The 72,089-nt window shown below is 27.2% G+C and overlaps 1 protein-coding gene across 2 annotated transcripts; it reads right to left on the bottom strand.

Annotated features, from left to right (window-relative positions):
* Positions 1-20,652: 20,652 nt before the first annotated feature.
* On the bottom strand, positions 20,653-53,076 carry LOC129981118 (DENN domain-containing protein 1B-like). 2 transcript variants are annotated; one of them, XM_056091798.1, is made up of 22 exons: positions 52,829-53,076; positions 48,965-49,029; positions 48,832-48,875; positions 48,694-48,743; positions 47,426-47,533; positions 44,076-44,145; positions 43,911-44,000; positions 43,775-43,828; positions 42,444-42,505; positions 42,160-42,258; positions 41,022-41,072; positions 38,999-39,044; positions 38,408-38,509; positions 36,523-36,750; positions 35,066-35,203; positions 33,911-33,949; positions 33,182-33,214; positions 30,151-30,213; positions 29,808-29,909; positions 28,437-28,510; positions 27,178-27,388; positions 20,653-24,945 (listed from the first exon to the last, which is right to left on the bottom strand). In XM_056091798.1, the coding sequence occupies exons 1-22, from the start codon at positions 52,843-52,845 to the stop codon at positions 24,166-24,168; spliced, it is 2,526 nt and encodes an 841-aa protein (XP_055947773.1). In that variant the 5' UTR covers positions 52,846-53,076; the 3' UTR covers positions 20,653-24,165. The 2 variants fall into 2 exon arrangements, with proteins under 2 accessions (XP_055947773.1, XP_055947774.1); XM_056091799.1 differs by lacking the exon at positions 33,182-33,214.
* Between the last annotated feature and the right edge of the window lie 19,013 nt (positions 53,077-72,089).

Below are 72,089 nucleotides of genomic sequence, written 5' to 3'. Positions count from 1 at the left end.
AAAAGTATTCATGCGCTAAATTTGATAGCTCTAAATCGAATTGTACGTTCTATAGCTTGTAACAAAATATATTTTTAAATGGTTTGTTTAACTATGAGAAAAATTTTCGGAATTAAAATTGAATCGCTTAAAAGCTAAATTTTTGAATTTGTGTAAAAATGATTGCTTAAAATTGTGTAAGATGCGTAAAAAACGGTTTTTGCATGATGATGTGCTTTTAAATTATAAACGAAAAACGTTAAAATTTCGATTAATTTTTAATTAAAAATCTATTTATTATTTTGGAATTATCTTTTTTAATTAGCACATATTGCCTAAAAACATCCATTTATGTTATATTTGGTCTTTAAATTCAACGATTTGCACTGTAGAGCGCCTCTTTCTCGATATTTTTAATCATGCATGCTGTATAAACGCTCTTTACGGATAGTATGCCAATCTATGTTCATTATCATGATAAAAAACATTTTCAGAATAATATGGAATACTTTCTTGTAATAATAGCTTTATAATGCTTTTTATAAAAGAAATGCTTAGGTAAAGAAAAAAACGGAATCTGAAAACAATTATTTGGAGGATATTTTAATTCGACTCTAAAATAAAATTTAATGAAATTTTCTTTATAAAATATTTCTGGCAGTATTGAAAAATCCAGTGACTCTATTCATTTTGATCATAGAAACTGGTTATTGGATCGGAAATTTGGAGCTCAGTTTGTGGATTCTGGACTAATTCAATAGTGGCTATAAAGAATTAAAAATTCCAATTTGAATTTTATTTATCTATTTAATAAAACTTACGCCTTTTAAATGTGAAAACGAAATTACTATAGTAAAGATGTAAGAATACATTTGAAACTGTTAAAAATGGTTTTATTAAATTCGAAGAGTTAGCTTACAACAAGATTGTACCTAATGGGAATAATCTTCATGCAATATGTCACTTTAGACAACAGTTTCATGATCAAATAAATATCCAATTAAAATGGATATTAATAAAATCTTTCTACATTTATTGTGCATCCTACAATTAGAGCGGGATGGAAGTTAGTTTATATTTTACTACAATACGAGATATATGTATATATTGTGTGCTTATTCGCAACACTATTATAGCATTGAATTATATCTCATTATTATAGCATTGTATTTAAAAAATAATTTTACCCTTTTCAAAAGTATTCGCAGTTATTTTCATTTAAGGTATCTTTACGTTTAAAGGGCAGTTTTGGGACAAAATTCATAATTTTTTTAATTGTTTTATTTTAAAACCCATTTATTTAGGTTTCCAAATCTGTATTTGTTTTAATTCTATGATGAATACAAACCAAGATATGTCATTTTTTATAAACCACCATTGCTGAAAACGGTGAACCAGAAGTTGAATATTTTCGATTTTATAAAATACACACCTCTCTGAATTATAATATATTTTATAATATGTTCTATCAGCAAGCCACGCTTATTAAAATACGCTTTGAGTAGTTTTTATACCAAACGGATTGGCATTTACATCTGCTTTTGATGCCGATGTTTATGTTTACAAAGCATTTTTAGAATAAGACAAATCAAAATTTAAAAATTTTTTTAACTTGGATTTTGTAAAAATTTTAATACGCAAAACAAGATGTCTTAAATACTTATTAATATATTACCTTGAAATTTTGCATATATGTTGCCTTAAGTGTTCCAAAGGCAATAAAACTAGGGATATAACTTTGAAGAATAGTTTTTGTTTTAGAGCTGCCTAATGTAATTTTCAACAACGAATTTTGTGAAATTTTCAATACAAAAATACTTGATTAGCTGTAACTTTTTGAAAATGCACATATTTCTTAGATTCTAGTTCATTCCCTTCAGCTTAGCCGTAAGTATGTTTAGTATAAAAATAATTGAAACATGTTCAATAGAATTTTTTATAGAGTGTTTTGCGTTTAGTTTTTATAGAGTGTTTTTAGTTTAGTTGCAATTTCCGCTATTTTTTACCCAAATTGTCACATTTTACAGAATCTCAACAGGCACAGAATTTCCTGATCAATATTTTTTATTATTTGCAATCATACTGATCCAGAAAATGAACTAAAATATCTCATTACAGGTATTTTTTCAAAATTTTGTCTGCGTAGGTAAACAGATACCTTAAGCATATTTAAAAACTTCTGCAGAGAACGTTAAAAGGAAACAAAACGTGATAGTCGATGATACCTAAAAATTGCATGGGTAAGAAAGCGATTGAAAACATAATTGATGCAAATGGTAGTCGGGATATGATGGACAAATTGAGATGATGTCGGCACAGAAAAAAGTAAAAAGGTTTAAAATTACGAGTAAAACTTTGAATAGAGAAAAGAAAATAATTTTATGAGAATTTAGCCTTTTCAATTACATTTATACTGATCTTTGAATTAAAATCAGCCAACTGAAATTAATTTTTATTATTACCAACACACAATGGAATTCAAGATAATGCTGAATCCATCAAAAGAAAATTCTTTCATATAATAAAATTCCACATATTGATTAATACTTGTGATGGAGAAGAAAATATTACCTAATGCTGATATTAATGTGCCATAATTCATATAAAAAATTCTTTAAATGTGTAATTCTCTATGTTAACACTTACTATTTTTTTCAAAAAAATTCTAATTGTAACAAATAGAAAACTTTTCTTTCAAATTAAAGACTTCATTTCGCTAGCTTAGCATGGATTTATTTCCAAAACGGTTATATACAACTAAATTATGTTACTGAATAAACCAAACGATTTGTCCATTTGAAAATGATTGCCAACCAGATGTTAGTTATCTTGCCTTCGCAAAAAAGTTCTGGGTTAGTTAATTTTATTATTTCTTAAAGAAATTAAATTATATTAGTTTTTATAAAAAAATTACAATGATGGTTTTTTTTGTTTTGTTTTTTTGTTTGTTTTGTTTTTTTCTTAATAAAAAAATCGAAAACTTTATTATTCGATTGCTTGGATACATTCCTTTTATTTTATATAATAATTTGTCATCTTTGGCGGCTAGATAGTTCGTCGGGGATATTAGTTATATTTAGCTTAAATTGTTTCTCTATAATTTCACGTCCATGATTTCGTCATACTGTAGGCCATTTAAGTCATTATGTACGTTTTATTGATTTTGTGCAAGAACCTATCAAACTAAAGTAAGTCCAAAGACATGATAGTGCTGTTAAAAAACGCATACATCCAGTTCATCCAATTTTTACGGTACTGTAACTTCCTTTTTTTTATTCATCTTGTAAGATATACAGAAATTTTAAAAAATCTTCTTCTTTAGATCAGCATTGGAAGAAAATCACACTACTAAATAATTTTTTGAAAAAAAAATGAAAACAATTTGAATTTTAAGGCAACAATACAATTCATTGTTAGAAGTTAGATGGAAAAAAATATTTTTAAAAAATTCGAAAGTTTAGAAAAAATTTATTTGCATTGGCATCATTGATTTTGTGTGTGTGTGTGTGTGTGTGTGTGTGTGTGTGTGTGTGTGTGTGTGTGTGTGTGTGTGTGTGTGTGTGTGTGTGTGTTTTAATGCGATGTAAAATAAATTTTTGTTCGAGAATATTTTCAGAAGTCATCACGAAAAAAAAACTGCAAAATTTTGCGTAATTTTTAATTAATTAAAATTCTAATTAAGATATAAAAAAATCGCTCCGAACACATTTATATTTCAAGATATATATGAGTCGAATTGAGTAGCTATATGTCAAACGGTTTGGCCTGTAGAGCCATAAAATATGTGTAAACACACTTACATTTAAATTCATGCTTATATTTAGTAGAAATGACTTTCATATTTTAAAACATTCTTTTTTTTTTTTTTTTTTTTTACTGTTGATTTGAATTAGTTTAAGGAGTAACTATTTAATATAGAAGCTGACTTTTCACGATATCTTGCTAATTTGCATAAATTATGCATGAACAAAGAATTACTTTTTAATGTTCAAAAGTGAAACATTCTTATTAATAACTGAAAATCTCAAACTTTTATATCTTCAAATAAAATTAATAATTTTGCCTCTTTTCCACTCTAATTTCATTTCTAATTTAGATGTTATTTTTATCATAAAACTCGATTTTTTTGTAATATATTTATGACAAAGTTTCAAAGGCATATAAAGAATTCGGATATTTCAAGCGCAAAAATGAAAGATTTTTACATTGAGAAAATTTTTAAAATTTTATATTTCTGTAACATAAGCTCAAATCTTGAATGTTGCAAGTTTATTTTAAAATCCGTCCTATAAAAGTAAAGGTAGAATATAATTAGAATTATAGAACACATTCTAGAGCTAATATAAACAAAATTCATAGTTTACTTATTTTACAAAGCTGGTTTTTTTTTTTTATTCTCAGGATATATTTTTGTTTTACTTTGGTTTTAATAAAATCAAACCTATTTTCTTGCTATTTTTTAATACGGTATATGAATTCCAACGATGTTGGAATTATAACACCGTTTTCTTTCTGTGTACATGCATACATTAATACAATGTGTATGGCATACAATGTATGTAATGATTAGAGTGCAATAGTTTTCGGTAAATAATGCAGTAATATTTCTTTTCTTGTTAAATATCTGGATATTTAGGTTTATTAGGTTTATTATAGGTTTAAATACATAGGTTATGTTAAATATTATATAACCTGTATAGTAATCGCAAGTACATATTAAAAAGTAATCTATTACATTTGCTCTTCAATGTTTATTGAGGGACAAAACAACAACAAAATTGTATATGATACACCAGTTTTGTGAAACAACAAAGAACTCAAGGAGTCTTCCTAGAATTTTATTTTCCAGTTAAAAAATTATTTCACAGATAAAAGGCACCAAATAAAAAAATAAAAAAATAATAATGCCTCCCCCCCCCAAAAAAAAACGCTGCATTTGTATTTGGAGATAAATTTCTTATATTCTAATTCTTTACTTTTTTTTTGTATTTGTTCATTAAACGAAATTTCTTCAGAAACTTAAAAAAAAGAATATTCAAATATTATAATATGTTACCAGTTTAAATATATATATATATATATATATATATATATATATAAACATCTTTTTAAACGCATCCTAACATTTTTATTATTCGTAATTGCTGTATATATTTCAAATAAAAGATTTTTTAATAAATAAAATTTTTGTTTTTTATTCTTTCATACAGCGTTTTTTCATTATCATACACATTGACTACTCCTACCAATCCTGAGGCCCACGGTTAAATTTTAATGATCTGACGACCTCGACAGCATTGGCGGGAGCTATGATTGAGTCCTGAAAACCATCACCGGCCAAGGAACAACCCTTCCTGTAAGAAGTCCCTTCATCAGTAGTGGGTAGTCGATCCTACACCATTTCTGTATCAGCTAGGTGGCGAAAATCAACCATCATATCAGAAACTTCTCAATCCTCAAATATGAGGTACCTCCAGGTGGGAGAGTGTGTTTTTCATTATAAAATAAATTTCTTTAGAACATTTTATAAATTTTTTTGGAACTACGTGTTAATATTATGATAAATTAAAAAATATGCTAAGTATTTTGAAAATTAATACAATTTTGCTGGCCTAAACCAAAAGTTTTAGAATGATTTGATTGTGTATGATTTTAAATAAATTTGTGATTAAATGATTACACTTTTCTTCAGTTATATCATATGAACATTTCTTGTTTTTAAATATAAAAAATTCCATTCTTAGGAAATTTAGTTTATTGTTATATCTAATTTCGAAGAAGAGCCCAACGTTCATACTACAGAAATGTTACTAGAAATGTGAATGCATGTGTTACCATCGTATAGTGGCAGAAGTATTGAATAGTGCATCGGCGAGATTAATAAAGTTAAAAGTAATTTTATAGTATAAGGTAATAATGGTTATAAAGTTTTTATAGCTTAAAGTAATAATTGTAATAAAGCTGTATAATCGAGGATATTTTTTTCCAATTAAATGTTTTGAAATCATTTTCGTGTTTTATAACATAGTTTTAAATATAAAATTTTAGATAATAGCTTTAAAACATGTTATAAAACATGTTAACTAGCTCTTTTCTAGTGTTATCTTTTAACGCACACAAAAAATTGGAATGTTAGAGATTTATATTTTTAGCTGTATTTAGTTCTTTATTAAGAACTCATAGTTTTATTAAGGACTTTAAAAATACAAACTTGTAGTTAAAAATATTTATGTTTAGAAATTTATCAAAAAATATTTTTCATAATGGATTTATTATATTTAAAAACATGGGTTGCTTCATCATCAAGCACTTTATATTCAAAATAATTCACTCAGCATAGAATACATTTACATTTTCATTATCAGGGTTGTCACATTTCCTAAAGAATTCCGCATGTGCAATATAAATCGCTTTTACATTTATAATAGAAAAAATATTTATATTTATATTTTTTATTTGTTAAGTTCCATTTTTTCTCAACAATCTTTTAACTCTCCGGCACTAAGAGAAGTTCTTCTGGTACTGTCAACTTAACATCCCGTTAAATATCAATATAGTTTATTCGAATGTACTTCCTATAGCTTAGCAAATCTAGTTTAAACATTAGGGGTTTATATTTTGAGTAAGCAAATTATACTGTAAGAAAAAGTCGTTTGATTTCACATAGTTATTACTGTTGCCAGGGCGGGTTTTAAATCTCTAGAGACTCTTAGATAACATAAGTCTAGATTCCCACTCTTTTTCCCACCACTCTATCTTATTAAACCAAATATTATTCATTCTAATTTTAATCTATATATAAGGAGCAATAAGCAACAAATTTTGGCAAGCTCCAAGAGCAAAATATTCAATTTCTAAATATTTTCAAGCGACTTTATTTTTCAGTTTCTTGTTTATATAGCATTCAAAATTTAAATCAAAATAATGAAAAAAGACAAAAGGTTTTAACACATAAGTATTTTTTTAATTATTGGATTGTCCAGTTGAAAGCAGTCCAGTTATAAAGCAACATAATACACAAAATTACAAAAAAAAAATATTTAATTAGGAAAGTTTTAGAATAATATTTCAAAACTATAACTCGATTATTATTTGAATAAATGTAAGTAAAATATATGGCTCTTGTAAATTAATAAAAACACAAAATTAAATTACTCAGAGAATGGCACAAATATATCTCGAGACATCGGGGCGCTAAATATAATTGCCTACTTTTTTCATTTAATAATCTGGCCTTGTGTAACCTAAAGACACGGGGAAACAATTGGCACTTGATACATATCACCTTATATTGTCATAAGAATATTTTTGTGTCCGCTTTTGCTATGAAATGCTAACAAATTGGCCGCATGAAAGCTTCTGAAATAGAAAGAATAAAGTATTGTTGATAAAGATTTGTTTTTTTTAAAAAAGAGATTATTGCAATTATTGACCACATCACATTATAAGATTTGATTCAAAAAATGGGCACACATAGTGTGAATTTATTATTTTTTCGCAATCAAAATATTTATCCATCTTTGTATAGATGCTTTATTATCATCACTTGAATGCATTTATTTAAATTCAAAAAAGGCTGAATTCAATAATTTGGCCTCAATTACCTTTTCAGCCTTACATTTGCTTTTTTCAAAAATTACACAAATAAGTAGCCTTATTAAAGGTTGGTGTATAGGATTTATAAAGATACTTAATAGAAGTCATTATAAGCGAAAGTTGAAAGCAATTTTACAATGAAAATGAAATTGTTTTTTTTCTTGAAAAAGAAAAATCACGCGCTTGGAACTCGTTAATTTGCTGTCTTGACATTAAATGTTATTAAACAAGTTTCACCAATCTCAAATTATTCACTCCATTGGCCGTAAATTACACTGAGTTTAAACCCAGAGGAACTTAGAGTGGCCACCGTGTCTTCTCAATTCTGGGTCAGAAACAGGAACCTAAAGATGAAATAAGTAAGACAAGATCTTTTCAATTTCTTCGCTTTAATGACACATTAACGACAATTCTCGGAAAAACACGCGCACAAACGCTGTCAATCATCTTTTCAATGGATATGGCCTTCTCCAAAAATCATGCAGATTGAATGACTGACAGAAGTGTAACCAACTGTTGAATAGTCAACACACTATCGGCTTTTGTACAGTTTCTTTTTTTTTTCCGTCTAGGTCCTGCTGACTGAATTGCCCCGATTTGGCATAAACAGGTGAAAGCATAATGAGGAAATAAATGCACATGCTAAGAAGTCTTTAATAAAATTCCACTGCTAAAAGGAAACTTCAGTGTGACAACATAATATATTAGAAGTCCTTGGACAAGAGAATTGAGTGTGATCGGTTTTTGGAAAATAATCACTCTTCTTTGAGACGAGCACACATCCTTCAAAAATCACCGCAAAAAGATTGACTATTAAGCAACTGCTGCGGTATTGAATGAAGTGTTTTCAACCGATCAGCTTGACGTTGTTGGATGGATTGAAAGGTGTGATTTGTGATCAAATGTCTCCAACGATTGATTGGTGACTGAAAAGAAACTGCGCGGCCGTTTTGTTTCCGTCTATAGAACAGTTTTTTTTTAAACCAGAATATTGAATCTGATTTGTTTTAGCACGATTAAGGAAATCGAAGTCACCGTTCTTTTACTCTAATTGAACAAGGGGAATATTTTCATTTTGGGGTTTTTATTCCTCTAAAAGGAAGGAAAATGTCTGGCAAAAATACATAAAAAGTGTTTGTGTGGTAATTATAACAAGTGTATCAAATAATTGTAAAGGTCGGATTTTCTATGGAATCACTCAAGATCCAAATATGTAACAAACATGTTACTTAAAAAACTATTGAAGCATGATTGATGTGCCGAGGAAAATAAGTCCATAACGGTGCGATCATTTCGCAATTTTAAAACGTCACATGTGACAGTAAAATCAATCATTTATAATATCTTTCGTTTTGATTTCAAATATTTAGATTATGTACGTCACAGCAGTCTATAGAAATTGCATGTTCCACTAAAAAAAAGGTTGAATGTATGTAAACAATCTGCCTTTCTTATAAACACATTGCCCATCATAATTACCATTTTCGTTGAACAATGGAAATGACAATCTTAACGATGTATTTCCAACTTAAATATCCTGTTTACAAATAAGATCGCTCTTTTTTTATAGAGAATATTCGTGAAAAAAATACAGACATGATTTGGAAAAAAAATGTGATTAATTTTGAAAGTTCTAGATTTATTTTTCTTACCTACTATTTTACATAGAATTGTGGCAACTTCTCTTGCATACCAAAACATGGTGTAGGATTTCTTCTTCTTGTGTCCAGCCGACCACCACGCCACCACTGAACGAAGCAGTATCGACAGGATTTGTTGTGGCCGACTGCTGTCTTTAACATAATCCGTCCAAAACACCGACCGACTCACCGAATTCACATCCTCTTCGAGGTGGTTGTCCCCCAGCCACAAATGGTCAATTTCCGATCTTCCTCCTCATCTTCCCATACACCTACCATCTTATTAGAGGAGCAGGCCGCCACTTTAAGAAAATCTCCACAAAATTCTCAATATTCCTTCAAATTATGTTCCTCAGTGTCTTAAGACTATCTGATGCCGTTAAACCAAATCTTGGGATGTATCCGCACGGGAAATCTGCTCGGAGACCAAATCCCGCACGGGAAATCTGCTCGGAGACCAAATCCCGCACGGGAAATCTGCTCGGAGACCAAATCCCGCACGGGAAATCTGCTCGGAGACCAAATCCCGCACGGGAAATCTGCTCGGAGACCAAATCCCGCACGGGAAATCTGCTCGGAGACCAAATCCCGCACGGGAAATCTGCTCGGAGACCAAATCCCGCACGGGAAATCTGCTCGGAGACCAAATCCCGCACGGGAAATCTCCCATGCGGTAGCGTAGGATTGTGGGTGGTATTGAGACATAGAAAAAATAGATACCCAGGGTGTCAATAATAAACGAGCCATATGCTTACATTATTTTTTTTTAATGAAGTGGCTTGAAAATGCGTAAAAATAACGCCAAATCTACATTTGTTAAAGCAATGTTGACAACTAGGGACAAACAAATTTTATAGGTTATATACAATTATATTATGATATGGATAAGATTTCTATGAGCTATTAGAGCCAAATCAAACAGAAATTTTCAACAGAGAGATACGACATTCTATAGGCATTGATAATTTCTTTTTGCATTGTTGACCCCATTTCGAATGACAGGAACACGCACCAACCCCTCCCAAAAAATACTTGCTACCCTCCTTTTCAATCAAAGAAATTTTGCCACGAACTCGAGGTTCATCAAAAAATAAAAAATTTTAAAAAAAGGAAATTTTAATTGATAATACTTTTAAATTAAAAAATCAGATAATGAATTTAAAAGCAATATTGTAAGTTAAGAAGATTCTCTTTTAACTAATTTCATTTGTAAATTTTGTGCACTCTGAAAGAATATTTTGCGAGAGTCTTTTGCACTCCCTTACATTGCACTCCTCTAGTTTTGAAAATTTACTTTTTTGCAAAATGTTCCCGAGATTATTTCTTCTGTCTATATCGCAACTGAAATAATTTGGATTTGTAATTAGCATCTTTGATATCATCATTCAATTGCATATCGACTCGTTCACTCTATTAAGTTCTTCGTTCGATGAGGTTCTTTCACATGTTCTGGGATGTCTTTCCGATGAAATTTATAAACTTACCACTTTTCAAGCACCACTCAACAGCACTGTTTTGCTGTTGTTATTATAACAAACTGTTGCCAAAAATTTTTACAAATTTAAGACCATAGCTTTCAAATGCTGCCCCTCATTAAGTTTATCTGAATTTTTATATTTATCTATTTTTTTAAAAAAAAAATGCTTGAATCTCCAGTTTGAATAAGATACTAATATGTAAATATTAAATAAATAATGTAAATAGTATTTTTAATATAAATATGTAAATAGTAATGTACATAATTACATTAAAATATGTACATAGTAATATGTAAATAGTATTCGAATAAATACTTTTTAAGATTCCACAGTTCATTTAAGTTTTCTTCATTTAATTTAAGTTTAAGTTTATTAAATTAAGCTACCATTTTTCGAACAACCTTTTTTGAGTGGGATTACCGAAATTGCAAATTTTAAAAAAATGGAAAAGTAGTATTAGTTAATTTTAAATAAAAAAAGGTGCTAAATTTAAAATTGATTCAACAAATTCTAATAAAACGTCTTCATAGTATGTTAACTATTCGTACAGACAATATCAAAGAACCAGCAGTATCCGTCGTTAACAGAATCGATTGAATGAATGGCGAAATTTTGTAAAAGGTGCTTAGTATTTCTTTCGAACATGCAACTTAATAGAATAATCGAAGAGGTCATCCAATATTATAAGCATTCTGTCAATGTTTCCAAGTACAATTTTGAATGATAGTTGTAAATTTTGCAGCTATGAAATAGTTATTAATAATTTATTTCTTGTGTTTATAAATCAGCGGGTCATTTACGCTCATACATTCCTTTGCAAGAAATTTAAAGGATATTCGAACTTTTAGTCCGAAATATCTCTTCATGATAAAGTTTAGGCTTGCTTCTTCTATCATTATTTCATTTTCAAATTTTGTTCTTAATTAAATAGCAGTGGTAAGGACAAACAAGAATACAGTCATAGCACACTTGAGTATAAAACCAATAACTAAAATAATAAAAAGTATTGTTCCCAAAGTTGCTTCAAAATATGTTTCAAAATTTATTAAAATTTAAATAAACTTTATGGAAATAAAATTAATAAAACTGAATATCGAATTTTTTTTTTATGCTTAAAATAATGTCAAAATGGTATTTGTACTATAATGTACTCCAAGGTAAGAAAAAGCATTAAGATTTCAATAAATATTTAATTAACAATCTAATTAAAATTTCAAAAATCTCTTTCTCAGTAAACATCTTCTACCTAAGAAATAACTACATGCCAAATTTGTAGTTCTAGGTCCAACAGTCTGCCTCGTAAAATGTTTTGGATGTCGAATCAGCAAGGAGCGATAGTATGCAATGTATAAGCATTATCATGTTAAAACCTTTTGTTGTAGTACATTTGTTCTATGGCACTCTATCACTCCTTTTACTTTATTATATACGAAGTATTGTAATTGCCAAAAAATTTGATCTCGAACTTTTGATGAATTTTCACATTTCTGACTTCCTTGAGTTCAAAAAAAGAATTAATAAATAAAATTTAATTAAAGTTTAAAAAAATAAATAAATAAAAGTAAATAAAAAAATAAAAATAAAAAAAACATTTTTGGAATTAGGCTTATGAGCAAGATAATTCAAAAATGCTTTCTGCTAGACGGTTGAAATTTGTTATAGTCTTTACACCATACAAATTGGTAGATTTCTATAAAATATTTGAACGAAATACATTCAGTGGAAGCCTGCCTGTCCTAATATAAATTGGCATGAAAACTACAAAACGAAAAGAACCAGATGAATAAAAATTTCTACACAGATATAAAATTTAAAATTTAAAGAGTGTATGTACCTGTCAAATTTGGAACATCGAATACCCTTTCACGAGGTAAGATCCATTCCATAGTAAACCATATTCATAAATACCAAGACCTCTTCAAGTCTACACAATAGCTGAAACCAAAACGCCACTTGTCAAAATCAGCCCAAATAATAACTTCAAAAGTCCCTCAAAAACGCAGTTCTCTAGAAGGAAATCAAAACCACAGGATTCAGACGGACACTACAGATTTCTGACTCTTCAGTGGTTGTTTATATGCTTATACATGTCATACAGAACATCTGTATGAGATGTATAATTTTTTCAGTTAGTAATCTCGTTTCCCTGTAAGTTCAACCCATAGTCACCATTTGTTTAAGTATTCTTGTCCCCTCTATTCGGTTATTACGTCACCAAAAAATTAAATACAGTCGTGTAGGATTTGACACCAATGGGAATCTCTCTAGAAATCCCTGGATGGTCTGTCGTCTCTTTCTTTCTATCAACAATTTTCTTTATTTTCTTTTCTTTTTTTCCCTCCTTCCATCTTGTGCTCATCCAACTGGTTAGATAACTTAGTGTTATAGGCACCGGGGGCACAGGATGGCGTTACGTTCTGTCAAATTTGGAACCATCCGTTCTGTTTGTGCTTTTACAAGCTTGTAAGCACGATGACGGAAACTTAATTGACTGAAATATATGAAATTTGGTATGTGGTTTTGCAGTTACAATTGTAGTTCTGCGTCGAATTTTGTTTCAATCGGTCGGGGAAAAGGCGTCCAAAATACACATGCGGTATTTATGTATCAACCACAATTAAGTGATGAATCACCCAAAATCGTATGCCAATAAATTCTTTGACAATCACTGTTCACCAATGATGTGTAATATATATTTATTAGTATATATTATATATATTAATAATACATATTTATCAGTAATGATACAAGAAAGTTTTGGTGAGACTTCTTCCCCTGATCTATTAACATAATCGTAGAGATCAATCGTCAAAGATCACTTACTAATAGGTTCTTTCGCAATTGTTGATCTCAAATTGCATTCATGTGCAATAATGCACAAATATATTTTTTTAGAAAATATGCGAGAAAGTTTCTAGGGAATCACTCCCACCCATCCCTAAGTTTCAATTCACCCTGTACATAGAATCTGCATTTTCCCACGAAAATAAGGGGCAGATGCATTCGCGTATTTAAAATCTGCAAATCTTGTTCCAGATTCGTGCCAAAAGCAGCAAGTTATTCAAATTCAATACCAAAATGAAAAAAAAAAAAAACCCTGAAATGTGCTATTGTGAATTTTAAGTTATGCGCTAATATTAATTTTTTAAGTCACATGGTATCAATCCGATAGAAAAACATCATGCTTTCACACGACTCATATTTCGCAAATCGCAATCATCAACATTTAGAAAAGCGATGATTTTTGTCACTCTCAAAATCAATCGAGTTCTAAAAATTTTTTCCCGAGGGCAGAATTTTTTTTAATAAAAAACCAGTTTTAAACAATCACGTGACTATCATATTACACATGTGTCGATATTTAGAAAACGAGATATATATATATATATATATATATATATATATATATATATATATATATATATATATATATATATATATATATATATATATATTCATTTCAAAATCGTTCGAGTTCCATAACTTTACCTCAAAGCCATTTTTTTTTTTTTTTGCGAACATATTGCTTAAACTTATTTGGAAAGATCATATATATATATATATATACACATTTTGATACCTCCCCACGATGTTTCGTGTTGATTTCTGTTTTCTTCTCTGTGTTCTTCTGCGATAACTTCTTACAACCCTGCCCTTTATTGGCCAGACAAAAGAATCGGGTACATGGCGGATATTCGCGCTCAGTTGTAACTTTTTGTTGGCAATAAATTGCCAATTTTCTATATGTGCATTTTGTGGCTCCAAAAACCTCCAATCAAAACAATACCATGTTCACACATGATAATAATTAAAGAACTTCTATAAGCAAGTTTGCAATTTGTTATAAAAAATTAGTAAAATTTCACAGTGAATGCTAAGCATTCACTGTGAAAATTTTTTAAAAAAATTGTTAAATATTAATGCATTAACTCGGCAGCAAGAGAGTCAATAAATTTGACGTGTTTGTTCTACACATCCAGTGATCAAAACATATAATGACTTATAATACAGCATATATCAAATAGTGGCTTTTTCCCTGTTTCCTGATAACCTTGTAAACATCAATCAAAATGAAGAACTAACCTTTTTAAAAAGAACAGAAGTGCACCTCGGACCACGTGTATTATTTGCAGCTGATGCGTAGATTTATCTCGAGTCAGGAAGCTGCTTTGTGAAGGTCTGATTTAAATAACACTTATCATGCCTCAAATGTATCTCTTTCTTTCCCTTCATCGCTTTAAGTAAAGGACAGCGAATATACCGTGCATATCGTTTACTGATGATTGATGCATCAAGGAAGATAACATCTCCGACAAATGATTGCATCATTTCGAGCTTCTCTTGTGAATGCAAAACCGCATGTTAATTATGACTCGCTTCATAGCAAGTTACAAAGAAACTTGAAAAGATGTTTGTGGTTTCAAAGCAGTACAAACAAATGCATAAAAACCTCAGGAATATGTTTTCTAGATTTTTATTATACAGGAAAAAGAGCTTTTGAATCCATATGGGAAAAGATACACTTAACGAAATAAAACATGTTGAAATACTTTCCTGCCAGACAAAAAATAAATAAATAAATAAAAACAGAAAAAATTGTCCGATCAATAATATTAAGATATCCAAGTATGTTGTAACCCATTTTTAACCAACGATCACTATTTTGTAAAGCTTTATCTAAAAATCTGTGCTTTTATCTTCTAAAAACTGTTTTTATTCCATGTCTATGATAATTAGAAATGAATTTAAAGATATTTTAATAGAACTTAATAGCTAATAACTGTACACGATACTGTAAGCGATTTTTTCCATCATTTAAGTTATTAGAAATAATTTTTCTTCCCATTCATTTCTTTTGGTGTTTATTAATTACTAGCCGCCTTTGGCGACCAACTGGTTCACCAATCTTAATACTGTTAAAATTTTCAATTAAATATTTTATGTAACTTGTCTTTTAATAGTTTCTTCATCAAAATATTTTTAAGCTACAAATCTTGCTACTCATATTCACTCATACTATTATAAAGGCCTTAAAGCCATAATGTAATACGTATCTCCCTAATTTTCTGTCAATTCCCATAAAATTTAAACTTTAAATTAGTTTTATCAAAATTCGTTATTTTTTTAAACTTTTAACTGAAACTAAGCATTTTTGTTTTTTTTTAATATGAGCACTGAAAACAGAGTCGTTCAGTATTTAAGTCTTATATGTATTACAGAATAATTTTCAATATTTATGTAATATCTCAAGAATTATTCAACAACAAATCTCTCAGATTCATCATCAAATTTAGTTTTTAGTTTTACTTTCAAAAGGATTTAAATGACATGAATTATAATGTTTTATTTTGTTTCGATCTATAAATATACTTCAAAAAATTATTCAAAATTATACTAATTAGAATAATTTTTTGTAATTGAATAATTTTTATAAAAGTTATTCAAATTTATACACTTTTTTAGGCTTAGGGAATCATATACTACCAAATATTTTTGACACTTCAACTTTTAATTGATAAATGAACGTTTCTACCTTCTGCTATCAAATCTGGTCGATTTATGAAGCTTTGAATAGAACAGTTTAGAACAATCAACATTTTTACAATCTTAGACCTATTAGGCTTGAGAAAGCCTGGGTTCAGATTGGCATATTTTTTTTGAGACGGTCGCCCATTTTTATAGAATAGTGATATTCAAATTTTCATAAATCAATTAGTTTTAATCATTGATTTAGCTGATTGGAGTGCAAATCTTTTTATTTAAAATATTAGAGTCCCAAGAACATTTTGTTAAATATGATTCACATAGCACAGGATCTAGATAAAGGCTAAACATACTTAATTTATTAGAGCATTTATTGACTCAATTTACATATAATATATTTTTTTATTTCATTTAAACCATTTTAATAGGTGTATTTCTATTATTAAAGGTTTATAAATTAACCATTTTGCCCTGAATTGAAAGAATATATATTAAACCATGCTTGCCTGAAATAAAGCTAATTTATTGAATCAATAATATAGATTTTGTAAAAGAGAAAACTTTTTTTTTTTGAATTTACTTTTTAGAAAATATCTTATTTCCTATTTATTTCATTTCATATAGACATGTGCTGAAAATTACATTTTTATTTGTCTAATTTGCAATAATAGTTGATTTATTTTTGAATTTGAGCTTTTGTCAATACGGTGGTAATATGTTCATTAAAGCTAATTTTTTTCCATTCGCGCGAAACTTGCCGCTGCAGGTTAAATTTAATTTGTATTTAGAGGGAAACAAATTGTTAAAAAATATAATTAAATTATTTTTTAAAAAATTCATTAAAAATAAAAATTTAATCTTTTGGTTAAAAACATTACTATCATTGAAAAGATTTTTTTTTATCTTTAATATGATGTAAAAATCAATTTTGTGCTATAATATTTTTGGAAGTTACTGCAGAAAAACGCCGAAATTTCCCTTAATTTTTTATTAATTAAAATTTTAATTAAAAATTTTAAAAAATCGCCCCGAAGAGCACATTCCCGACCTTTAAGGTATACATGTGCCAAATTTGGTAGCTGTAGGTTGAACGGTCTGTAGAGCACTAACACACACACACACACACATTGAGCTTTATTATAAGTATAGATATTCTGCAATGTTTTCATTGAGAATTTCTATTTTAATGACATTGTTGCAAATTTTGATAATCCTGAATCACTAAAATACCTTGATTTTTTCACTGGTGCTGTAATTTTGGACAATAAAAGCATGGAAAGTACTTAAATCGTACTTACGACAAGTATTATTTCATAAATATGTTCCTGGGTTAATAAATATGCATCTTCATATCAAATGACAGAAGACATACAGAAAACACCGGGTATCAGCTGCACAGATGACCTCAATAAATATTCATTAGAATCAAGAAAACGACGGAGAAAATAAATCCTAAAACTGAAAATTAAAAAATAATGTATGCTCGGAGAAATAAATTCAGGAAGTTTTGAACAAAAATTCTTTTTTCATCACATTGAAAATTAAAAACGAATTCTACACAAGTTTTTCTCAAAAGGTGTTTTCCCCCCTCAAAAAAAAAAACTATTATATTTCAAACATGACTGCTAAAATGCAATTAAAAATATAAGTCTGAAATTTAGTGTACATTTAATACTGTCAAGGGAGTGAATCAAAATATCAGTCTAATGATGAGAAAAAGAAAATCTTTAAAGATGGAAGATGGTCTGAAAAGTTGTGCACCTTTAAAAGCTTTTAGGTATTTATCAAAATTTTGCAAAAATCTATGATTTTAAACTAAAACTCTCGTAATTTGCAAGAATTTCAAGTTATTCCTGAAATGTAGTTTCAGTCCTTTGCTAATACATTAATGATTACATATACCGAAGAATACAGTATTCCGGTCATTTGTTTTTGATTGAGGGTATTTGAAAAAAATGTCAAATTTGGAAAAAAAAAAAAAGTTTTTTCTCAAATATTTAAAATATTTCTGTACGCAAAATTAACTTTTTACATACGTAAATGTCCTTTGAAAATACAAAATATTACTTTAAATGTCAATTATTTCAAAAAAATAAAACTCTCCGAACGTAATTGGATTCAATAATTTACAGCAAACATAAATATATATATATATAAAAAATTATCATTTGTCTCTCATCGGCGCCGTATCAAAATAATTTTTTTAGAAGAAATGAAACAGAGAATGGCAATAATAATTTAAAAAAATAATTATTATTATGTAAAAAATAAAAATTTTAAATTTTCGAGTTTAAATAAGAGGATATTTATATAGGATATTGGGAGTAGTTTATTTTCGTTTCTCCAAGATCGAGGGATGATATTGTAACTTATTCTGCCGTTACGCGGTGGATTGCTCGTCCATTATGAAGATAATCTTTGATCCAGAAATCATCCTTTACTTTCAAACGTTGTACAATCAGATTTTTTCCTTTGGTTATATGAGTTTTATCAATAAATGATTAGATATTCACTTAATTTTTGGCCTAGTCATCCCTCAATATAATCATCTTAGTCCTTCGCTGTATTTAATCATTAAATGCCATACATGGATGGAGTAAACGGATTGATTATTAATGAAGGGAAATGTAATAACGCCATAGATAGCCACCGATTGCATTTTCCAATTACTTGAAAAAGGGGAATGTATTTTTCCGTTCTCATCGTTAAAATCCTGAATTACTTTGAAAGAGCAATAGTTCCAATTGCTTCGGAAAGGGAGGAGGCAAAATGTTTTATTGTTTCTTCATCAAATTTAACATTTGTTACACAAAAAATTGCATAAAGAATTATATAATTTATAGGTTAGAATTTGTCTTAATGCATATCACTAATCCCCCCCCCAAAAAAAAAGAAGAATGTCTCGCATTACTGTCAATATTTAAGCCCCATTTGGAATGATATAACCTGAAACTGGATTGTAACATAACATTAGTGCTTGATTGATCCATGCACGACCAATCTCTTTGTGGAAATCACATATTATCTTATATCTGGAACTTCAAAAGCGTTTATGCATTTTTAAATCAATGAATAAAAGCATAATGGCAGTTTGGTTTCGTGTAGTCAGATTAATGCCGAGCTTTGAAGACTATATTGGAATAGATCTTGTAATTCGGAACTATGATCAGTTGGCGAGGACGATACTTGAGCCGGTAATCACTTTCCAAATTACAATATCACACCAGCGAGAAGACTCTCAACAGATTTAACGTACATCAAGGCGGATCTTTCGAGGACAGTGGCAGTGTCTCGTCTTTAGAATGGGAGGACAAATGCAAAAGGCCGATTCCATGAAAGACTCGAGGCATATGTGGAGTTGATGGTTCCATCGTGTCAAATAGTCACATCCTCAAATTTCCACACGAGAATGTGGAAATTTGAAGAAATGTTTGCCTGCTCAGGTGTCATCCTCGTATTCTGATAATAGCTCAAAAACATATGATACATCTCCAAATAATCTTAGTGTAGTTCCAAAACGAATAATTAATCAATACATTATACACGAAGCAATTAATCAGCCACATTAATCGATAAATAAATGAAAATCATTCCCAATAGTTGATTTCGTATTGTCTATATTTGGAAAAACCATAGAACAAAAACTAAAATTCTTCCACGTTTTATTTACAGAAGCATATCCATTAGAATTTTGAAATAAATATTTTAACATCTCAAATCACACTGAAGAATACGAGGTATTCATCTGAAACACTGAAGATAGAAAACAGTTCGAAATTTTTTTAACCATATATCAAATACACATGCTTACGAGAAAACATGCACTTTTTTTTACAGTTTATATTGGTAGTGTCCAAGAAAGACGAATTTTGAGAAAATACCATCTGGTATTCTGATATGGCACAAAGATAAACAATAAATACAAAAGGCTTCAGGATATTAATTACAAAAATTGGAACTATATACATGGCAAGACATACATGTGTGTAAATTTTCACAATATTAATACATAGTTTTACATAATGTGTATGTAGATAATACATAGTAATGACTGAGAAAAGTCATGAAATTGGAAAAGTATTAAGATAAAATAAAATGTAAAGAATTTTATTTGAATTTTTTAAATCACATCATGTTTTTCACTACAATCTAGTAAAATTCTAATCGAATGGAAAGTTTCATTACATTTTCTGAAAAATGTATTTATTCAGAGAATTCAAATGTAGAATTCTCTGAATAAATACATTTTTTTCAGAGAATTCTATATTTAAAGGTTGACTACATGGGAAGCAAATATAGTCATTTTACATGTATTAGAAATTTTTTCATCTAAATTTATAAAATAAGTGGCACATTCACTTTTATTTGTACTGACAACCATTTAATCATATGTTACAAATTTAGTGAATATTTTACACAAAGGGAAAAAAAAAAAAAAAAAAAAAAAAAACCTAAGAATTTCAAACTACTGGGAGAAGTTCTAAAAGTACAAGAAAATTGTAAACTAGTAAGAATTTTTAAGCAAATTTAAATTTTAATGCTTAAGTTTTAACCTCATTAATATAATGAATTAGTTGTTTTAACATTATAAAAATTATTTTAGAAGACAAATGCAACCAAAAAAAGAAAGACATTACACACGGTCAGAAAAGTACAAGACTTTATGTAATTCTATTTTTGGAACATATGTTGACAAAAGATCTCAGAAAAGAAGGGATTAAAATAATGACACGTGAAAAAATTAGTCATTAATAAAAGATTTTTACTTACGAAATTTTGATGTTAATTTTATTGATTTGGAGAATTTTTAGCCCCACTAATTTTATGAGCCAGTAATCCTAATATTGCAAATACTTTTAATAACAGACGATTTGCAACTTTAATTTTTAAAAAATGACTAAGAAAAATAATCCTTTGTAAGAAATGCACAGGAAGATATTTTAAAATTTATGAAATAAATGCAGTTATTGGCACTAAAATAGCTTTGACAAGAAAGCCTTTTAAATTTATAATCTACGATAATTAAAAAAGAAAATATTGCTTTATATTTTCAAGAAAGTTCTTTAGAACAATATTTACAAAATATTTTTTTAAATTTATAAAAAAATAATAATAATAAACACAACTTAAAATCTGATTTTAATAACAATTTACTTTTCTGATATATCTTTCAAATGTTTCCAAAGCTTCAATTCTGAGTTAAGCAACGCTCTATCAGAACAATGATTATTATTTACACATTTTGTTATCAACAGATAGGAAATTAATTAACTAATTACTAAATTAACAATATTTTCTTCCATTAAATTTACAAATAGTTTTTTCTCCCAATATAACTTATATTAGAAATTTAGAATACCAAATTTTTTTTGGAATGAAATAAAATAAAAGACCCCCTACCCAGAAGTAAGTCTTATGAGCATGGTGCAATTTCATTTAAAACTTCCCAATCATTGAATATTTGCATGAATTCAACTAATAAAAGTAAATAATAAAATATTTAGAAAAGATATTTCTATTCTTTATCAAATACATACATGCAAAAATATTTTTTTTAAATCTATCTTAAAAGTTGATATATTACAGAATATACAAAATTATCAATAATTTTGCCATAGGTACAATCTCCTTTTCAATGTATTTCATTTATAACAAAAACAGTTAATGCATCAAATTGTAATCTGTAAGGTAATTCTGTAATCTGTAAGGACAATTTTCTTGAAATAAATCAATTCAATAAATGTTACATAAGCTGATTGAATACAATAGCACAAATTCACAAGAGAAGTAAAGTAAGAATATACTTTGCAAGGCTTCACTATCTAAACAAATAATAAAAATGAATAACAGATACAAGACCATTTACCTTTTAATTGTATTTAATATATAAACACAATTATAACATGCAAGGTAAGAAACTTCCTATACTAACATTTATAAGAAGGGAAAAAAAGCTGCCATTTCAAACTGGAAAAATGGTTTTAACAATATTAGCAAATCATAATTTTTTTCATATTTTAAATTTTCATAGTCAATGACCTTGTGCTTACTAAATGAAATTTTTTTCAAATGAACCCAAGGTTTACAGAATCATTATAAACAACAATAAATGAGTACTTTGTTCTTTTTTTAAAGACTATTTACAAATAATTTTCCAAACTATAATTAATTTATCAATTATGATTAAGCAAATATAAAAAAAAACTATATGAAAAATTAATAATATTTAGTCATATTTGACCCTGATTTGAGATGCAAACTAATCTACCTTTCCAAAAGAAATTGGACTTGAAAAAACCCACTAAACAACTATCGAATTTCATACCCATATAAAAATTTGGCTTTGGATACTTTTTTTTTTAATTCTGAAAAGGCATTTTTGCAAAAATGAATAATTTTATTCAGATTTTTAATATATAAATCAATTTTATATATGTTTTTTACAAATTATTTAATTAAATAATAAACTATTTATGTTTTGTTTTATAATTTTGAACTGCTTTTATCATTTCAAAAGTATATTAATCTGTGTTCAATTTTATTTTATGATACAAGAGTGAAAGTTGGCCATTCTGTGTCGCAATTTCAAAATCACATTGAAATAATATAAAATTCTCAATCAGTTTGATGTTAAAAGCTAACACAAGTAAACAGAATTGGATTTTATAAAATAGCACTCAGTCATATAGGGAAATTGAATCAAGAGTGAAAATTGATGAATAGCTCATGAGCCATACAAATGTAATGAATAGATTTTGCAATAAATTTGCATACACATGAGTCATAAGCTACAAGTATAGAAGTCACAAAATGTAACTTGCTGAAGAAATAACATATTACAAAACAAGAACTATTAATATGTCTTGAAGCAGACAAAGGCAAGTCTTTTAAATATTTTGACATCATAACTGAGCAATATTAACATCACTAATATACATATGTATTAACAGCATAACAAAAACTAACCTAAAAATTGCACTTGATTAATCAATATAACAAAAATATATTATCGAACATAAATCTGTGCCCTCTGTAACTTATAAATAAGTTATGACAATATCACATTGTAATTATACATCAATTAGACATTTAATAAGCATACTTTATAAAATATCTAAACAGAAAACATACATTAACAAAGGAAAATAAAATTCTCAAATATATATATATACCTCTGATAAAAATAAATATGTACAAATTCTGTGAATATGAAAGAAATTATGAAATAATGCAAAAGTCTCTATCAGAAATGTATATAAATGATATTTTCTAATTTATTATTGCAACTAAAAATGAAATAATATACAAACAAGTGAAATACTTTTAATCTGAAATTTTAATGATCATTTTATAGGAAATGCCTTGGTGAAAACTATCTGGAAAATGCCTTGCATATTTTCCATGCATCATATTTGAATACAAATTGTCTAATATTTTAAAATATAAAATGTGTACAGTGAAAGCTAATTGCACTCATTAAAAGATAATAAGTGCAAAATTCTACATGAAAATTGAATATTTTAATGGATTAAAATAATGTCTTCTAGAAAATTGCAACATAATTATGACAAATAAGTATGTGTACATGAAGTGATGATCAATATAATCACAAAACAATGTCATCTCCTTTTTAAGAAGTATGCACAGTTAATTCCTAAACTAAAAAATAAACATTCAGGATTTTTTTTATTACTAAAATGCTGTAGTTTTATTGTGGTCAGCTGAAAAAAAAAATTAATGTATAAACTCTCCAAAAAATTTTATATTTTTCAAACTTTTTAAACTTACAATAAAATATTAAACACTGGACCATATTACATTAAAATTTATTCAAATAAAGCAGGAGAGCAACAATAGATATTTATCAACATAACATATATGGATATCTTGGATAATTATATTTGATTCCATATGCTTTTTTTTCAACAAGACATGTCCTATAATAATAATAAAAAGTTATTAACAACTTTTATTAAGTTATTAACAAGTTAAGTGAATTTTTGCCAGGTCGGTTGGGTCAGCATTGCTTTATGTTTTAACCTTGGACTTTTCTTCACATTACCAACAGGGTCTAAAGGTTTTAGTCTTGTTTTCTCAGGAATTTCAGGTGGGGGTGGTTGAGAAGTTTCACCCAAACTCTTCCTGAAAAGAGGAGAACTGCTCAAGCCATAATCATCCAGCAAATTCTTCTCTACATCAGAAAGTTCATTGGCCGAAACAAAAAAGGTCGATGAAGATTTGGTCTTGGGTGGCAGCACTGGCTTTGTTTCTTGCATTGTATTCACAAAGTTGCCAAATCCATTACTCTGTGGTGGAATCGAATTCACAGGTGGTGGGACAGGATACCTTGGCATTACCAAGCCAGGTTGAGCAACTCTTGGAATACAATAAGAAGCAGTAGGGTAGAATCCTACAGATGCCTGACTGCTCATCTGTTGGCTGGAATTAGAGGTCAAGTTCTGAATGGTATTCTTCAATTCAGCCACTCTGGAGTCATTGACAGTCTTCGTGGTCAGAAAATCTAATAAATTGGTGTCTTTTGCATTATTCTCTCGAAGAGGGTCAAAGAGAGATACATCATCGAGCGATTCCAACTGAATCAGAGGTTCATCTGTGAAAAGATTTTCGGTGGGTTTGATCACATTTTTATTAGTAGTTGGAATGTTTGTCTTTAGAGACTTCAGATTTTTCCTCGATCTTGGAGGAGGAATGGGAGTTGGAAGAACATCGGAAGTCACGCAAAATGAATCAGCAAATCCAAGAACACCCTATTAAAAAGAAAATAGGAACATATTTTAGATTTGTGCAAGAAAAATGAGTCAATGTTTAACAGAAAAATACTACTAATTGCATTTTAATGCATTATTAAAATTTTATAAACAAAAAAAACTCTGTTATAATACAGATAGCAAATAACAAGAGTACAGCTGAGAAAAAAAATTCGATTACTCATTTCAGAAATATATATATATATATATATACACAGTCCTCTTTCAAAAATCCAGTAGTTATAATAACTGCCCGATTGATAAAAGAGATAGATTAGTATTTGCATTTTCAAAGCAAAACCTAACCTATGATTCCTGCATGAAAATATATAGAAATTATCTCTATCTGTACTAATAATAAAAATGAGTATGTGTGTTAGCACTCTAAAGGCCAAACCATTTGATCTGCAGCTACCAAATTTGGCACATATATACCTAGGTGGGTGGAAATGGTCGTTTAGGAGAGATTTCTTTGCAATTCTAATTAAATAAACATTCAGCTGAATTTTGCTGTTTTTCTGAAATAACTTCCGAAATGTTGTGAAAAAATGATTTTAAATCAACTTAAAATTCATAAAATTATCTTCTACCGGTTTAATAATAGTACAAATTTTACCTAGATTTTAGCAATTTTTTTTTAAATAAATATATATTTGTCTACATCAATAGATTGCATTGTTGCCTTGAAATTCATTGTTTTTCATCGATAGAATAGATTCATTGTTGCCTTTTTCATTGTTTCATCAAATATTTAAACAAGTGATTTTTCTTCCATTGAGAAAACTAAAGAAGGATTCAGTTTAATACCTGCATAATTTGCAAAATGAATCAAATAGACGAATCTGACTTTTACATTTATGATGGCATTATTATAGGATGCCATGTGATTGTTTTTTATTAGAAAAGTCGATGTATAAAATGAACAAAATATATGCAAGGCTGTTAAAATGGCATGATAACAATTTTTTGCTTAAAAATGATTTGTTGATAGAATCATGGACATAAAATCATGTGTAAGAAATTTAAGTGAAATTAGATACAATCAATATCTATAATAAAATAGAAGGCTGCCAAAAATGGCTTATTTTTATAAATATCACAAATTAAAATTCAGAATTTGGCAAACTACTGTATATGCAGCACAATCTTCATTCAGAGACTTAATTTTCCTTTAATTCTCCTTACACACCATTTGAAAATGCTATAAAATGAACACCCATTTGAAATGCTGTAAACTATTAAAGTGTACAGTTTATCTAAAATATAAAAACAAATCTCAAATCAAATATTTTTGTCACAATAGCTACAAATTTTACTTGCATATAAATTTGCAAACCATTCACAGCTTTTTACACAAAAATATTTTGGCTTAGGTTTAAAGAATGGGTTTAATCTTCGTTTCAGTGTAATATAATGAAAGTTAATTTGTTTTGATATAATTGTATCCACATCTGTAAAATACGTAAATTAAAATACTAATTATCTTAAGAAAAATCTTTAATAGAAGAAAGAAAAATATAATATCTAATGAATATGGTGTTTGCAATAAAATTCTCCTAATTTTAAAAGATTAATAAAAACAATGAACACCTTTGCAGTATTACTTTTATATCATAAAATTAAGTAAAAATCAGTGCCAAGTATAAAATTTTATATTTATAGGAGGAAAAACTGAATTCCCTTTTGAAATTCTAAATAAATTAAAATAGCATTTATTAATGGTGATATAGTCCCTAAAGAGTAATGAGCAGTAATTAAAATTAATTATCTCTCATAAATTTACTATTTTAAAATTGGAAAAAAAATTTCTAATAATTTAAAGCATAACATTTCCATACTTTGCAACAAATAATGAAAACAATATTTTCTTTTATGTTAATCTAACTTTACATTTAATTTGTAATTTAATCAACATAAACAGATTTCTTATTATTTTCTATAATATGAAAAAAAAAAAAAAAATGAGACTTAAGCTTTATAAATTATTTCAGCCAATATTAAATTTTTTTTCATCACTTTTATTATTTTAAGAATATTTAAAGGTCATTTCTACATATGCATGTAGTTTTTATAGAAATTCCAACTGCAGTAACTTATATGACTTTCAAAATGTTCTGAATTCAAGCAATAAAACATTTGAAAAAAATCCCTCCTAAAAAAGTGAATTTTAAAAAATGTACTAAAGAAAAATATATTTTAATTCAAATACACAATAATAAAAAAAAAGCTTACATCAGAAGTGATATCTTCAATAGTTTCATCTACAAGTCCAAAGGAATTGATATTATCACTTGAAACTGAACATCTACGATAAATCACATCTCGTAAATCTTCCATTAAATCAAGATCGATCTGTTGTAGACTGGGACTGCTCCTATCTTCTGTAGATTCTTCAGACGGCAATGATATCTCATCAACTGTAAGCATTTTATATCGTCGAATCCTAAAAATAAACCACATAGAAACAGCATTTTAAGAGAAATATAAAGCTTTTAAATATTTTAAATAATACCATTAAATTTATATTTTATTACTTGTATTTTTATATTTTTAAATTATTCAAAATAAACTATTGTTCTGAAATTTATCTTCAGGCACTAGGAAATATTTCAGGGATTTTCCATTAAGGAAATCCTTTTTTGAAAGAATTGTTCTGATTATATTTAGCATAATAAAAACCAGATATCGCCTCGTTGTGTCACAAACATAAATTAAGATCATATCCCAATTCAATAGTGATTCATTAAGGAGTTGAACTTGACATATATTCTTTATTTTGCCATTATTGGGAGCATAATATCCTATTCAATGATGAGAAGAAGCTGATTTTCTGCTAAATATTACAGATTGTTATTTTATACGTTAGTTCAAAATCTAGGAGGCATTTTAAAAGATAGAAAACTAACTGAGCATCAATACATAACCTGAATGATATATGATACTTTAATATTATTTTGCTGCTGCTCTAAAAATAAAGGCTGTTGTTGCCTCTATTTATTGCAATTATAATTCATTTATCAATACCGATCCATGTAAAATGTGGAACCATCTATACACTTTTTCAAATACTTTAATTTCTGTAAACTAACCCTCTCCCATCTTTTTAACTGAGTTTCTACTTCAGATTAGCAAAAAGGTCCCCCCCCCTTTGTTTAATCTAGGTCCTCAGAAGTTGTCACTAAGCATATATATTGAGATGAATATACATATATATATATTATTTGTTTCATTCAAAAGTTAATAAAATGTAAATTAAATAAACAAAAGCCATCATACACTAAGATCCTTGCTAAAATCAGCATCTTTTGTGGCCTACTTGGTAGCTGCTGAATTAATATAAAGTGGTTTTTTTTTATCTTTTTTAAAATTTTTATCACATAATCAAAAGCATTATCTTTTAGTGTAACTAATTTGTATTTTACATTTAAAATATTTAAATTATTACACTACTGTAATATTTATGTAAAAATACAACTTTAAAAAATGCTTACCCAGAATTTGGTAAATTAATGGAATCACGAACAGCAGATTTTGTAGCATCAATAGTATGGTTATAAGAAATTCTCTGAAAGAAATAAGGGAGGGAAAAAAATCAAACATGAAATTTCAACCATCAAAGCTTGCATAATTTTACAAAGAAAAGTTTGCAACATATGCAAAAGTTTAATTTATGTAACAGCATATGTAAATACAAATCTTTTACAAGATACAAAAATACACAATTACAAGATTGTAATACTTAGCACATTCGTTAAAAATGTACGCATGCATATATTTATGGATATACAAATTTTTATACATGATCATAATTAGCATCATATTTGTGATAATATACATGTGTATATACTTCCATTCAAAGAAAATATAATTTTACCATGAGAAATTTAGCTGCATAAAGTATATACATGTCTACATACTACATAAAGTTTCATGCTTACATGAAAACAACTTGTAGGATACAAAAGAACATATTTGTTCAGAAAGAAAACAAAAAAAGAAAATATATTCTAAGAATTTTTATTTTATGCACCTTAATATGCGAAAGGTGCCCTTTGCATCAATTAATAGTATCTCCTGGTCAAAATACACACAGAAAAAAAAAGCTAAGGTTTTTTTTTTCTTTTTTGTCATAATAAAAAGGAATTAAGTACATCAAAATAACCAGAAAAAGAAGATATTTGGAAAAGGAAGACAAACTAATACTTTTCCTTTGGTATGACACAGTGTTCATCAAGTATAAATTTTGATATGACAAATATGAATATACAACTTTCTTTATTAGCAGCTGCATCAGATTCAGAGCATCGATTTCAAGGCAAATAAAGAAAATTACACTTTAAGGAGTAATTTGAGACCCTAAGATTCCTCTTTTCTTTTTTTATATATAAATATTAAAACAAATTTTTAAAAAAACTCACCTTTTATAAACATTATGGAAATATACGTTGATAAATTAAAAATAGGGATGCACACAAATTACCACACCAACATGCTATTAGTTATACACTGGTTAATTTCAAGATGCTAAAATGAATGAATTTCTCACTGCATACTTAGAAATTAGTGAAAACTCCAAGTATCCAACACTTACAAACAAAATATAAGTTTCTGAACCTCTTTTTCCAATATTAAAAAAAGAATAAGCAATTTCACAAAATTGAAAAAAAATTGTCAGAAATTTACTAAATAATTTATATAATTATGTATGAACTAAATCTGTTTATCTTAAATTCCAACACATTTTTCATTATACTTTATAAATTTTATAAGTTTATTGAATTCATTGCATTATTTAATTTTTAAACTAATTAAATTTAAAAACTTAGTGAACAAAGAAATATTCATATTCAATATTATTATACCTTGTTGTTGACAAACCGATTTGATCGTATTGAAGTTGGACTGGATGGTGCACTTTTTGGTTTTTCGAAGCTGTCAAACCTCAAATCTGGTTGACTAGGATGCTACAATAAATAGCAACAGTAACAAAATAAAAATTACAGTTAGAGATTCAAAAGCTGAGGTGTAATGCATGACATTTAATATTAATTATGAGCCATATCAAAAATTAAAAATTTCAAAATCAGAAATAAATTTTAATAACATACTGTTAAGTAACACATCATGCTAAATAGTATTAAGGATTAATAATGCAATTCAAAATTTTGAAATTCATTTGATATTTGCTCGCCAATAAAAGCTGACCTTTTGGATATCTTGAATCCGAGAACGGATGTCTTTATAAGCTCGTTTACCTTTGTCTTTGACCTATATGAAAAAAAGAAATTATTATAAAAAATAAATTAATAAAACATAGATTACAAGAAAATATAATATCATACAAAACATAAAATGTTAAATAAACAATGAATGCAAGAATACATTTATGAATAATAACACAAAAATTAAAGGAAAAAATGTCAAAACTGACCACATTGTTGAATTAATTGACTTATAACAATTAATTGACCTATTTGAAACCTTTAATATTATTTCTCCACTTTAGGATTTAAAAAAATGTTTTAGAATTTATTGCTAATCAACAACTGATAAAGTTTATTTTAAATTCATAAATAATTGTCTGTCATAATAAATGCCAAGAAGTTGTAATTGGCGGCTCTTATTATTAATGGAATGAACAGGCTATATAGAACCATAAAAATATTATCATGACTTCATCACAAAATCAATACGGCATTGAAAATAAAATTTTCAACCAAAAGAATAAATTTAAATAAATGGAACAGAATTTATTATGCAAATCTTTTAACATCCAGATGGCTACTATAGAAATCATTATAAAAGTAATAGCTAAGCACTGATTAATATCCCATTTGGTAACTACAATACAGAAAATTGAGAACAGAGATTACTGGCTTCTTTTCTTTTTTTTTAATTGAGAAGAAAGAATCAGCAACAGTAAAATATTAAAATACTGTGATATAAAAAACCAATTTTTCATCAAGTTTGCTTGCCATTAACCTGGTCCTCTTAACTCACAAAATCTTTCAAATTAAATTCCATTCTCTATATAAGCAACCATGCTTCATATTCTGTTAGATGACTGCACTCAGAATCTCCAAAAATTATGTATGAAATAAAATCAATTCATTTTCATTTATTAATTCAGTTTCTATCTACACTGCTTGACAACTGCTAAGGAACAAGAGATTTATGCACAATTGCATCTCAGACAGCGGAGCAATAAAAGTAAATTCAAGTTGAGAGGGCGTGGTAGACCAGGACTCACTATATGTATAAAAGACATTGCATACAAGCTCATGATTCATACAAAAATTCATGCTGCTTGATGTTTGAACTAAAGTAAGTAGTGCAGGATGTTATAAAAGTTTTTTTCTCTGAAATTCTGCTTGGTTCTTGCAATAATTAAGAGTAAAATTTCAACAAGACATCATTTGAGTGCCTACAATCGTGGACGAACAGTTGGATGACTGGAAGCAGGTGAAAGTGTCACCACTGTAGCTGCTGCAATGGATGTATGAAAGAGTGTCATCTCTCGCTTAAAGAAGGCCGCTGAAGGTAGAAATGCTTTGCAAACGCTGACTGGGGGTCATAGTAGGAACAACACACATTTAGAGAATTGCTATGTAGCCCTCGTGGCAAAAGGAACTTCTGGCCAGATAGCTGCAAACCTTGCAACTGCTACCGGTATGCATGTTTCTGCAAGAATCATCTCACAGTGATTAAATCAAGTTGCTTTGTAAGCACGGAAGCCTGTTCGTTGCCTCCCGCTTTAACCACGCCATCGTCATGAGAGATTACGCTGGTGTAAGGAACATGTTGGTTGGGATATCCAAAATTGGTCAAAAGAGATATTCTCAGATGAATCTCGTTCAGTGTGGCAAGTGATTCTGACCACCAATTACTGTAGAGAGAGCGTGGAACATGTTATGAACAACAGCTTGTTAGTGAACGTGATCGGTACGGCCCAGGCGTGATGGTATGGGCAGGCATCATGCACAATGGCAGAACACTACATCTCCTCTTTGAGCGAGGAAGCATTACATCGCAAAGGTACTGCAGAGAGGTTATTCTGGATAATATTCATCTTTTTAGGGGTGATGTAGGTCCAGGCGTTTTGTTTACAGATAATAACGCACAGCCACACAGAAGCATTGAGGTATCGGATACACTGCAAAGTGAAAATATTGTTCGTATGCAATGGCCTGCTTACTCTTCCGACCTAAATCCCATTCAACATGCCTGAGATGCTTTTGGCAGACGTGTTTCACAAAGAACAATTTCTCCCCAAACAGTGAAAGAGTTCAAAATCGCCTTGAGAGAGGAGTGGGACAATATCCCCCAAGAACTCCTCAATAGTTTAGTGGAGAGCATGGAGAACAGATGCAAAATGTGTATTAATGACTGTGGTCATCACACATCTTACTAAGGTATTCATGTCTGCATCATTCTGACCTGAAGATCAATTTTTGTGGAGCTGTTTTGAAAGCCTCCAAGGAGCATCTTTTTTAATTTTAAGTTTTTAATTCTTCGATGTCTCAATATCTGCACCATTTTGCACTATAATAAATGCACATCTGCCCTATTAAATATGTACTTAGTGTCATTTCTTCAATCATTGTCTATTCTTAATTATTCCGAAAAACATAACTGTTCGTTAGTAGCTGTCAAGCAGTGTAGCTGGGTTCGAATCCAAAAAACAATTTCCCTTTGCCTTATGTAGAAATTAATCTTATCTTTCTAATTAATCTTATGAGCAAACTCGAATTTTGATACCATCTAATTAAATTCGAGACAGTAGGCTTTCTTTAGTGTGTAGGGGGAGATAAGTGGTTAATGGTCTTTATTTAACTTTTAATGTTGACCAACACAAAGCATTTATTTCAAATAATTTGGAATATTTCCTTTCCTGATTAATAATAATCAAATTCTTATTTTCCCATTTCATTGCAGTTTTGCACTTCTTAAGATGTCACAGTTATTAATTAGGGTAGGGAATCTTTTTATGCTTTAGATTCCTAATATTTGTTTAAAACACTGCCTGCTGGCAAAAACAAAGAATTAGAATATTTCTGTAAAGAATAATTATCTTCTCACATTTTAACAAATAAAATAAAATCATACAAATAAATATGACCATTATGCATAAGTTCCTTTTCATGTAAAAATTTTATACTTTCTATAAATGGAAAATAGTGCTTTTTTGGAGAAAAAAAAATTATGAACAACAACAAAAAATAAAATAAAAACTTACAGATTTATAAGCATGCTTTACAGCAGGATTAGTCTGAAACCAAACAATATTAAAACAAATAAAAAATTGATGAATTAAAGAAAAAATAATAATAAAATAAATTTATTTTTAAAAGAATACGAGATAAGATTGAAAAAATTGTAATATATTTAAAAACAAAATAAAAATAAAATCTGAATATCATATTTTCACAAGTGGGTATCTTATAAGATTTTTATTAAATGAAAAAAATGTTATGTTATTATCAATATTTTATATATGTGTATTTCCTTAATGCCTCTTATATATTTCTTTATTTATGGTATTTGAAATTTAACATTTAATTCATCTATTCAAATCCCTTATATGTTTCATTTTAAAAAAAAAAAAAGAAACTACTATAACAAAGATGATAAAAATTATAATTAAAAAGATATTTATATTATAAAAATTAAATAAAGAAATATTCTCTGCTGTAATGGTCACAATTTCTTGAAAGAAAAAAAAAATCACAGCAGAACTTCTTAAAATCTATACTTTGCTATTTTGTCCAAAGCCCTCAAACCTAAAAAAAGTAGATTTAAAAATATTTCTGATGGAATCAAGTAATAAAAATTTCAAATTGTTTGCAGTAAAGTAAGGCAGAGGTAAAATTAAATTACACTGATTAAATTTGAAAGAAGATATTATTTATTTCAATCAAATTAAGCAAAAGATATTCCATACGGAAGAAAAAAACATAATACTTACTTTACTTTTCACATTCTTCAAAAATGCACCACCCTCTTTCTAAAATCAAAAATACAATTATGAAGACAATTTTGCATAATAATTAACATTTTTGAACTTTGTTCAACTGATCTGTATCTGAATTTTTCATAAATTAAAAGATAATCTTAAATAATCTTTTTTTGAGCACTATTAAAATATTTTTTTAAAAATTTTTTTTAATATCAGAAAAACAGAGTACTGCATATTTAAGACTATTTGCTTTACTTTTCAGATGCATTTGAAATTTGAAATAAAGATTTTTTTCTTTTCAATCTTTTTATAGTTTATTCTGATAATTAAAAAATAATAATAAGGAAGATTTTTATTAATCAAAACAGTATATGATAAGTTAGTAAACTGGAGGTGTTTTTTTTTTTTAAATCTTTATATAAACAATTGAATATTGCATGTCTCATACTATTTAACAAAATTTATGTGATTACATTACATTTCTAACATTATAAACAGAGCCTAAATTCATAAAATGAAATAATTTACTAATAATGTAAAAAAATGGAAACATAACAACCAAATGCATAATTCATTTTAATTGATATTAAAAAGAAAAATCTCAACATAAATATTCTCCAGATGATATTTCAAACATTTAATTTAAAAAAACACTTTTTACTTCACAAGCTCATTGGTCAGAATTTACAAAAATTAGCAGCTAAAAAAAATTTTAAATAATTTTTAAAAAATTCTTTGAATTGTACTTTTATTGAAGAAAAGTACTAATCACTTAATAAATTAATTTTTATTTTTTCACTTAGTAAAGTAATTTTTATTTTAAATATTTCTGCTTTTCAGTCTTTAATTTATGATTCATTATTATAATTATTATAAAATGTTTAAACCAACTATTTCTCAAATCAACTGCCAAATGGCAACATTCATGTGGGAAGTCATTAACTGATCATTTAGTTAAGATAATAGTGTGTTTGCACAAAGAATACGAAAGTGTATAAAATTTCAAAGCTCTGGAACATCAGGAAATGAGTTGCAAATCGATTGCAGAAGTTTATTTACACTAATAAGTAAATAAAAATAAGTAAAATTGGATGTCTGACAATTAATTTATGAAATGAATTAATTTCTAAGCATATCATTATAATTTAAAAAATTCATTGATACCTTCATGGTTGTAACCCATTCTTTGTACTGAGTTTTAAGGTTATTACTGGAATGCACTTCGTATATGTTTACTTCATACTCAAATTCATCATTGAATCCTATACCTGAATTCAACATATCCAAGCGATTTTCAATAAACTGAAAATGAAAATAAAAATTCCTTAAAAGTAAAATCTGCATTTATCATCAAACAAATAAATAATAATTCTTTAAAAAAATGGAACAAATAATGTATGCTAATTTTTATTTTAAATATTTCTGTTTTTCAGTCTTTAATTTATGATTTATTATTATTAACAAATGCCAAATAATTAAAAGGCATATAAAATTAAAAAAAGGTCCAAAGGGGAAGGAGTCTTTGGAAATGCTTGGGGATCCTCTATTTTGAAGAGGAAAAAAAAAAAAAAAAGGTTAGAAATGAAACTAATCATTGCTTAGCCAAAAATATCTGTGTCAATTTTCCGGAAAAAAAATGCGATAAAAAGGATCCGATTTGAGAATGGAATCACCACATCTGATTTGAAAATGCAATGGCACGATCATGCCATTGCATTCTCAAATACATTATGTGAAAAAAAAAGTCAGAAAGATTTGTTATCAGTGGCAAAAAAGAAAAATCTTTTTATAGAATTTTGAAAATTTAGATAGGTAATATTGCTTTTTACAATTGAGTGTAGTTGTAGTAAATTATGAATATATTATAACTAATTAATTAATAAAGGTAAAAAAGTTACAAATAATTAAATATATATTTGCTAGCACATATTGTCTAACTGCTCATTTTATCCTCATCAATTTGGCTAATTATATGAAAGAATCTTAATTCTAGTGGATATCTGCTTACTTAATACTGTACAAAGAGAGCATGGATTTGAGTTATTATTCTGATCCTATACAGGGATTCTCTGGATGGCTTTGTTAGTACTAATATAATTTTTTTTTCTAATGTCTAATGGCTATTGCTTTGAGAAATTCCTTAATCAACAGCAATCTTAAACTAAGTCAAAGATTAGCAACCTCACATTAAACATAGGATGCTCTGATTCCTGATGTATCAAAGTAATTGGAAATTTACAATCTCTCATATTTTGGAAATTTCAGAATTATTAATGTGACTTTAGTTGTTGCTACCCCCCCCCCCCCCGATGACTAAAGTAGAACATATGATTAGTGAACCAAGCATGGATTTGTAGAAAGTCAATTACTTTCTCAACAAGATCAATTCAACTTTTTGTATATTTTCCCTCAATAATATATTCAATCAATATCTTAGTTTTTTTATGGATATTTTCATTATGATTTTTAAAAGTAAGTTGAACATTTAGAGTAATCTCTAAGTACTTGGTTTCATTATACTATGACATAGCTCTAGAATTTTATTGACTCAGGACCCCCCCCCCCCCCCGAATAAAAATATTATTAGAACTATTAGCTTCATAATTAAAATTTATACTCACCTGTTGAAATATCTGCAAATGAAGCATTGTCTCTAGAAAAGGCTGAACAGAAGGAGGCCTTGTTTGAATAAATGCTTCAGCATCAAAACTGATTTTCTCACCTAATACAAACTTTAGGGAGTCTCTGTAGCCTCCAATCAGTTTCACTAATGCTCTCATGAAAGCTCTAGATACACCATCTCCCAACATCATATTTGGATTTTTCAAGCTTCGCTTCAAAGAAGATACCTAACAAAATTGCACAAAATTAGTTCCTTTACATATGAATGCCATGCTGAAAAGTTTTTTGTTTTTTTTCTCCTTTCAATGGGTCTTTTAATCAATACATGATTTATATAATATTCAACAATCTCATCTAAAACTTTTCTTAACAATGTACACTTTAAAAAAAAAATTTGGAGAGAAGAAACATTATAGATTTGATTCATAAAAAAAGAAAAGAATAATAGTGTACAATAGTAGGATAGAATTTTTTAAAGAAGATTAAATTTTTATCAATAAATTTTAATTAAGAAAATTATTTCATGTGTAAGATTTTTTTTTATTTTGTAAGAAAGTAAAGTAAAGCTCATTATAACCAAAAAACTGACACTTATAGAAAAATATTTTAAAGCTGTTTTTGTTAATAAAAGAATTTAATTCTTTTATAAAAGAGATATATAAGATGTGTTGAATTTTATGTTTATTAGGATAACAGATATAAATATTTGCTCAAGAATCTTCTGGAATTCAAGAGGAGATAAAAGGTGACATTATTTAAACACATTTTCTATTCTTTAAACACATCCAACGACTTTCCATTTAGCTAATTGTACGCAGTAATCATTCTGATTAGCTGGGAAGACAAGAGGCTAATGCAAGTGAAATTTTAAAAACTTGGCAAAAGGTTAGTAAAAGAAGACAGAGATTTACGAATAATTAACCATTTAAACAATTGGACGTTTATCCTAGAAATATAATATGTGAGATTGATCAGAAGTTGATACAAGTTTGCCTGCTGTATAGTGAATGAGCTATTCTGATGTGTTGAAAAAGCAACTATAGAGGATTTTGAATATTTAGCTGGGGAAATTCTACCCATAAATTACAGGTGCTAAGTTTTTATGACTGATTACTTAATAAAAAAACTTTTTTCTTGTTACTGAAGAGTTCCATAAAAAATAATTTAACTTCCATTTTTATTCAGAATCTCTCGTACAGAAAAAAATGTGCATGTAAACAAATTACTGGCATTATTTTATAAATAAAACACAGAATAAGAATCAAAATTGTGTTATGTTTATAATTTCCAATTAAATTTGAGCTATCTATTTAAAGAAGAAAGAAGAAAAGATATAAATTCTAAAATTTCCATGCCATGCACTATAGATTTTTTTTATAGCAAAATGTTAAATGCTAGACTTGCCCCCCCCCCTTTTTTTTAATTCAGAGATGAAATAAAATGTTTTGCATATTTTTAAGGTTTTACATATTTTTTCTCGACAATTTTTTTTTTCATATATCAGTAGATATGATTAAAAATTTTACTTAACATTTAAACATATGAAAATTTAAAATAAAAATTTCACTACTTTAATAATTTTCAAGAATTTAATATACATTTTTAAAAATTTCCTACAAATTAAATTTTAAATAAATTTTCGGTTTATATAAAAATTGTTCCAACTTTTGAAAATAAAAATGTTCCATAAAATTGTATTTGTTTCAAAATTTTCATTTTTAAGTTTCAATTCAATAAAATTTGTTGAATATAATTCAAAATTTCATACATGAGCTAATATATAAAATATTTGCAGAAAATTTTTGATTATATTTGTAATTAAAAATATGACTATTTTTTTTCCAAACAAACTTCCAATAATATAAGAATATAAAATATACTCACAATATCAGAAGGTAGAGTTTCTAGATCTTGATAAGGTGTTTTCACACGGTTATTATCAGCATCTAATACAACAACATCACCCAGTTCACTCTGCCTAAATTTCTAAAAAGAAGCAAGACTATTACATATACTTCAATCAAATGACAGAAATAAATATGCAATTTTTCAGCATTAGATAAAAAAAGATTACAAGCAAATGATTCCACTTTAAAATAAAGAAATACAAAAAACAAATCTTTTTCTTCAATATTTGAAGGAATATTATATAACAGAATAAAAATATTACAACATTTTATGTATGTTAAAACACTTTTAGAAAAAAAACAAAAAAAAAAAAAAAAAAACATTTATTTATCAGTGCTTAGTTAGAAATATTAAACACATTTGTTTTAACTGGTATTTTAAATTTAGTTGAAAAAATAAAAAAAAGAAAAATGGGGGAAAAAACTCACACATAAAGAAAAGAGAATTATTTACTTTATTTAAATCAAGTTTCTATCTCACATATTCAATTCACATTATGACATTTAAAAAAAAAGCAAATGTATAAGATTCAGTAATTGTTATCAAATGAAAAGAATTAAATTTTACCTCCATAGTTATAGATGGTACTCCTATCAAAAAGGGCATCGGTGCACTAATAGAATGAAAAAAAAAAGCATTATAATAAATTGATGGATGTTTCATTTTTTTTACAAGTCATAAATAATTAAATATAAAATGCTTTTAATATTTAATGCTTAACATATTTTATCTTTAACATTATTTTTAACCCATTTGCACAGAATAGCAACATGAATAAGTCGTGATGAAATATTAAAGTCTAAACACTTAGTAACAGACTTGTGCATGCGTAATGATATTTTGCATACAAGTCAGCAAGGGTCTTTTGCACTGTGTATGTAGCAATTGATTTTATATATTATCACTTTTCTATATAATTCCAAAATAAATTATCATATCAAGTATGAATAAGCATAACAATAACTTAGAAAATTATAGTATTAGTGGCAGTGATTAATTTAATTTTTTTGCAAAGACGTAAAAAATGTATTAGACATTTATCTTAAGAAGATTCTGATGATTATATGAATAATATATCTATCAACACATGAAAAGAATTTTGGTGATTAGAATTGGATTTCTACCAAAATGTATTGAAATTAAGCAATATATTATTTTATATTTCTTTTTTTATATATAAATTATGCCTCATTATTTATACATACTATTCTTATCAGGTTTCAAGTGGCATTTGTTTTAAATACTTCATGACTACACCATAATAAATTATATTTTTGCATATTTTATGGACATTTTGTCTATTATCTATACAAAAATGAAGGCAATGTGAATGGGTTAAACACTATAATGATTTAATTTTGATCAACCTTTTACATAATACAGTTTTTAAATAAAAAAAAATTATTTCTGAAAACTAAGTTTATATTCAACATCAAATTCTCTCCAAACCACCAAACCACTATGAGAACAAACATTTCATTTTACATTACTTTAAGTTTTCATAGATGATTAAATAAATGATAGAAGGTCTTCACATGATTGTAAAAAATTACAGTATAAGATCAATTTAAAAAAGAACTTAAATATTTTAAATACAATTTAAAACAGAAATAACATTTAAATTCATATAAAACTGACATTTTCTATAAAAAAATATTTTTAAATATCTATAAAATCTGCATCAACTTGCAATTAATATTAATATGTATGAAATGAATCTCTAAATTCCTGCTGCTAAAATGAATTTTTGATAAAAGATAAAAAAAAAACTGTAATTATTGGTCTTTAATGCATTAAAGCATCTTATATTAAGAGTTGTATCAAATAAAATCATTTTTCAAATCTCTTTTTTTATTGACATTCTAACTCTGGAAAAAGTTTAATATTATGTTTTCCTTTGGAAGATGATAAAAATACATTTGAAATATTTATCAATCTCGTATACTAATTCTAATTTCTCATAGCTGTCTTTCAAATTTATATTGAAAAAAAAATATATTGATTTGAAGGGAAAAGGAGAATAGTAGAAATTCTGCTTAGTTCTTTCACATAACCTATAATTTTGAAATTATAAATGAAAGGAAATCAACATAAATTAGGGCTTTAAAACTATGTTTCCTATACAAATTTTTCTTTTAGTTTCATTTTTTCCAATCAAAAATACAATTAGAATGGAATGTACATTCTAATTATACTGAACATATACCTTAATTTTCATTCAGAATCCGATTCAAATGACAGCAAATTCTCCAATTTAATCCACTCATCAACAGCATTTATATTAAGCCACATTTCATGCACAAGAGCACAAATACAATAAATCTTGGTGGAATTGAGATCGTCACCAAGAGACAATAAATCTGATTATTAAAATTTAAATTAAGTTATATTTAAACTATAGTTAGATAGCTTATTTAGAGTTTATTCAAATTAAAAAACAAAATTAATTATTTTTTTTTATTTAAATGTAAATAGATTGCTAGGTTATGTATTTTAAATATTTTTATAGATATTTATCTTTATAAAGAGTCTATTTAGATTGAATTTAAAAAAAAACTGCCATCACACAAATAAAAAACATAAACTTTACCTTAAATAATCAATTAAATGCTTAGGAAGAACAGGAATAAAAATATGCTGCCTAAAAAAAAAAAAAAAAAAAAGGATAAATAATTAAAAGACAGAAAATATAAAAATACTACAGTTCAAGATATGAAGTAAAACACAGTTTCAAAAACAATGTGATTGCAAATAATTATTCCAAAGTTAGGTGTTAATCATCAATGTTAATTGTGTTTTAAAAAGAAGAACTGAAAATGTTATATTAAATACTTCCAAACTTAAATTCTATATTTTTTAAAGATATAAAATTGAATCAATAAGTTCATATTCTTTTAATAACTGCATAACAAAGCATCGGCAATAAAATATAGGATCTCAATTTTTTTTAAAAATTTTGTAACAGAAATAATACTTAAAAAATATATGTGCTATCAGAAAAGAATTTTTGAAATAAGAATCAATGCAATCTAAATGGAAGGTTTATAATAAAAAATAACATATTTATATCATTCAATCCAATTCATAAATAAAATTTTACATAATATAAAAATACTATATAGTAAATAGTTGGCAGCAGTACATAATAGCATATAAGACTTATTATGAATAAAAATTGAGCTTATTTAAAATTTATATTTATCATTAAATCTATTTATTTTGAAATTTATATTTAACAATTTTAAACATCAGTCAAGTTGAAGCTACCCACATATCCTTGACTTATTTTTTTTTTAAATTAATACAATATAATACAAACATGTAAAGATATAATTTGTTGAAAAAAATTTAAAATGATCACTGCTAGAAATATATTGATATCTTTTAACAAAAACAAAAAATCATAAATGATCTTTCCAGCTAAATGAAATACCTCAAAACCTTAACTTCAACTGGACTGACAAAAAAATGTGTGTGTGTGTGTGTGTGTGTGCACGTTTTACATTCATTCTGAATATTAATTGAAATTCTTAGTGTCCACTTTCTATGCTATTCAAAATATATAATTCTGAATAATATTAAGACAACATACTACAGATGATACATAAATCAAAAACTGAGAAGCCCTTCTATAAATTATTAAGAGGAAATCAGGTTATTGGTCGAATATTAAAAAAAAATATGAAAAATTAAGACATTGTAGGTAAATATTTAAGAACATAACATACCAATGCATTGGATAAATGAGAGAATTTGCAGCTTGAACACAAGCACTTAAACGACTGAGTTTTTTGGAAGTAACAAGTATCCGCCGTTCATGGAGCATGCTACAAATATATTATGATTAATAGAACTAAAATAAAATAAAATTCCAATCAAATTTCTGATGAAAAAGTATCAAAAGCATAACATTAAATCAGAAAAATATAACAAGTTCCATAAAAGTATTTCAAAAAATTATTTTTAACCAATTTTATAGGGGGGGGGGGGGGGTAACAAGCATAAAACTCACCTAGCAAAAATTATCATCATATTTTGAGCATCAATCGCATTAAAATATTCAGTTAAATTCCTCTAAAAAAAAGAAAAATTAAGAATTATTGATTTGCATAAATCTACATTTCTAAAAAAATGAAACTTTTAAGCAACATTTTAATTCTATTTAAAAGAGTTGTTTGCTCTCCTTAAATTGTAAGTTAATAAAAAAAAAATTCTTTTTACTAAACAATGCCAATAAATACAAAATCTTCTATAAAACTTCCATTCCAAGAAACATTACATTAAAATAGTTAAAGATTTTCTTTCAAAAAAATTATTAAAAAGATTGTGAATAAATAGGTTCAGCACACTAATTTTTTACTTCTATTGAATTCATAATGAGAAAAGAAAGATAAATAAGACAGTTAAACAAACTACAATAAATTAATGAATATAAATAAATAGCCTAAAAATATATATTACAAAATTATATCAGAAGTAAAAAAAACTTTAATGGGATATAATATTTGCCTTATTTTTAAAATTCAGAAGGGAAAAATATATGCATTTTCAAAGTAATTCAAACAAATAATGTAATATGCAAGCATACATTATTGATAGCAGTTTTTATTCAGAAAATTTGTTAAAATAATAAAGAAATTATAAATAAATATATTATATTATATATATATATTATATATTATTTATAGATGAAAAATCAGTTGTTTAAAATATTCATTTCCATTAGAACAATCTGTCAAAACATTATCAGCACTTCAGAGACAAATATGATAAACTTATCATCTAAAATTCAGAAGTTGATCAAAGATTGTTGTACTTTTGAATTCTTGACCTCAAGATAAAAGTTATCTCACTTTTTTCAGCAAGACTTCAAATCATCACACAATATGTAGATATAATTTAAAGGAATATAATGCTACTTGCTAACATTAAGTTAAATTTATTTACAATTTAAATACAAATAAATAAAATTTTTAATATCACGCATAACTAGTAGTGCAATTTAGACATTTTTAAGATGGTAAAGATTTTAATTAAGTTAGCATAATAATTTAAATATAAAAATCAAATTTCTTACTAAAGATTTTATTTACACAAAATCCAGTTAATTATAAATATCTATGACAAAACCAAAGAAAAATAAAAATATTACTCGAGAATGTTGCTGCTTCAACTTTAAACAAAAACACTTAAAATAAATCATTCACTAGCAAAATTTGCACCTATCATGCAAATAAAATCATACTCCTACAATTCACATCTCTTTATATTTGCAATTTAGATATAATATGATAGTATAAAGCAGAAGACTTTACAAATAAAAAAAAAATCTTCAAAACTTACATTTTCTGGTATACTTGGAGGTTTCAAATGATTTGGACAGTATACAATAAATTCCTATGTATAAAAAAATATACTTATTTGACAAAAATACAAATAAATTTGTAACATTTATTTTATACAATAGTGTAATTCCTACTTTATCATTATATGAAACATGCAGATTCAAACCAGGATCAGGGACTGGAGAATTGTAGAGAGATTCTAGGAACTTAGTCAACATACCAGACTAAAAAGAAAAAAATCAATAATATTTTACAATACTGAGTCAGAGAATTAATTTATATGGAAGATAGTAACTCACTTCTTTAGCATTGGTAAGATCTGATATTTGATTCAAAATTTTGTAAAATGTTTCATGCCAAGGCAAGAAGCTGAAAGAAAAAATAAGGTGAAAGTTGAAAGCAAACATACATATTATATATGAAGAATATAAAATAAAAGATCATTATATGTGGAAATAAAAAAAAAAATACAACTGTCATTAATGCACAATAAACTGAACTAGAATGTGCAATATATTGCAGCAACATTGTTTAAAATATAACATTGATCAATATAAAATGAAGAATCAGAATAATAAAATATTTGCATTTAAAACATTTTAATGTAAACATATAAGAGGTGGAATGAAATCAATACAAACTACATAAAAACTTTAACATTTTCTGTTGACCATGTTTGCCATTAAAGACAAAAAGCACTTTTCTCATTAGATTCTCAATGATCTTTGATTCTTTGGCATGTGTCAGACTTTAATGGTTAGCAAGAACTGCAAAAAATGTTGAAACCTTTTTATTTTCATTTGGTTCATATTAATTTCATTCCTTTGATGTATTATTATGAATTAATTAGGGATTGCAATACCGAACCAAAATTTCAATACTGGTGTTCGGTATTTTTTAGATCTTAATACCGGGATACCGGTTTTAGAAATTTTAGAAAAAAAAAGAAAACACAGGTGTTTCTTTGTTTTTTTTTATTTGCCAGTTTTATTAGAAAAGGTAAATATAACAAAAAAAAAATTGTAACTTATAAATTATAACAGTATATAAAGAATCACAAAAAACGTAAAGGAACAACTTATTTAAATAACAAAAAATTGTACATATCACTATTCAGTCTGTGATACTAATACAAATTTTTGAAATGTGATCTAAAAAACATAATGCATCAATTGTTCGACAGCTAGTAATTTTGTGCAAAAATTACTAGCTGTCGAAAACGCTCTTTCAGCATCTACGATAGTTAGTGGTACTGTTAACAATATGCTATATACTTTTTCCAAGTATTTACCTCTAAATCCCTCATCTTCAAATAAATCGATTTCTTATCGGATGGTTTTGGATACAGCTGATTTCTGTATTGTATTTTGGTTCGTTGAAATTTTCTTATTTATCGCTAATTCTAATTTTTGTTCAAGACAATTCCTTTTCACTATCGACATGAGTGTCATCATAATCTTCCATAACTGAACCGAATTCTTCTGTATGTGGATAGGTTTGTGGGTAAAAAATGTTTTAAGAAAATTTACTATAAACTGATTTGAATTGGTTATTTTCTTTTCTTCTTTTTCATTTTCATTTTTAAAATCATCATAATTATGTAAACACCATAAGACATGTTCTATTTCGATATACCTTTCTTCTGTGTGATTTTTCAATGTAATATATAATCTTCAGATAATGATGTGTGCTGTTCTAGTGTGATGTAAGCTGTTACGAGTAGACGGTTCCAACGTGTTTTAAAATCTAATATTAACATATATTCTATTTTATTCTCAGTATGTATCTTAGTAATATGTCATTTTTTATAGGGGAACGTTTAAATATCTTAACAATTTTTCGAACTTTATAAATTGTAGGAAGCAATTTTCGATGGGTCAATATTTCATCCTCATTAGCAAAATTTTCTTCAACACTTACATTGTCATTATCTTCAATGTCAATATCGCTCTCACTCTTACTCTCTTCAAAGTTGGAACCCGAAGTTTCTATATCCACAGTATTTGGATTTTTCTGTTCTTTATATTTTTGGTATAATACATCTATTACTCCTAATTGCATTCCATGAGCATAGCACAATTCCTGATTTGCACCAATGAACTTTCCAACTTTTTTCATAACTGTTTCTCCATCAGTCGTTATGGGTACAATATCTTCGTTCGGGATAATTCATGTTTCTCTAATTTATATTTAAGCAATTAATGAAGCCATTAATTAGTTAATTAATTTCGCCCATAAGGAAGACAAAAACAAAACGTACACTATATTGCTATGTTCGCGATACCTGAACATATAGTGGAGACCATTTTAAAAATTTCTAGTAAATACCGAAAAACCGGTATTTAAACTTGTGAATACCGGTATTACAAAATTGTACGAATGGCTCAAAATACCGGTATTCGGTATCCCAGTATTGCAATCTCTAGAATTAATGTTTTTTAACTACAAATAATTTGCTCTTTTGTATCTCTATCTGACACTGATTCATGCATATAACTAATACATTTATATTTTACAATTATAATGGATTTAACTTATTTATCTAATTTTCAGATAAAAAGGCGAATATATATATATGAGTAAAAAAAAAGTTATATCAATGACAGACTGAGTTAAGTTGCATGAATAATAGAAACAAAATAAATAATTTTTCTTTGGATCATCATAAAACTATTTTAAACAAGTTAAGTTCATAAATCTATTAATAAGCTTTTATAATATTATCTATATCTGAAAATAAGCTTTCATTCTTTCCTTTTTTCAATAAAATAAAGTATACCAATGTAGACAATCTGTGCTAAAAATGAGCTATAACAATTTTAATCTGGAATCCAATAAGCACCTTTTAAGAGAAAATACTAGTGTTAGATGATGCAATGTAGATGGCACAGAGAGTTGCATCCGTCTTGTGAATGAGATAATAATATGAATTATATCCATTTAAAACAGAGCAGTAAATATTTAAATGGAGTAAAGCAGCTAGTTACATTACTAAAATACAGCAGAAAATTTTAGAAACTTTAAATTATTTGACTATTTCTAACAAGTATAACTAATATTATTATAAATAAAGTAGTTGAATAAAAGATATGCATATATTAAACTCCATGGAATATATTAATAAGTAAAACACTATCTATAAATAAATCATTAATCTTGGAAAAAATAATAATAATGAAGTGAAATTACAAGCTGACTACACTTTTAATAAAATATAGTGGCATTTTACAGCCCTTGAAAACTAGCTCTTGCTATTAAAAGGGAAAAAAAGAAAAACTTATATTTGTCTCACATTTCAACATACTTTTAATTTAATCAAGTTTTAATGGTAAATAATTCATTTTAGATTCATTATTTATCTTAGTAACTTTAAGAAAATGTACATAGTTTTATTAGTTTATTTATTATGACCCATGACAACACATAAGTGTATTTAAGTAGACACTTGATGCTTATTAAAATTATAGTAACTATGTAAATGTAATTAAACAGATAGGAATCAAACCAATTACACTTGACTAAGTACAAATGTTATCCTAATATTTTAAAATTGATAGAATTTTCATCTTGATTTGAAAATGAAATGATAATGATAGATTAGTATACTAAGAACAGAAATAATGACAAAAATTAGGAGGAAGGGAAATACCTGAGCATCACAAAAAGGGTAGGAGAATCTGGAGCATGTCTGCAGTAACCAAAAGACCATTTGCTATCAAGGCTTGTCAAAACAAATGAAAAATGTTGTATTGCAGCACTGCAATGAAAAAAAAAAAAAATCAAAGTTAATTTTGCAGAAACAGAAGAAAAAAAAACCATCAAGGGCATTAATTCTTAGAAAAAAAAATTATTAAACTCATTCTTTCAATTTTTGCTTTTTCATTCTTTTAAAAATCTTAATTTTGAGACAATTAAGGTGTATAATTACTTCAGAAATTCAACTCATGTTGTTGTAATTTTTCTATTAAAGAAAATGCCTTAAGAAAAATGGTTATCCCCCCTCCCCCTCCTCTTCATTGATGAATAAATAGTAGACAGCTTAATCATATATACAGAAATAGGATATTTAAAAAGGGAAGAAAAACAAATTCTGAAAGCTATTTCAAAATGTATAATTTTTCATTGAATAAAAGATAATTTATAATTTATTTTATTTATTTATTATTGTTGTTGTTTATATATATATATATATATATAAATCAAAAATATACACAAAGTTATATTTTAATAAAATAATATTATCAAAATAGTTAAAATATAAGAAAAAATATTCAGTGTCTTATCAGGTTTCATACATGGTCAGACATTTCGCTTTTGTAAAAGATGTACTTTAAATATTAAATTGTATTGAAGGAAAACATTAAACAGATTTGATAGTATACAATCAATTCTTATATTTTAGAATTATTCATGAGATATTCTTAATCTGTGAATTGATATTTTAATACTCATGTTTTTAATTTCTAAGTAAAATGCAGAATTTTAGAATCAGATATTAAATTTTTAAAAAGAACTTTTCATAGTAAAATGTCAAGAGTATTCATATACCAAAAATGCTTAAATTACTCTACAAATTTCAGTACAGCAATATAGAAAATATTGGAAAACATTTTCATTTTTATAATTATCCATAAACAGCACACATACATATAATAATATATTTTGATAACTGAAAAATATAATATTGTAAAACATAAAGAGAATCACTAGATGTAATATAAAAGTTCTCAACATTTTGATAGTCTATAATGAAGAGTTATACAAAATGCAAGATAATTTAATACGAATGAAACAAAAGTTTCTAAATGAAATATACATACCGATAAAATAATCTATATAATAAGAAAAATAAAAACAATTAAGGAAATCTGAAATAAAATTTAAATCAATTGAATAAAAAAAATAGAATCTATTTACTTTGTAAATTCACATGGACATGCAAATTCAGGCACAGACTTGAGCACTTCCTGCAAAATAATTCTTTAATTATGAAAAAACCAAATATTTAGAATTTTTAATAAAATCAATACACATAGGCAGTAATGTTTTCAATACCTTATCATCAAAATTTTCAGGGTACTTTTGAAGTATCCAAGCTTCTGCAAAATAAAGACAAACTTCATTAATTTATGAAAACAATAGCATAAAAAAAAAGAACCGTAAATAAATATGAGACATAAAAACTTACTTTCTTCATTTTCACTAGGAATAACAACTTCAAAAAAACATTCAAAAACATGAACAGGATTCTCCCTTCAATAAAAAACATGCCATTAGAATAATTGAAAAATATTTTATAAGCAAAATTATAAAATATAAGAAATCAATGGGAAATATAATGAAAGAGAAAGACTATCTTTAAAATATACATTTTGCAAATTAAAATTAAAATATAATTGATTTTAAGAAACATAAAAAAATGTAGATCTGCATTTCTATAAAATAAATAGTTGTATTCATGTAAGAAGCTGCGTAAAGGATTAGAGTGATACAATTTTACACAACAAACCATAAACATTTATACAAAATTTACAACAAAGAATATGGACTTGGTAAAATGATGATCGATTACTGATTGATAATGATATTTAACTGCATACTGTCAAGGAAATTTCATATAATTTACTATAAGATTTGCAAAATACTCATAATTTTAGATAATATACAATTATTTCCTACTAGACAAATTAATATTTTAATTTTAATAACGTTTGGATTTAATTTTTTTAATACATTAAAATGTGAATTCAGAATTAAAATACTCCAATTTTTGTAACTATATAGTCAATCACATTTCATTATAGCTTTAAATTCAAATGGCTTTGCTTATTTATTTTTTTTAACAAATTTTCCCAGCTTCTTTCAATACATTGGATAAGAGTATATCATAATAGAGCTGAAGTGCTTTGGAGAACACCTACAGAAAAAATGCAAGAAAGGAAAACTCTCACATCTATCCTAAAACATTTTTTTTTAAACTAGCTTTATGAATGTACAAAATATTCCTGCCAAAATATTTTCCCTTTTAATGTCTAACAATTTATGTAAATAATGGAGCATGGAGTTATCTCTAAGTGATTTAAGCAAAATAAAATATAATAAATAACTGTAATGAATTGGCTGATTGTCAAGGCAGCCTATTCTAATTGATAATTTTAAAACAGCCCAAAATAGTTAGAAATGATTATTTAATTCTATTTTAACTAAAGAAATATTCAAGAAGAATACTTATAAAATAAAAATGAACAATATTATGAAAATACATTGCAATACAAGAATTGCAATTTAACCTTTCTTCAATTAAAAAAAAACAGAGAGAGAGAGAGAGAGAAACTCCATCAAAAGATGATGAATTGTCTTCTAATTCAAAAGCTATTCTTTCCATGATGTTTCCTCCAGCATCAAGTTAAACAAACTATACTTTAAAAAATTTGAAAGCAAAAAAAAAAAAAAAAAAAAAGTCTGATGCTAATGGGAGATATGATTGAACCTATTTTAAATAATAATCAACTAAAAATAGAAAATAAAGAGCATAAAATGTAAATACTATTTTCCCATAAGTGTAGCAAAGAAATCTAATCTGCAATTTAGATAAAAGTACAAAAAAAAAAAAAAATAAAGAATAAAAGTGGAAGCAAGCCTAACTTCACCGTGGGATAAAATATCTTTTGTTTGGTGATTGCTAATAAAGAACTAATGTAAAAATTTATTATTAAAAAAGAAATCAAAACTCAGATGAAAAAACTGTATCAAAGAAATAAAAATAATAACAATTTAAAGAGAAAAATGTCTTTCACATTACAGATGCCCATTTTAATTGCCAGTCTTTCCAGTACTTCCTATAATAGTGCCAATAGGCTTAAGTAGAAGAAATTAGCATTGCACCAAAATTGCAGCTATGATTCCCAATTGCATATGCATTATGGTACATTTTGTTGAGCTTTCACCACCATGCTAATGGGGAACTCTTAGCAAAAAGATAGCAGTATCTTGAAGGTATGATATGAAGAGAAGGTACTACTTTTTTCTTTCTTTTTTTATTTAATATAAAATAATAAGAATTTTGCAAAAAAAGCTTGTATTCTATGTAACAGTTTTTGAATATGTTTTCTTTCTTCAAATATTAGAAACCTCTCAAATATTTTCGAATTCTGAAAAAATCTTTTAAGATATCTTTCTTTAATTATTAAAAGATATTTTGGGCAGACAAAATAAACTTTTTGTTAACTTTCATGAAATTAAATGCATGAATAAAGACAATAAAATAAGGAAGAAAACTAAAAATACTAGATATCCTTTTTAAGAAATATTGATTTATATATATATATATATATATATATATATACACACACATGAGGAATTATTATATTGTTTGACAACAGATTCTAAAACTGTCCGCACTTTTGTGCATGCGTTAGGATGTGTCTAATTTGACAAAATAGGGGCGAGAGAAAAGACAAAAGGAGGAAATGTTCATATTTAACTATAAAATAAAATATTGGAAATGTGCACATCCTTCCATGTCTCACCCCTTAGTGAGATGGAATTGTCAAAAATTGGTCATCTCAGGATACTGAAACGAACAGTATGCATGTAGTAAACTTTTGGCAGTTATGTGGCAAAAAGAGACATTTTGAATAAATTAACTTCAATTTATTTTATCACGGGAGGAATTATTTTTATACAGGAACAAAGGCACACGTTCACACCAGAAGACAAGAGGATTTATTTGACATGAATTGATTTAAGAAAGGAAATCTTAAGTATTTTTGAAATGCTTGCATAGGCACCAGAGATTCTTATCCTTTCATGCATGACATGCAAGACAAAGAAATTTTTTAGAATGTGTGTTGGCAGTAAGTAGATAAAAAAGTAGAATCTACATTAGTTAATATGAGAACATTTAAGAATAAAGTGGCATTGACTAATTAAAGATTTTTTTAAAAAATAAAAAGATTATATAGGATTTAAATTAAATTACGAGATATCATCGCATGCAAGACATAAAATAAATAAAGCATACATTTTTTAAAAAACCAAAAAGAAATGCAGGAAAAAATTAATGCAGGAATTTAATTGTGATTTAAAGTAGTTTATATTAAAAACTTCACTTTTTTTTTTTTTTTTTTTGCTATCAAAACTACTACAATTGAATTTTTTTTAACACTGAACATTTAATATAGTTAAATAATAATATAATATAATTTAATACAATTTAATTATCACATCACATAATATAGTTATAATAATAATATAATATAGTTATAGTAGCATAATACAATTTTATGCCTCAGTATATATATCAGTATTATATCTAATAAAATCTTCTAAAATATCAATTAAAAAATAAATTTTTTAAAAATCTAGCATTGTTCAATATGAAAATTCCTGCTATGAATTCAATAACAATACGTATACAATAAGTTGGAGAATAATTGTGATAAAAATATAAAACAATCTTGTTATTATTTATACAATCTCAGTTTTAAAAAGAACAAGGTAAACTAATTAAGTATAAAACTGACATTTTGATCATTCTGTGATTTTTAATTGGTTCTAAAGAACACTATGTTTATATTCTTAAGATCGGTTTTAAAATTTTCATTCATAAATATTATTTAAAAATATTTGAAAATATAAAATAGGCATACTTTTTTTAAAATGCTATCAATAGTAGATAACCAAATGCACTTTTTTTTTACTGGATAATTATATTATACATATAAAAATATTTTAAGGATTCAAAATATATGAGTTCTTGATTTCACAAGAAAAGTAAATGAACAAGAATTATCAAGAAATTGTTTAAAAAAGAAATCGGCATGCACTTCACGATGCTAAAATATGATTGACAATATGATAAGAACGCATATGGCGTTCAATGTTTACACAGACATTCCATACGGTTTTTGAGAAATAATGCCATTTACGGAACAATAGAAGCAGTGACAATGTGTCAATACAGATATCTAGATACGGTCTCTTAATTGAGGATGTAATCTATTTCGAATATATAGCATGATCTAAGTCAATGAGGAAAACATTTTTTTACCTTATTCTGGAACCCATTGGTCACGTGAAATACTGTAAAGGTTTATTAATTCATAGCACACTCAATTAACTTTAGTTATAATGCATTCGTCTATTTTGCAAATGATAGCATCATTTTATATGTGGAGGAAGTTTAAAACCTTGGATGGGTTTACAGAAAAGAGAAAACCGAATCAGCTGTTCAGCAAATTAATTCCTCCCCCGCTTGAAAACGAAGATGTTTTTGTAGTGCTGTCTGTTTTGTTACGAATGTTGCCAATTCGGAAGTTAGCAATGTAATGCCTCAAGCTGAAGCATCTAATCTTGCCGCACTATATCTTCACAAAAGGCCTACTAAAAAGAATAAAAAAGTTTTTATTTATGTGTGGCAACAATATTTATCATGTCACTTTTAAAATGTCATAGAAAGTACAAGAAGTGAAATAATGGATGAAATAATAGATAATAATGGATATTTATTCAAGGCACAGAGGCGGTGGTAGCAGGGGGCAATTGTACCTCTGTCGGCAACGTCTTGCCCAACCCCGTCAGCGAGAGATTCAGTGGTTGGTCGGTAAAAGTGTTTACCACTTCAGGATGGTTGTAGAGAGATGCGCATTATCGAATATGTTTATTTAAAAACTGCCTTGAAGTTAATATATTATACATAGTTGAAATATCCAAGTAATGATTAAAGTGTTTTGACTATATTTGGCAAAATAATTGATAGAGTGGTAGATCAATAATATAACTATTTTGCGGACAATTTTTGATAGACCAACTAAGAACTGAATGCAATTTATGTCGAAGATGTTAAAATGCAGATTTTCAGACATTTGATTCAAATGTCATTCATTCAGCTATAATTTAATGTCGTTCATTAAATTATAAGTTGATAATTTAATAAACTTTTATAATTTAATATCATTCATTCAGCTTTTGACGTATAACCGACAAGTTAACAAGTGATCAAGATATCGACAAGGTGATAGGCTAATTTTTTTAGTAATTTTTGATCGGCCGACTATGAACTCAATCGCGGTGAGTGTCGAAGACGTTAAGTCTGTAGATTTTTAGACATTTGAATGAAATGTCATTCATTTAACTTATAATTTGCACTAGTTTTGGCAATACATCCGATTGAATAAGATATCGCATTCTGCCGAAAATTTAAGGCGGCCGACTGTGAACTGAATATGATGAATGTCGAAGACTATACCTGCAGACATTTGATTCAAATGCCGTGCATCAAGCTTTTAATTTTCACTACTTTTGCCAATATATAACCGACAAGGTGACATGTGAATAAAATATAAAAAAGATCGCATTTTGCTAAAAAAATGTTGATCGGTCGACTAATATTTAAATACGATGGATGTCGACGACGTTAAATCCAAATCCTCAGTCATCTGATTTAAATGTTATAATGTTCATTCAGCATATACTTTATATTATATTTAGCAGAATAATCAATAAGCTGGCAAGTAAATAAGACGTCACATTTTTATCGACTAATCTTTTTCCCTTCCGCTAAGATTTTATCATAGATTATGGGGAAAAAATTATTTTCCCGAGCACTTCGATTACCTGCCAGTGGAATTATTAGAGAAATTGAAGCTTTTATATTATTCATGAATAGGACGATAGAGTTGTTTTCCATATTTCTTCATTCAAATTCAAATTCTAAAGTTAATCGTCGTCTTATTTATCTAATTATTACTTCTTCGATAACGAAATGGTAAATTTATTTTATTCATTTCACTATGAGAATTGTCTGACTAAAATCTAGTTAATGGTTAAACTAAATTTAATCGAACACTCTTTTTTTTTTTTTTTTTTTGATACGATTTTGCATATGCATGCTAAAATAAGTTACTTTACTGTAGTGAAATTATGTGGCTTCATTATAAATTACTGAAGTAAGTAAATTGTACAATTGCAAATTAAGTTTATTTACAGTAAAATATCTGTTTTTTTTAGCAATCTAATTTATCAAGCTACAATTATTACACTAAGGAAGTATTACCGACTACAACTGACGACAAAAAAATATTTGTGGTATGGTAGCTTTTAGTTATACCAAGTTTAGTTCAACCAAGTATGCACTAAATTTGTTAAATAAATTACTTCCTAAATTATTCAAACTCTGTATTCAATATTATGACTATGTAATCGGGGAATGTATCGTTTATATTTTTTTTCTTTCAATTTCTATTCGCGTCAAAAATTATATGATTCCAAATGTTTCTAAATTTTAATAGACTTTATATAAAATTATTATTCATTAATAATTCAGGATGAATAAGATTGTTATTCATAGAATATTCATATATGACACATTAATCCCTGGACATACGAATTTACCTACTACCTAATTAGATGGCAGATCTTATTTGGAATAATTATTGTTATTTTAATCCCAAGAATAATATAACGGCATTTGAAGTAGTGATGCGTTTTCAAGTGATTTTTGCATTTGAAAATGCTAAATACTTTTCCTTAATTGCAAATTTAAAGTTAAAAATTTAGTAATTCCATAGCGGATCAGACTCGTCATTGTATACGAAGGGGTTAAGAAAAACCAATGTATGCAATTGAAGGGGTAAAACTCACTTTTTGGGGGGGGGATATTAACTTGCAATAACTTTAAATTAAAAAAGTACTTAACCATAAGAACGCATGCCTAAAAATGACGATAGGGGAATTCATATTCAAGATCTAATTGTTTCTTACTAAAATTCACTGGTTTTTTAAGCCTAAATATATATTGAAAAATAAATACATGGGGGATCTAATGTTTAAGCAGTCCATTTTTCATAAGAATATTTTCATATCTTGCATGAAATAGTAAGTTTGTACATATAATTACAAAATATTTGTGGGTGTGATGGGTTTTAATGCATCAGTCCACTTGGATTAGCTTAATCTTTTAATTCTTGATTAACAAATGATGATTCAGATGGTTTTTACAAATGGAATTCAATGATGAAGAAGGAATTTATATTACATGAAGATGGACAGTTGATGTCGTTCAAAGGATCTTTCCCACCTACGCGTGGTGCACTGGCATTTGCAGAGGAATCCTTCAACGCAACAATTCCAGTTTCGGCCCTTTCTCAGAGTATCACAGCTTCTCGGTTTCCGGTCGCACCCTTTTCGGCGGAGGTCCGTTCTCTCCCCTCGTCTAGTGAACTCTGAACTCTGCCCTCCGACTGCTGGCTATCACCGGATGAACTCAGAGTGCCCTCTCGTGGAGTTAATTTACCACATATTTTCTCCAGTATTCTTAAGAAACGACATCATTGTATCTTTTCCGCATTCTATATTGATCGTGTCAGAATTTAAGTAAATTTTTTTATTGTATTAAATGTAATTTGTTGTATTTTTGTTGCGCACTTATTATCCTCGGATTCAAACACATCTGAATTCCTGCTCGTTGCTTCAATCCTGATTTAACAAATATTTTAGGTAGGGGGGACTACGTTGAAAAATCGATTTTTGTTGAAAACATCGAATATTTTTTATTTATTATTTTAGATTCCTAAAAAGGTTTCTTTTATAAAACTTTTTCTTTGAACTTTTTTTTATATATAGCTTCTGATATAAAATAAGAGCATGCATTTGTTCATTTAGCATGTCATTCTGGCGCAATCTGTGTTTCTATTCTATATTCAGCAATCTAGAAAGGAATCTAACATATATTTTTTTAAATTTTAGATCTCAGAGAAATTAAATCTCTACAGTCAAGAAATAGACTCAAATATTGACAATTTTTTATGGTCATTAAAAGAAACTGAGAACATTTTTTTACAAATTCCTTTGTAAAGTTTTAACAATGAAAAAAAGGATCAGTATCTGAATAAAAAAGAACTTAAAAATAATACTTGATTTTCTTTAATTAAATGTAAAATTAATTATTATGAGTTATTTTGAAGCCAAATGAGAGATATTGTGCTTGCCCCCCTGTCGGCTTTGTCTTGCCCCCCCCCGTCGGTAAATCTCTACCACCGCCTTTGCCAAGACATTTATCCTGAAGCAAAATTTTTTCTTCTCAAAACTCAAAAGGCAATAGATGGTGTTAGTTGTCGAAGTTAAGGCGAGTGTTAGCACTTTGAATTCAAAGTTGGGAACATGATATTCTTTCTATGGATTGTTTCTGCATATGAAATGCAGAGTTAAATACTGAAGCTTATAATAAATAAACCATTATATTCAGTCATGTTTGAGAATATTAAGCAAAGTACTGCTCTTCAAAATCAAGATCCGATACAAATATATTTAAGAATGATTCTAAATTTTGGCTCCTAATAATTATTTTCACCCCCTGAACCCCTTAAATGAAAGAGCATTTGATCTAAAAAAAGTTTTCGTAGGCAATAAACAATTCAAAATAGCTACCAAAGAAGACGTTAAATAGGTAGAAACATATTTTTTACCAAACCGTGATGAAAAAATTGATCCAAAAGGTTTCATGAATTTGCCACTCAAATGGAAAAATGGTACATCTCAGTGTCCCATTTTTATTTTATGCCAGCTTGTTTAACTTTTTTGTTGCTAATTATATCTTTTATCGGTATAATAAATCTTTTTATATCAAACAATGTACTTTTGTAGAAATAAGTTCAAATGATGAGCATTGAGTTAAATCCCATGATGCCAGGTACAATGGATATAACTAAAATTTATTATTTTTCTCATACAAGATGCCAAGTAGGCTAATGAATTTGTATCTAAAACTTAAGCATGAACCAACCTTAATAATAAAAATAATATCGGATTCAAAAACTGATCTCCTGAATTTCCTTAATCTTATACATGAAATTCATTGAGATCATACCATTTATTTTATTCGCACTTATTTTTCTTTCACAATGTTTATATCCTAGCCACTTTCGACGATTATCTCTCCGCCCAAAATCTTTATATCTAAAATAATTGGCTAAACGCATGAATCAGTCTCCCAGAAAGAGCCATTGCAGTAATATCACCAATTTTTATTTCATATGAAAATTGGGGATGCCTAGATATAAACCAACGGTCCCTTGTTCTACATAACCATCGATTTTCAAGAAAAATTTCAAAAACGCTATCCTGTCCACATTCTCGGGAAGGGGGGAGGGTCAAACCTGTGGTTGGTAATGATTAGGGAAAACTGAACATATATCCTCAATTACAGTTATCAAATAAAAAGTCTAATTCAGTGATTTCGCCAATTTTTATTTCTTATGAAAACTCGTGAGACACCTGTACAGGTTATGATGACCTTTCCACCTTCCTTTTCGAGAGATACTGAAAAATAAAAGAGCCCTCAATATCAACAACTGGAGGAATTCGATCAAATTCTTCGGAAATGTATTAAATAATCAACCAGAATGGTCTCTCATTATTATGCAATCATTATTTAAAATAGTAGATGGTAGATTTAATCAGATTTATTTCATTACAATTGATCTACGGTCCATATTAATTGTATTAATATGATCGTTGAATACCATTATTATTAATTATATTGATTTATTTTTCAATCATTTCTCTTGAACTGAATCTTATCACAGCAAAAATATATATTAAAAGTATGATTATGATAATATATATAAATGATTGTAAAAAATAATCATTTTAGATTATACATCCACAATAAACCGCATTCTGATTGATTAGCAATATTTCAAGATGATAAAGTTGTCACTTTGGTGTAATCAGATAAGATTTTGAGATTAAGGGTCCTTTCAAAGTTTTATTTTGCAACATCTCTCGTAATAAAAACGTAGTTGTTAGATTTCCATTGATGATTACCTGGGTGTCATAAGTGATCGTATGAAATAAAAATTATGGAAATGGGTTTAGTGATTGCTGCTGGGGAACTTAGTTGCAGAATTGCCCTTATAGAATGTTCAATAAAGTAGTGTTTTTATGATTGTCCCTTGAAATGGAAAGTAGGCGAATTCTTAATGGCATATACAGATGTAATGAGTGTTCATATGAAACAAAACTGGCAAAATCAAGCCCCTAGGCTGAGTTATCCTTGATTTTTTTTATTATTATAAATATATAGCTATGCCATTTATCAAAGCCAAATGAAATTATAAAATATGGTTTATTATAAAATATGAAATTATAAAATATGGTTCTCTCTCTATATTTTTCATATTACAATTCTTTTTCTTTATGTTTCTTTCGGATAAACCAAATTTCTTTTAATCATTCACCTGAAAATTCGTTTCTGTAAAAATTCCGAATTTCTCTCTTTTTTAGATTAAATCAATTGTTATTCAATCATTAATATCAAAAATTATAAAATATGTGCAATTCTATTTAAACAATTTATCCCCTCATTGTTATGTTTTAAATTTGCAATAACAACTTATATGTGAAGAAATTTATACGATTTTATTGCTAAAAATATTTATTTCATAATTTTTATGCATGCATTTCATAGAAATGCTACCAAATTCTTTCGGTATGTAAAAATATACTTTGGCGGGAAACTGACAATATTTGAATGATCTCATTCTCTTCAGTGAAAATCTTTATAGCTGATATGTAATTTGTAAATTTTATTTTTCATTCCATTATCTTTATCCGCTCCGCTTATATCCGCTCTTTTGTAAAAAAAAATAAATTTTTCTACATTTGTACCATCAATATATTCATCTAGATATGTTTTTTATGAAATGAAACGAAAGACCTCTTAGTTTATTTATTGGGTGTAAAATATGAAAAGAATAATAATAACTTTACTTATTTATTATTATTTTATTTAATTTGGATTTAACCTTTATTTTTTTCTAGTCATATAATGTTAAATATTTTGAGGCTTGTAATTAGAATAAGAAAAGGGATTCATTTAGCTTATTAGATAAATTTAATTTGATTAATTAATTAATTTGGTTCATTAATAATTATGTACAAATCAAGACACATCATTTTGTGTGAGAAAAAGAACTGAAGCATCTAAGTTTCTGTCTTTCTAAAAATAGAAAGAACTTATGCCAACGTACATAATTTCATACAAAGAGATAAATTTGGTGGGAAGCATACTTCCCACCAAATTACATAGAAAGGGTTAAAGTAGCCCTTAGGAATGATAATATTATGAGCCCTTTTCCTCTCCCAATTTTCAGAACAAGAATTTTTTATTAACTGACTTCAATATCTTTATAAGCAATTTTTAATTAACGAATATTATGAAATACTGAATTAAAAATACATTTGATACTGGATCATCATTAAAATAAGCGATTTCAGTATAGCGCATATGAAAAAAAAAAACTATAATATAATATTAATTTTAAACAAAATGGTGAGGGAAAAAAATTACAAAACATTTATAAAATAATATAAGTACTTTAGTACAAAGTTTGCGAGAATTGAAAAACAAGTTGGAGAACATTATCTACAAACAAATTTGAAAATATGAAAAATTTTTCTGAAAACTAAGTTCTGAAATTTAAATAATACTTGATTTTAATTTCAATAAATTCGAGTACACGGTTCTTATAAATCAAATAAAAGCTCAAAATTCAATAGCTGTTATCTTAAACAGAATAAATAAATAATAATCTCGAAGTTGAGAGATCTTTAGGTAATTGTTTATTTTGCTTACTTGATAATTCATCCAATTTGAATTTTGTTTTAAATGTATAAAGTTTTCCTAGGGAGAACTAATCGCCCATAGAAATCCACAATCATTTCAATAATTAGATTCCAGTAGAATTTCCATTTTTATTTAAGCGATGATGATTTTTTATAAGAAAAGAAATTATTATTTCTCTCTTGTGTATCATTATTATAATTATTATTAGACATTAGTTTTAAAGATTTACAAAAGGTGTCAGCACGCTAAGAATAGACACATGGTTAAGTTTCCTGGCGCCATCTTTTATGATTAATTCGAACTAATAATACAAGAGTTTGTAGCATAGAACTTTTTTACATTTTAATGTTGTTAAGCATTGAATCTAACATAAAAATATATATATATATACTGTCAAAGGCGAATAAATTTTCATGATAGAAAAAATTAATAGAAATTATGTCTACAACTGCAGAAATCATCATGCCACACTGAACTTCAATCATTACAAAATGCTAAGAATAAGATTCTTAAACATTGATTTTAATCTGAATCAATTCGAGTACACGGTCTTTATGAAGCGAAATGAAAACACAAAATTAAATAACCATGAAAAAGGCCATAAAATAAATCTGAAGGTCGTGGAATTGCTAGGCAGTTGCCTATTCTGTTTATTTGATTATCCAGCCTTGCGAATAGTGTATTATTTTTCTAAGAATTGAAAAATTGATCAAAATTTCAATAATTTATTTGGGAAAAAAATTAATTCATTTGCAAAATAAGAAGAATCGATTAAAACTATCTTGAATTGTAAACAGCTTTAATCAAGATTTCTATATTGTTTCGAATCTATAATATTGCGTCCCTCCGCAGTTGCTTTCATGGTGAAGAAGAGAGTAACCATTCTCTGCTTTATAGATAACTGTAAATGATGTTAAATAGATATCGAGTGAATGATTCCTGAACTTAGCGACAGTTTGGCGACAAAATAAAGCATCTCGAATATTCTAGAATTTTCGTGACACTTCTGTTAGAATTCGAACTCCAACGTTTGTTCTAGAACAACCGATGCCCTGTCACGAACAGAGGCATACAGAAAGTTCAGATTCGAGCGAATAATTAAATATTTTGTGTTTGTGTGTTTATGTGTGTGTGCGTGTGTGTGTGAGAGAGAGAGAGAGAGAGTTGTTCGTCTAGTCTGTTAAATCATGAATATGGAATGCTTTTTTTAAAAGCGTTTCTCCTAGTAATTTGATTCGACTGAGGAAACGAATTTAATTTAATCAACTCTCTATTAATAACTTTGGGTGTAAATGCAAAAGAGTATATATTATAAAAGGAAAGTGGAAATAAAAATTCTATTTCAAAATTAATGTTCGAAAAAAAAACAGTTTTTTTTTTTATCTTAACATTGACAAAAGCACGGTACTGAATGTTATGATGAATGAATTTGAATTTCAATATAACATTAAAGATATAGACGGTCTTGATCAGCAAGTCGTAATAGACATACATCTGCTAACAAATGATCTAAGTGAAATGGATAACTATACTCCACTTAAATTGAGACAATAAATGCGGATGAATTACGAATTTTAAATTTTTACGTATATCATCTGCCCTGCGAATCATATTTAACAAAATATTCTTGGGACATTAATATCTTAAATAAAAAAAAGTTTCACTCCAGTCAACTGAATCAATCATTAAAGCTGACCGATTTATGAAAATTTCAATATTACAGTACACTCCCGATTATCCGCGGAATTGGCTGGATCGGCCGCCGCGGATAACTAAAATCGCGGATAATCCGAAAAAAGCTAAAAATGGGTATAGCAAAAGAGAAAACAGTCATTCCAACTTTAAAAAATCGTTTTATGTACACTAAAACGTAAAATAAACAGCAGGAAATGCTTAACTAACGCTTAATATTTTAGTATATCACTCAAAACTAACCTAAAATGCATTTTGTTAATGAAAACAGAAAAGTGCTTTGTACTTTCGAGAGGCGTCAAGGATACACAGAAAAATGAATACATATGTACTGTTTTAATACTGTAATGTGTTATGTAATTACAAAAGCATAACTGTAAAACTACACCTTTTTGAAGAAATCAGTCATTTGTGTTTGCTTCTTGCTTTGGAAGCATTTTCTCTTGATCCGAGATTGCATTTCTCGTAGCGTACGTTTCTCGGCCAACTCCGCACTGCAAGGGTGAGTAAGAAATCATTTACTCATCAGAGGGGAAGGTTCCGAGAAGGCCTGGGATATTTTTGCCATAAATAAGCACGATGTTAGCAAATTTAACGTTTCGCGCAGTTTTGTGAACATTTTTTTTTAATTTTATGAGGTAGGCGAGGATAATCGGGAGTCTACTGTACTATTCTATAAAAATGGGCGATTTTAGATCACTTCATCGACCATCTCAAAGAAGCCAATCATCTCCCAGAGTTTCCCAAGAGTGATTGGCATAGAGTATGAAAATGTTGATTGTTCTAATATTGTAATATTCAAAATTTAATAAATCTGTTTGATTTGATTGCAGAATATGGAAGAGTTTATTTATTTAGAAGTTGGAGTGTCAAGAATGTTTAAAAAAAAATATTAATCTATAAGACCAAAAGACTGTCTAAAATTTAAACTTCATAATTTTTTGAAGTATATTTATAAACCGAAAAAAAAAAATATTATTATTGATAGCATTTATATACTTTTAAAAATAAAGCTAAAAACTGAATTTTATGAAGAATCCATGAAAGTTTTGTTGAATAATTCTTTTAGATATTAAAATTATGAAAATTATTCAGTAGTACACATAAGACTTCAATGTCAAACGACTCTGTTTTCAGTTCTCATTTTTTTTAAAGACATGCTTAGATTAAGTAAAAAAAGAAACAAAAAAAAAACTTTATTGTAATTGCAGTTTCATTATTTCCACTTTAATTTAAAATTGAATTTTACAGGGCGCTGATAGAAAATGAGAGAGAGATACATAGTACATTGATCAGAAAGGCTTAAGGCATACATAATAGTATAAGTGAATTATATGACTATCAAAAATTGAAGCTTAAAAATAATTTGTGAAAAACCTATGAGACCAAATTATATAAAATATTAATTGAACCTCTTAGCCGGCGTTAATACTGGTGAACCGGCTGTTCGCCAAAAGTAGCTAGTACATTATAAAATCAATGAAACCCGCTAATCATTTACACACTCAAATCATATTTTTACTTTAAATACATTTAAAATTACAATTAGTTAATTTTTGGCCCAAAATTAAAATAAAACCAGTTTAATAAATTGTTAAACGCCATTGGAACAACGTTACTCTTATTGGATAAGACGTTCTAGACTCCAATAAACCGAATTCAAGCACCTTGTGAACTTTGTAATTTACTAATTCACCGCTAGATGGCACAACTTATTCAATACGAAAGTAATTTCAAACTGTGCGTGGAAAGAAAGAATATTATTAGAGCATTTTAAAAATTTGTACAAGAGTAAAGTGTCTTTACATATTAGATAAGCCAGAGCAATTTGGAATTTCAAATCTTTTTCTGGGTTTTAAAGAAGTATAGCTTCTTCCTATTTTTGATGACCAATTCATATTTTAAAAAAATGCATTAGGTTTAAGTTTAAAAAATTATTTCTGAAGAATTATCTTTACCTATTTTTACTATTAATAAAATTTAGTTGCTTTAAGAACAGATTTGTTATATGAAGAAAAGATTATAAGAATAATATCAAAACTAATTAATTTATGCTTCCTTATCTCTTTAACATTTTTTTAATAAATAACTGTTTTTATCCGTATTTTTTATTCCATTCATTTGCTTATTTATATTTATATTATATATATTTTATATATTTATATTATATTTTTTAATTGGTTAATTATCACACTCTAGAAAAAAGAATATCTCAGATATAAAAATTATCCAACATTATGAAAAGCATATAAGGAAATCGTCTGTTATGGAATAATAACATGGAGTTAAAAATATATGATTAATAAAAGAAATCAGTGAATTTTTTTTCTTCAAACATGAATTAGAATGAATTTAAAGTTAATTTATACTGTATAAAGAGTGAAAAAACGAATGAAACAGAAAGTGTATGTGCGATTTAGAACATTATTTCTTCCAATCATTGATAATAGATGTGTAACCTTTATTAAGTGAAGTAAATATTAAAAATCATTTAATTTCTATTTAACTTTCAACAACAGCAATATAATTCTGTAAATAAAATAAAACAGTACCTTATAAATATTGTAATTTATGAAACAGTTTCAGAAATTTTATAAAATGATTAGGTCCTGAATTAAGTTTTACTTTCTGAAAAAATCGAACAGTTTAGCAATCACTCAAAACTTTACCTTACAAATCTCAAAAATATTATTCTTATTAAAAATACTATAAATTGTAGTGCAATAGAGATATTTAACTAATCAAATAACATTTCTTAGAAATATCGTTATTCATTTGTATACTTTTTAGATCAAATAGTTTCAACACGGTAATTTTTAGACACCAACATAATGTCGGCAAACTGCAGTATGCGCGTTGCATTATACATGGTGAGACATACATTTTATAGGGCATACAGTTTAACTTAGAACTATCAAATTTGGCATATAATAACTTCTTAAATAATAGATGCTCTTTCAAAAGGGGTTAACCAAAATTTTAATCTGTTTTTCAGTAAAAAATTTATAGAAATTTTGACCTTTTTCCTCTTTAATTTTGGAATATGTCATTGTATAAAAACCATTTTTAAACTGTTTTAAAATTCAAAAAGTAAGTTTTTCAACTGTATCAAGCTTATTTATATAAAATTTTTCATCTAATATTTAATAAATTTTTAAAAATATTTTTAAATTTATTTTATTATAATATTTTTTATTGTTTAGTCACCAGGATTTATACCCCATAAGTTGCGGCGATATTAAACACAGTTTTTTTTTTCGTGCACGGGATCTTTTTTTTTTTTTTTGTATAATTAAGAGTAAATTTGAAAATAAAATGAAGTTATATGAATCAAGCCTGAAATATAATCAATGCTTCAGACAAGAGATTCAAATGTTAAAAAAAAAAAAAAAAATTATGTTGGATTATCTGTTTTTAAATAACAGCTAAATGTATACATTTGCTTTTCGAAATAAAAGATACGAAAATGTTTATTTATCTTATTCATAACATAGAATTGCTTTTTGCGACGCATGAGAATAAGTTGCATTTTTTAAAACCAAGTCTTTTACTAAGAATTTAATAAAATATTAGCAATGTTTTTAGATAATATAACAAAGTACTTTTTAAACTAAGGGTCACTTTCCCACATGATATTTTGAAAATTTGCACACCAATATTTACTTCCAGATTCTTCGAAATTTGTGGAAAATGAGTGTGAAAAAACAATCTTGAATTATAAAAAATAATTAAAATGTTTAATACATTTTTAATTAAATTTTAATAAGTATTTTATTTAAATTTCGTTTTTTATTTATATTAATTAGTATTAAGTTTTCTGTTTTATTTTCCAACTTTGAAATAAGCACAAAATTTTTCAGTAAATGTTTAGAGCTAATGCTTTAACAATACTAATTCGGAAGATTCTTTCTTGCATTTTTTTTTTTTTTTATTGTATTCATTCTGAAATATCTCTAGGGCGATTTTCCTGTTTTCGGGAAGAATTGGTTGTGTTTAATTTTACATAATTTCATGTTTATAATTATGTTAGCAAATTATTTTTAACCGTCAAAATGTTCATAGACATTAAAGTTATGACATTTTAATATTTTTATGTTCTTTTTAATTATTGCTTACACGAACCAAATTTTCAAACTTTCGAGTCATAATTATTCCTTGTATAAATTACTCAGATTTTGAACAGATTTTTTTAAAGCTTTTAACAATAGTATTAAAAAAAACTGTGGAATTCAACATCTGATGAAATAATGAAATCTTTTGTTAAAATTATGCCCCAAAATATTTTTGAAAAAAGACCTAAACTCAAGGACAAATTTATATCTGAATTTTATAGGTCAATATAAATAATATGTATATCAAATATCCCGATATTTTTCGTCTGCTATTTCATGCTACTTTTTAAAATTATTTTAAGTGATATATATTTCATGAATTTTTACACAAATAAGTGAACTTGCATAAATATGAATATGTTAGAAAATTCATTCAGATAACTCATTCATTTTAAGATCTCTCAGTTAATGCAAAATTTATGTTGTTACTATCTTATTTAATGAGTACATAAAATTATTCTAGTTTTAAAATGAGTTGAAACAGTATTTTTTAAAAATAAGCATCTCTCTTAGAATTTTTTATGAATCTCGTTTAGATGTTTTGCCGCGCCAGTTTTTAAATAGAATAATAAAATATGTAATATAAAGTTAGAACCTCGAACATCAAAGAGTTTATTGTTATTTTACTAAATTTGCTTGTCAACATAATATTGTATACATAGTTACAAAGAAAGCAAAATAAAAATCTTGATTAAAAACATAAAAAGTAATTGTTTAAAATATTAAAAAACAGAATGATTCATAAATTGTTTTTTTTCTTACAAAAGCTCGTTAATGAAACTTTTTAATTGGCCATTGTTCTTTTTTAAACAGTACTTAAATGCAATTAAATAAACTAAACTCACTTATTTTATCTTCCACATATAATTATTGGCGGGAAACTTCCGCAGATTGAAGCAAATGCAATTTTTTCAATTTCCAATGGAATAATTATAATATTTTTATTTAGAATGTTTTATTGCCGATTCTTGTAACTACATACAAATTTGCTTGAAAAAAATTCAAAATCCATGTAATTTTAATCTGCATGAATTTTTACACGCTAAAAATTACTATACTGAATTACAAGATATCTATCGATTGCGTAGCCACAGATTTTAAACGAACAGAAATTCAAAGATGAAAAGAATCCTACCAGACTAAAATAGAAATTTTCTACTCAGCATAAATTTTGTGTAGCCATCGCTTGCTTAAAGATTGAGCATCAGATTACGGCGCTTTTTAATTACCATTTGTAGCAGTTGCATTACTCTTATCTTCTTTTTTGGATAATAGATGGCGATGCCTTATTAGGAAACGCATCCCATAATGCATTGCGATTGTAATTATAAGGAGATGCTATGCTGTGTTCTGTTAAGGTGCGCGCGTTAATGTCTTGTCTTGTCTTTTGTGTTTTCTTTGTGTGAAATGTCATCATTAAAGAAATGTTCCCAAAACATGGATTCTCTTGCTTCCACTGCATGGATCATAATGACCTTCATTTCATCCACATTTGGCCTCACGATGTGGTGGTGGAATGAAAATTTTCTTGTGATCCTCGGTACGATTTCACTTTCTTTTCATTTCACTGATGTGTTTCGTTTCATTTCACTGATGTGGAAATGGTTCATCACAATGATGAACCATTCCCGGGATAGGAAAAATTATTCAATGTGTCAGGACGACATTTCACTTTCGTTTCATCATTTGCATCAGAAATTCTTTTTCGTTAGGCACCAATGTGGTAGAATGAAGATCATTAATATCCGTGCAGTGGAAGCAAAAGGATCCGTGTTTTCGAAAACTTTTCTTGAATGATCACATCTCACATAAAACACGAAAGACAATACAAGACAATAACGTTCGTGTCTTACAGAACACAACATATCATCTCCTTATAATTACAATCGCAATGCACTATGGGATGCATACTTAATCAGCCATTGCCAAAAGAGAAGATAGAGTAATGCAACGGCTACACATTTTGTTTTGTAAGAAATACGGCAGTTCAATTTTATTTTTCGTCCACAAATTGAGAACATCCGCGACAGACTTGACGTCAGTGCGCTTCATGCAATACAGACATTCAGACTATCGACTATTGCAGGAAAGAAAAGCAAAAAAAAAAAAAAAAAAGATAGGAAGAAAAAAGAAAAAAAGAACTCTCTCGCGAGCCTAGCAGGTGGTTTCGGCGTAAAAACACACACCGCCTTCAAAGTCGGGTGAAAAGATACATTAAAAAAATCTGAGTTCATACGATACGATCTCTTCGTATTTTTTCCACTCGCCTCTTTTTACGTTCTGTTTCTCATTCCCCGTATTTCCTTTTTTTATTTTCCAACTGCCCTCTTATCAGTTGGTTTGAAACCCCATCTCTCCGTTCTCTTAAACGACACGCAATGGGGTTGACTGTTCCTCCTACAAGTGTGTTTCTTTTCGCCCTTCCCTCTGCTTTTCAGGCCGTTTATGTAATTTAATGATGACAAAACCGATCGGAGAGGTTTCCTGATAGGTACAGAGTATCAACTTTCTCTGTTAACTAGGCGATAGGTGGATCAGATCTCTATTGTTTACTGTCAGAATTAGAAGATTTTGACTGATTTTTCAAGTCAAATTTTTTTAAGTTTTTGCTTTCCATGGCTGTTTTATAAACAAATGAACAAAACTCCGGATATCCTTTTTTTCCTGATAAGATGTTGTTTAATATCCCCAAACGGCAAAATAATTAAGAAAATGGAACATTAATATATATTAATAATAAAAGCGTACGTATCTGTATGAGCATTCTACATAGAATATCGTTCCAGTTAAAGTGAAAATGCACAATCCGGTACGATTTTCATAAACTTATTATTAAAATTTTAATTAATTAGAAATTATGCAAATTTTAGCAATAATTTTTTAAAATATTACTGCATAAAAAACGCTTTTGCACCATTATAAATTAAAAATAAATTTCTTTTCAATGATAGAAACTTAATTGTTTGTTACTTTCTTCCCTAATTTTGACTAATTTTTAAACATATATTTATGCATAATTTCAACAAAACTTTCATTGCTATAATAAAATTCTAATTGTTTTCATTATTAATACAAATATTCAATTAAGTTTTTGTATTTCACTGTTAAAAATTAAGAATTGTGGATTCTTCTCGTGTCTTCTTGGGTAATATCATGATTAGTTTTTTTATTTCACTATTTTTTTTTAATAAAATTTGAAATAAAGCCTTTTAAGGTGTTAAGTGTAGTCGGAAAATTATTTAGTCAGCTGATTAACTGTATTTGCTATTTTTTAAATTTATTTTTATCAATATTTTTAAAACCATCTAACATATTTTTTTAATAAAACATGCCATATCGTCTTTATATTGAAAGCAATTGCATATTTTTCATAAATGACGTTTGATTTAAACTAGCAATTACATTTCAGAGAAAATTTGAATATGAAGAAGTCATGAACATGATGTGCAGAAAAAGTACAAGACTACTATTAAAACGAATGGTAAATACCTGTCAGAATTTTAAATTCAAAAATACAATTTTAAGGAAGCCATGAATGCCAGATTATACATCAGACATTCAACTGAATTGAAACTCACTGACCTGAAAGGAAGAAGCTGACCTCCAAAGGCGAGCAGTTAATAATAAATGAAAAGAAATTCAATTTAAAATAGAAATTCGGCAAGTATTATTCAAATATTTGAAATCCCAATCATATTTTACCAATTTTATCTATAATAATTTAAGAATGTAGAAGAAGAAAGAGCTATTGAATCACAATTCTAAAATTTTTTATTCATTCTATGCGCTCACATTTGATATTACAATCAACAATTTCAAGTAGTCATATTTCTTGAACTTTTCATCTTAGAAAATCATTTTGATAAAAAAAATAATGATGCCTTTTCATTTTTGAAAGAAAAAAAAAGAAATTTTATTATAACTTTAACTTGTCGCCTTAAAATTAAGATAATCAAGTTATCACAAATATAAGAAAATACAATAAACAAAATTAAGATCACAATTAAAATATAACCAAGTTATTGCTTTTATAAGAAAAATAATCAGTAGCTTAATTTAATATAGTTTCTTTTTTTTTTTTTTTTTGCATTAAATTTTAAATCTATGTTTCAGATCTCGATGTTCTCTTAAATATTTTTTGATGCTTGGAAACTTTACTGACGTTGATTGCAAAACATGATGTCAATGTATTCTTACCAAATTTCAGTTATTTGAAAATTCTTATGTGTTTATCCATTTCGATAAACGTTTTATTTAATCTCACTTTTTCACTCAGGGTTTAAATCATTTTTATGACATCTAGTGTATAAACAATTTTATGATCATTGTTAATGCTTTTATTCTTTTTCAAGTTCCATGCACTGAATGTATTGTTGCCGATGGCTTCAATCTGAATTGATCGAATTCAGAAATCATTTTAATTAAATTGGCTACAACCTTTTAATTTCACATCAGGATGCACAAGACAGATGAAAAGGTCAAATCAAGTCAAACAATCAAAAATCGAGACTATCTTGGCTAATGTGATCTATATCGTCAATGCACTACTAATAATAACGATAAAAACAGAAAACATATGACTGAACTTAATATAATATCCAAACGAATTATAATATCAAGCTGCAGTTATTCACTTAAGCAGAATCGATGTTCTATGAGTAGAAATTAGATAGGAGAAAATTACTTTTTAAAATTAAATTTGGTTAATCGTTTTAAGATATTGAATATAAGTTATTGAAAGATAGTTAAATAATTAAAAATAATTAAATAAATCTGAGAAAAAATTTAAACTTCGGCAAAAAGACATGTTCGAGTTAATTGAGTCTTCTGGTCATTTATAAATTTTAAAAAGCCGGTATTCTGCTTATAGACATAGCACAGTGTTTGTATAAGAAATTGGGAACTGCCCCTCAATTTTTTTTTTTTTTTAAACCTCCTCCTTTTTTTTTTTTTTTTTTTTTTTTTGCAATTTGCCAAGCATAGGTGTTTAGCAGAAAAAATTACAACCTGATGTTGAAATTGGATTTTGTGGTTCGAGCATTTGGCTTTGTCTTGATACAATTCTCATTTCAATTATTGCTTGGAAATTAAAAATAAATTTAGCCTTGAAATTTTTGGAATCTATTTATGCTTGTAGAGTTCATACTAGATGACAAGGTTTTTGTATGCTTGTGATTCTATTAGAATTTGATTCTATTTTTATCAGATACAATTGTTCCCTACTCGGCAATGTAAACACCTGTCTATTTATTGAATTGAAAAAGTATGCATTCAGTTTTGATTTTAACGATTAGAAATTTGAAAAAATGTGAAGATGCGTAGATTCATGTTCTGTAATATTGGCACCTTTGCATTATAGTGAAGAAGACTTTATAATTAATGGATTCAATTTGTTGAATTTTGTCATCTATAAAGTAAAAAACAAATACTGTAGCTGAAATGTAAAAACTAATTTTTGTTAGAAAATGCATCTGAATAATTTACGCCAGAGAATAACTAGCTCTCTTGTTTTTTTAACAATAAGAACATGAACTTTTGTAGTAAAGTGCCGAATTTGGAGGAAAAGTTACAAGAGCAATAATACCGTCATTTCCATTTAATTTATAGGAAACATTTAACCCATGTCAGCATTTGTCACTGCATTTATAAAAAATTCCATTCATTCATAATATGCTTATAAGTTTTTTTATTTGGCATTTCAATTGAAACAGCTATTTATCTTTACTTATATAAAGGTGTATGTATGTTTGTGTGTATTTATGTGTTGGCACTGTGCAAGCTAGACAGTTTGTCCTATACTTACTTGGAACATATATATAGGTTGGAAAGAAGAATGTGCACTTTAAAGCGATTTTTTTTTTGAAATTTTAATTAGCAATTAA

The sequence above is a fragment of the Argiope bruennichi genome, chromosome 8 (genome assembly GCF_947563725.1).
Source record: "Argiope bruennichi chromosome 8, qqArgBrue1.1, whole genome shotgun sequence".
NCBI classification, from domain to species: domain Eukaryota; kingdom Metazoa; phylum Arthropoda; class Arachnida; order Araneae; family Araneidae; genus Argiope; species Argiope bruennichi.
This window is presented reverse-complemented; position numbering and strand designations above follow the sequence as displayed.

What these genes read in the sequence shown, in the direction of transcription:
- LOC129981118 (XM_056091798.1), bottom strand. An exon ending in TCCTAGTGAAAATGAAGAAA is followed by an intron (nt 48,876 to 48,964) that starts GTAAGTTTTTAT and finishes TTTATTTTGCAG; the next exon opens with AAGCTTGGATACTTCAAAAG. An exon ending in TTGAAGATATCACTTCTGAT is followed by an intron (nt 24,946 to 27,177) that starts GTAAGCTTTTTT and finishes TCTTTTTAATAG; the next exon opens with GGTGTTCTTGGATTTGCTGA.